The following is a 72089-nucleotide window of genomic DNA, read 5'->3' on the forward strand; positions in this document are numbered from 1 at the left end:
TTTATGACATCACACTTCACATGAACGAAATATTCCATCTTAACAAAAATTAAATATATTATTAGAATTAATCAAAATTAAAAATTAAAGTATTACTATCTCTCGCCAAAAAAAATTATAAAATAAAATATAAAATATTTTTCTTACCTCACTCCACCATTTTCTCACACCATACCCCCCCCCCCCTCCGAAACTCCATTTTTTTTAGTTTTATTGTTATTTATTAAATTTCTTTTATAAAAGTTCTTAAAAAGTTCTTACTTCATGCCCCTCCACCTACCCCCCCCCCCCCCGCTTTCAACTTTTTCTCTCGTTTGTGTTAGATATATACATATAATTTTAGGAAAAATATTTTTTACTTATCACAGGACTTTTCTTAAACTAGTTTTTTTATTTATGTTATATTTGATATGCAAGAAGGAAAAAATATTTCCCTAAAAATTTTTATTTCTGTTATATTCGGTACCTAAGAAGAAGAAAAATATTTTTCTAAAAATATATGTGCATATATAACACAAAACGAGAAAAATATATTAAAAAATATATTAAAAAATATATAAATTAAGAGCGGAGGGTTAGACGGGGTGGGTATAATTTCATTTTTTAAAAAAATAATAAAAATAACATTTGTTAGGAAGGACTGGGGGAGGGGGTGAAGTATGAAGTTTTTAAAAATATTTTATAAAAGAAATTTTAAAAAATTTTACAAATAAAAGGACTGGGATTATGGGGGGGGGGGGGGCAGGGGGGAGGTGGTGGAGTGTGTGATCAAAATAAATTTATTTTTTAAAAAAAATTCTTTTTTTAAAAAAGCAATTTGTTTTATGAAAAAATAATTTCTTTTTTGGGGATAAAAATACTTTTGTTTTTAATAGTTTATTTAGTTTTTGTCAAGATGAAATATTTTATTCATGTGGCAAGATTTTTTCAAAAAATAGAGAGAGTCGAGAGAGTGTATTACACACACCACTGAGGCGTGTTTATCAAACTAATAAGTGATAATTTAGGTATGATAGTTTATTTTAGGAAAATTTCTCTGAAAATAAATAAATTTTGTTTGGATCTAAATATTATTTTAACTTTTTTTAAATATAGATTTTAAAACTAATTAATAACTCTCGATTGATTGACTACCTGAACTTCTACCTTATTGGTGAGTGTTCGACTCTCCACATTGTAATCTCCTCAATTTAAAATTCAAATATCGGATTAACATTGTCTACATAATAATAATAAGAAGAATAACAACAACAACAACAACAATAATAAGAATAACAATAAAAAAATAATAACAATAATAATAACAACAAAAACAACAATAACAATATAATAATAATAATAACAATAACAAAATAATAATAACAACAATAACAACAACGACAACAACGATAACTATAACAACAACAACAACAACATGATGAATTGAGTGTTAGTGGTTTGATAAATTTAATTTGAAAGTTTTCTATATAAAAATGTTAATAAGAACTTAAAATGAAAATTTGATAAATTTTTTATATTTGAATAAGATTCTAAGACCACATTTTCTTTATATTACTTTTCATAGGATTTTATATTTTGAAATGACTTTTTGGTTATAATAATCTTTTACATATAACTTGCTTGATTTCTAAAATATGTTAAAGTCCTAAATTTAATTTTATCTTTATTGGTATTTGAGTAGAACAACTCTCTTTTAAAAAAGATGTTTTGAAGTTTAAAACTTCTAAAATTACGATAAATTGTAATCATCTTCAAAATTAAATTTATTAAATTTTAAATCTTTATATTTCAATATTATTTTTATCTTGTAGTTTGATTTTGAAAAACTCTTTTTCAAAATTGTATATTTAAATTTTAAAACTCCTACAATCAAGAAAAAGTGGAGAAGTTGTAACCATCTCAAAAATGTTTAGTATTAAATTCAAATTTTAAACATTAATTTTTCAATTAATTTTTTTTAATCATTTCAAGATAAAATATTTGTTGTTAAACCAAAATTCAAAGGCAGATATATTTTTAAATTAAAGTTTTGAATTGATTAAGATTTAAGTATGAAATAGAAATATTTAGAATATATGTTCAGTAAATAAAATGATGAAATGAATTTTTTGAGATGATAGGATCTTTTCTGAAATTTGTATGGATTTCAATTTAATTAAGTGTGGATTTTTCAGTCTTAGAAGGCTTTCGTAATTGTTGTAGAACGATTATGTACGTTTTATTTTCACAAGTTTAAAGTAAAATTTCAATGTATTAATTTAATATTTAAATTACACAAAATTTATTGATTTTGATGATAATTGGGGGGTGGAAGGGGGAGGGGGAGGGGGTCCATGATGACATTCATACAAATATACTACATTCACTTTTGTAGTGTTGTTGGTCTACTATACTAAATAAATATGAATATATATATATATATATATATATATATATATATATATATATATATTTCTTATTAAATATTGTTATTCATTTTCTAATGAATAAGATGACTTATGATAATTAAGGATAATATAGTAGTATTTTTTTATATTAAATATTAATTTTATATGAAAACATTTAATTGATACAAAGTCTAAGAACAAAAAAACTCTCATTGATTAAGTTTATTTAAATTGATTTACCAATATGAAATGTAATGCGAAATTGTCATATAGTGATTGCAGTGATGTTAACCAAAATAAATATGCAGTGTTAAACCTCCTCACATGTATCTTCTTCTTCTAATTTTTTTTAATTAGTGATAAATGTTATGTCAAAAAATGGACAAAGTGTAAAATTAATTTCATCTTTATAAGAAAAAATCAATTTTAGTAAAAGAGGAGTACGAGGTTCATATTACTATTTTAAGAAGGTTTTAGCACTTAAAATAGCCGCTAACATGCGGTTGTCCGATGATTTGAAAATTATTTGACTAACTTTGGGAAAATGTGTTAATTTGAAAGAAAACAAAGACTTTAAAATTATTTTTTTAGAAAAAATGATCAAACTTAAACATTAAAAATAATATACATGTATATATAAAAAAAAGATTATCAAATGACTAAGTAAAGGTAGAAAATCATTTAAAGCGTAATATTAACATGAATTGGTTTATCTTTAGGAGAATCTAATTAAGTTAAAATAAATTAAAATTAATATTTGAGCAAACATATATAACATAAGTAAATAAATTATTACAATCCGAATCAATATAAATACAATAAATAACACATGAAAATATGGCCCGACACTTAGTTTCTGTACGCCTGGATTAAGCTGTTGGGCCTTCTGCATTTTGAGCTTTAAGCACAATTCCACAGTATATCGCAATTGTATATACACTATATATCGGACTGTATATACACTATATATAGTGTATACAATATTATTTCTGTATATCAAACTATATACACACCGTATGCCACATGTTTGTTCCCTGTATATGTTGTATATCACTATATATCACTATTATACATTGTATACCGTGTTTTCTCCCTGCATATATTATATATCACTATATATCATTGTATATAAGACTGTATATACACTATATACAGTGTTTGTTCCCTGTATCAACTGTATATTACTGTATATAAGACTGTATATATACTGTATACAGTGTATACAATGTTATTTTCCGCATGTATTTTATGTATACAGACCAATATCAATATTTAAATCATGAATATTACCTTCTTTCCCATGTATCAACTTTTCAACAATTTGAGCAAGATGATGGGAAAATCAAAACTCAACGATATGCAAGGATGGAGACCAAAGATGAAATTGAATTGTATCACATGTACCAAAATAAAATTACAGAAGCATCTACATCATTTTAAACTAAACAAAGGAATATATCATGATACGTTAATGTATCAAATTGATGGGCATCCTAGAAGTGACTAACAACATACTAACTAACTTAATTTTAAAGAAAGAATTAAATCAATTAGGCCATGAAATTTCTAATTAAATAACAACTTTAAGCATATTTTATTATCTAAATCATGTTAAAAGAAGAAATTAAAAATATGAAAATCTATATTGTCAAGAAAAACTACTTAAAAAAATAATGAACAAAACTAAGTGCTTTTATGAATTAATCCTAACATATGCTAGCTAATTAATCTTAACACATGCTAACTATAACAAATTTATATCATTAATCTAATTATTCTTAATACATACTAACTAAAAAAAAACAAGACTATGAATCAACTAAATATAAAACATGAAGTAAATAAAGCTGAGAAAAGATTTTACCTCTTTCCGAGCCACGAGATGGAAGACGATGAGCGGAAGACATTCACCACCATCCAAGAGTTTGATGGAACTTCAATCTACAAAAAAGATAAAATAAAAGATTAAAAATTTAGACTCGAACCTTCGTGGGTTCGACGTTATAAGAACACTGTTCTAAGCCTAAATTTTGACTTCAATTTCCTATTTTCCTTGAAGAAAAATATAGATTGAAAGTTAGAAATTTTCACAACTTTTAGGCTGGGGACAAGAGTCCAAAAATCCTAGTCAAGTTAAGAAAATTTCTAACTTTGGGGTGGCTAAAAAACCTGTCACCTCTTCCTCCTTAATAAGAATATGAACCTTTATATAGGCTCCAAAGACTTCAAATTTTCATACAATTTTTGATGTGGGAGTTTTTTTTTTTTTTTTTTTAGAAAAAACCAAAATTTTCAAAAATGCAAACTATAATTAAACTAACCTAACATTGTATTTAGTAAAAAATAAAATCTTTTGAGGTGATTTTCGAATAACCACATAAATATTAATCAAATATATAGTTATATAGAAATATGTATATTATACTAAAATTTATAAAAAGATAAAAATAGTTAAAAATAATATGAAAATATTTTTATTTTTTATAAAAGCTAATTATTTCAAAATGTTCGAATTCAAAGAAACTTGATAGCTAATTTGCGTTGTGGATGGTCAAAATTGGGTGTCAACAATTAATATCTAATTAACATTTTTAATTTCATACTTTGTCAAAATATAATTTTTCAAAGTTTTTTTTAAAAAAAATCATCAAAAAGTAAATTACCTTTATATAATAAGTATGCAAGGTCCCAAAATAATATGTAGTAATACATATTTGTATTTGAATGACTCATAACATTTCATCAATACATTTGGTCTTTAACTCAGGCGAGATTACAATAAATATAATTTATCTTAAAAAATCTGAAAAAAGAAGAAGAAAATATTGAATTAAATTTCACTCTAACAAATTAAATTTTTACTGTTGAAGCAACATTTATTTTATGAAGAATATCCTTGAGATTAACTTCTATTATATAAATATATATCATTGAATGAGGAATAGTTAAAAGAAAGAAGCCTAACCTAGAATATCCTTCAAATATCCATTAATTTTTTTTATAGATATATAACATAAAAAGTACATATAAAAAATCATTACAAAACTTAAAAATATTGCATCCCTACCTAAAGAGAATTCTAATGGGAGTGAGAGCCATAAGTTTGTAAACAACAAAAAATTAAATTATGGCATGCTATAATTTTCCGCATAAATATGACTTGCATTAAAATAAACTAATTTTAAAAAAGAAAACTTACTTTATGATCTCTTTGAATGTATTTATGTGAAATTCAGAACATAGACATTGAATTACAATAAAAATTAAGGTAAGAAGATAACATAACATAAAATCTCCCTAATCGAAATAGAAACGACTAATTTGGTGAATAAATAATCAATTTATCTTTATCAAAACAATAGAAAAACATAAATAACATTAATTGTTCTCATTCCATTCCACCTCCCCAATAATACTACTTGGAAGGTTGATATGCAATATAATAAAGAAAAAATTGATGATGAAATAGTTTATTAATATATAAAACTGAAGTTATATTATTATTTTTATCTTGATCCAAGCTAATTAAGTTCACTACTTTATTTATAACATCAAGTTAATTGGACCACAAAAATACAAAAGAATTACGACTAACACATGATAGGGGCAGAACAAAATATTATCAAGTCAATTTTTACAATTTGTTTTTTGAAGAAAAAAATCCTATAAAATATCAATTAAATTTGATACACGATCAAAAGCATTTACAAACACCAAGACTCACCTTCATCTTTTAAAAGATGCAGGATATTGAAGAAAAGAGGATAAACACACTAAATGCACTTTGATATCAATAGAATTTGTTGGATTTGTGGACAATCTGAAAATAAGATGTGGGAGATGGAGTTAAGGGCAGTTGGCAGATTTATTTGGTTTGTTTATTTTTAGAATCGTATTTTTTAATTTATTTTCAGAATGTACATTTTTTTTTTTTTTAATATTTGGAATTTTCTAGTGCTTACATGTGACACTTTTACCTCTTATTATTATATATAGATAGAAGATAGATACGTGTCTTTTAGTTTTAAAATAATTAATGTTAAAAGTAATTAATTAACAATAAATACATAATTTTCTTTTATATTATACTTGGGTATTTTGTTTGATCAGATCTGGTTGTCTGTTTTATGTATGTATCTCCTTCATCTTTTGTGTGCTCAGTGCTTTTGGTTCTTCGTTTAATCTTTCCTCTTGCTGGAATTTTTGTGCATCTTCGGTATGTTTTCGTAACTGAATTTGGGGAGGTTTGGTACTTTGGAGGCCCTGATTTTTTGGGGCCTAAAGCGACTGCTTTAGTGCCTTTAGCCGCCCTTGGCATCAAGCAAATTCTGTTTAAATTCTCTGTTCAGTGCTGCTGGCTTCATAGAATAACTCTGTTCTTGTAGATAAAAGGATTACGATAGAGAAAAAAGTATTGTGATACTGTACTGAGGCATCTAAATTTTGTGTAATCTAATTTCCTTTAGGGTTCTTGGAGGCCACCCTACGCTAAATCTTAGCTCATGCCTATATAAAAGGTAACATATTGGCATCTAGAAAATTCCATAAATTCATGAAATATGATGTGGCCGAAATGTTTTGACAATCAAATACTTCAAGAAATCAACTTCTTTTATGGAAATGAAATAAATCTCAAAGAGTTCCACATTATCCAGTATGCCATTAATGGTAGAAGAGAAGAATTAAGAGAAAACATAATTGTATCCTTATCAATGAAAATATGTTTCATTATATTTTATTTTTGATTGTGATTTATTTTTCATTACTTTTAAATTTGTTGCAAACAATATTATTCTGAGAAACAGAAAAAGGATAATGATGCATAATATTCTTTTTCTTTTATGATCGAGAAATTTGTGTGGGGCCAACCACAACCTTCGAGACTCAGGGATCCTTTACCCTTCTCCAATAAAAACCAGGCTTAGTTTGCATGATACATAATTTTAATTTAATTTTATTTCCTTTTGGAGGTTTCGTAGTGTATAACTTTGAAGGAGTTGCAACCTTTTCTAGTTGTTAAATGTTAGAACCTGGGTATTAAGACATTAATCAAAGAGTGTCCCCTCAAAGGTTATTAGATTCAGTACCTTATTTAGTATCCCCTCGTTCAATTTTATATGAAACTTTTTCGTTTTGGCCGGATTTTTTTGATGCAATTCCATGTCTATACAATATTCACAATTTTCAAGAATTCAAATTCTCTAAACTATTCAAATCTTAAATGCTTTCTTTATCATGGTAATTTCAACAATCACTTCAATAGTTTCTTCCAATATCAACAACAACAACAACAACAACCCAGTGAAATCCCACAACGTGGGGTCTGGGGAGGGTAGAGTGTACGCAGACCTTACTCCTACCAAGGTAGGACGGCTGTTTCCGAGAGACCCTCGGCTCAAAAAAGGCATAAAAGGGGGTCAGATAAGGTTAAGAAATTCAAAGCGCTATAGAAAAATAAATAACGAAGGCATCACAGATAAAATAGAGTAATCAAAAGTACTGAAAGCAATAAATAGTAACAGAAATAGCAGAAATGAGAGTACAAAGAATTGTAATGTGCTAGTGCGCCTATGAATAGGGAAGAATAACGAGACTATGTACTAGCCTTCTACCCTAATGTGGGTCCTCCACAGCCTCCTATCTAAGGTCATGTCCTCGGTAAGCTGTAACTGAGCCATGTCCTGTCTAATCACCTCTCCCCAATACTTCTTCGGCCTACCCCTACCTCTTCTGTAACCATCCATGACCAACCTCTCACACCTCCTCACTGGGTCATCTGTGTCTCTCCTCTTCACATGCCCAAACCATCTCAGTCGCATTTCCCGCATCTTGTCTTCCACCGAGGCCACTCCTACCTTGTCCCGAATAGCCTCATTTCTAATCCTGTCGCTCCTGGTGTGACCACACATCCATCTCAACATTCTCATCTCGGCAACTTTCATCTTTTGAATGTGAGAGATCTTAACTGGCCAACACTCTGCCCCATACAACATAGCCGGTCTAACCACCACTTTGTAGAACTTGCCCTTAAGTTGTGGTGGCACCTTCTTGTCGCATAACACTCCGGAAGCGAGCCTCCATTTCATCCACGCTGCCCCAATACGATGTGTGACATCATCGTCAATCTCCCCGCTCCCTTGCATGATATACCCAAGATACTTAAAACTACTTCTCTTTTGAATGGCTTGGGCACCAAGCTTAACTTCCACGCCAACCTCCTGAGGTGTCTCACTAAACTTGCACTCTAAGTACTCTGTCTTGGTCATACTCAGCTTAAACCCTTTAGACTCCAAGGTATGTCTCCAATCCTCCAGCTTAGCATTAACTCCACTACGAGTCTCATCAATCAGGACTATGTCATCCGCGAAAAGCATACACCATGGCACCTCACCTTGAATTTGTCGCGTCAATGCATCCATTACCAAGGCAAATAAAAATGGACTTAGAGCTGATCCTTGATGCAACCTCATCCCAACTGGGAAATGCTCTGAGTTCCCTCCTACTGTCCTTACCCTGGTTTTGGCTCCCTCATACATGTCCTTGATCACCCTAATGTATGCCACAGGTACATCTTTAGCCTCCAAACATTTCCATAGTATCTCTCTTGGAACTTTATCGTAAGCCTTTTCTAAGTCGATGAATACCATATGCAAGTCCCTCTTCCTCTCCCTATATTGCTCCACCAGTCTCCTCATAAGATGGATGGCTTCTGTAGTTGAGCGTCCCGGCATAAATCCGAACTGGTTCTCTGAAATAGACACGCCTCTCCTCACCCTCATCTCCACCACTCTTTCCCACACTTTCATAGTGTGGCTTAGTAACTTGATACCTCTATAGTTGTTGCAACTCTGGATATCCCCTTTGTTTTTGTATAGAGGGATCATTACGCTCGACCTCCATTCTTCGGGCATCGTTGCCGTTTTAAAGATGACATTAAATAACCTAGTCAGCCACTCCAAACCTACCAAGCTGGCGCTCTTCCAAAATTCCCCAGGAATCTCGTCAGGTCCGGTTGCAAGTCTATTGACATTTTAAACTTCGAGCCCAATTAATCTTCTTCGTACAAAATGGGATGGATGTGGTAGTGTAATTTTGTTTACTACCATGTTTGGTGTATCTGTTACATTTTTACTAGAAGATTCTTGAACAGCCTTCTCTATAGTACCTGAAGGATTTGAAAATGTTATGTGTTTTTTGTTTAAGTGTAGAATTTAACCATCCCCCCCCCCTAGTGTATGTGCTTAACATCTCTGTGTATTTACTCTATTGTGTGCTTATAGTCTTGCGTATTTTCTATATTATGTGCATGTACTAAGCGTATTTTCTATATTATGTGCATGTACTAAGTTATTTGATAAGAGGTAAAAATTTTAGTCTTAATTCTGCATGTAAATATGTTTACTGTATGGCTTCCATATGCAGGTCAAGATGGGAATATATTTGAGTAGTCCTAAAACTGAAAAAGTGTCCGAGGATGGTGAGAATGACAGACTAAGATATGGCTCGTCATCAATGCAAGGATGGCGTTCAACCATGGAAGATGCTGTAAGTGCATGCATGTGTGCTTCTATAATCCTTCAACTTCTGTACACCATTTGTTGACAGATGGTTCCTTTTCCTTTTTTAAAAATACAAATCGTCATCCCTTTCAGCCATCATGGTTTGCCAATTATTATTTATCTGACATGATGGCGACTCCCAAGTAGCTTTGGATTCATTTGATTAATTAGTGTCCTAAGATCATGCTTAGGAATTGCAGTGAACAAGAATGCTAATTTGAGATTTTATATAGCATGCAGTTTATCCAAATTTGGACACTTCCACTTCCTTCTTTGGTGTTTATGATGGCCATGGAGGTAAGCATCCTACTCTTCTGATATAGGACGTTATAACTGTCTTTTGATAGCATTGCTAGTCTTTGTTTGTGTATGCATATTAGGTGGCACTTGATATTCACTACTTATGTTTTTAACTCTTGTTCTTTCTTGTTTGGGCAACATATGAGCTTTTGGTTTCCATGTTGTTACTTTGACCAAAGTTTTGTACTCTTGAAGATAATGTTCAGTTCTCTTTTCTACTTCACTGAAACTTTGAGATTTGATAATGTTTTAGTTACAGATATGACGAAATTGAGGAACTTCTATCTTTTGACTACATGTGTCATTTATTGTTCCTTTACATCTTTTTTCTTTTCCAGATTTCCCTGCATTGAAGCAGGAAGTCATTTTAATGGTTTGTTAAATATGTTTACTTGTTGTCTTGTAAACATATAATTACATTAGTTGCAGGGTGCAGTTGTTTATAGAAATCTCATCTTATCAATGACATCCAACTAGATGCCATCCAAAAACTGGGAAAAGAATATGACCATGTATCTAAGGGTATCTCAAAGAAGTAAAATGAAAAGGATAAGAATTTTAAACTTCAGTATCTGTTTATCCTTCACTTTCTCCTCAGAAGTTGGATGTCCTCTCTTTCCAAGGTTCTTTAATATCTTATGAAGGGGTTATTATCGATTTTTGAAGGGTTCTTCAGTTGCCTTATCTTGTCCAAGGACAGTGGTTATATAGTTCCATTTTCAATTGCTCAATTCCAATTACTTTCTGTGATCTGCCTTCCCATTAAGTTTTATACATCATGAACCTCTTGCAAACAACAATCTTTTAGCTTGTCATTCTTTCTCCCTCCAAAAGGTCCCCAGCTCCAACAAAGTTATAAAAAACAAAATTGGACATGGATGATAATGCTGTGTAATAGTTACAAACAGCTTGCATGTTCATGCTATTCCAAGTGAATCAGCACTTTACGGGTCTGTTTGGAAAGCCACTTGGTAATTGGAATTGGTGTAATTATTAGGGTAGTAATTACCAGCCTAGTAATTACATAGTCTAGTAATTACGATGACCTGTTTGTTTGCCACAATGTAATTACAGTATAATTACAAGTGTAGTGTTTGGTTGCACAAGTGCAATCATAAGGTTATATAAATTTTAAAAATAGAAGTTAATTATCGAAAATTTAAAATTTATATTAAACAAATAAAGACCTTTATAAATGATATTAAATTAAATATTTAAGATATATATTGTCTTCTGAAAATATATTAATTAATAAACATAAGTTCTCAACTAATATTATAAAAAATATTGATTTATATTTTTCAAATTAGTAAATTTTAATTAATTTAACATAAAAACTAAAAGTATAAGATTTTTGTGAACATCATAAATGCATGCTTGAAAAAAATGTTAATATTATAAATATACTGTCATAAAATTATTAAAACATTTGGAAAAAAGATAATCTATCAAGTCTAATTAAAAAATAAATGGCTTGCAATGTGAAATATCAAGTCAATACTACTAAAACAAATGAAATTGAAAATACTCCCTCTGTTCATTTTTACTTGTCACTATTATTGTTTTTGTCTTGTAAAATTTGCAATGCTTTTCGTTTTTTTGCCATTATGCTATATATATATATATATATTGTTTTTCTCTCTTACTTGTGACTGTGACTTTTGAGCCGAGGGTCTTCAAAAACAACCTCTCTATCTCCACGAGGTAGTGGTAAGGTTAAATTTCAACATAACAAGCATAAATATGATTTAAAAGAAAAGAAAAATGTAAGTATATAACCTTATTCAATAATGAATTCTACGTTAAAAACTAGAATACTAACAAAATCATGCAAATGAAAAAAATGATAATAAATTAATAAATAGATAAAATGAAAAATTGCATGGAATCACATGAAAAAGTAAAGGTTCAGAACGAGCAGGAAATGAAATATAAATAATAAAAAATAAAAAATATAGTTTTAGATAACACTAGAATACTATAAATATTTTTTAAAAATAATAGAAATAAAAAATAAATATTAAAATAAAAAAATACAAATAGAAATAAAAGAAAGAAAAGAATTTCAAAAAGTTTCATTTAATTATATGGTGTAATTACATCCAATTTCTTACACTCCCTTGGGAATTGAAAAGGTTAATTACTCCCCTTCAATTACACCAAATTCCTCTCTTACCAAGTAATTACTTGGTCTACCAAACATGTCAAAGAGTGTAATTTCACTCAATTACACCAAATCCCAATCCCATTGTGACTTTCCAAACAGGCCCTACATGAACATTCTTCTTATCATCAACTTGACTAAAGTGTTGTTTCCGGCAATTAACTTTTCACTCCTGCTTCCATAGCAACTTGTCCTTGGGCCATTTCGCGTGTTGAATGCCTTCACCACTATTTCCTACAGTGGACCAGTTCTTATTACTAACTTCTGATAACTATATTCACCCAAAAATAGTCCGCTAGATTTTGTGTCAAAATCCGCACATGCCCTTCTCTCGCTGGAGAAAGTTCTCATAAAAGTGAGTTGGTATCCATTTCTTCCGTTTAGAGAAGAACTGATCGTCATGTTTTCTATTGAACTTGGTAATTCATGTTCCTGGTCCTAAGTAGTATTGAGAGCATCTTCCATGACCCATTTTTCCTCATTTCCTATCTGGCTTCTCAACATGGCACTTCTTTCGAGTCCAGGACCTCAAAGTCTGATAAAAATTTCGTATGTTCCTCCTCTTATTATCTCCTTTGTTTTTCTATTTATATTTTTTTGGGCTTTGCTAAATATGCACCACCTTCGTTATTTCAGATAGCTGCTATAGAGTGACTTTTGAAGTATTTCTGTGTAGCTTACTGGATGTAATTTCATTGTTTTCTTTTTGATCACTTTCAGCGTCGACTTTGACATCTAAATGAAGTATTATCTGCATAGTTATTGCCCTGAAAGAAGTTTTGAGAAGAAAGGGACTCAATTTGACATGTCTCCGTGCTCTTTCCTCATTTTCTTTTTGGTTGTTTCAGTATGTCCCTATGCTCTGGTATCCATCACAGAAAGCTGTGTCAGCTGCAAATAGTAGTAGTTTGAGGTCACTTTCACACTGTCTTGCTGCAGTTAGAATTTTTTTTCTTCAGCGAGTCTTCATAGGCCATGTATTCCACAGTCCTCTGCAGATTATCATTTTCTTGAACAGGGTGCCGTGTCAGGTTATTCTCAATAATTCATTGGTTCTTTCCTTGATCAGAGCCTTTAGGCATCCTGTTGAGAAACAGCTCAATTTTATGACGCAATTTTAAATTAATTTCGAGGCCGTGAGATCCAGGAAAATCCTGCGTCTATTCACCTTTTTTTTATTTTTAAAATGATTAGAAATTTATTGCTGGCATCAAGAAGATGTAGAACAGTAAAAAAGTTAGGAAGATGGCAAAACATCATTAGCTCAATTATAAAAAGACTAAACTAGTACCAGGGAGCGAACAAAGTTCAAAAAGTTCTCGGGGGAATCTATCGGTGAAAGATGCCAACTATGTAGATACAAAAGACATCTAGCTCTAAGGGAGTGATTTGGAGTTTATAAACCTTCAAAACATCTGTTGTTCCTTTCTGACCATACACACCAAAAGATACTAGAGGTATCATCTTCGAGATTGGCTTGATGGCCTTATCAACTCTCCAATTGCACCAGCATTGAAAGGCCTCTTTGGTGCTATGTGGAATTACCTAATTAATACCAAATATAGACAAAAACATAATCCATAAGTCAGCAGCGACTTTACAATGTACAGATAGATGTTTGTTTGACTCAAGGTTCTGTTGGCACATGTAACATCTATTGGCAATCTGAAATTTTCTTTTCTTAAGGTTCTCTTGAGTGAGGCAGGCTTCATGAAGAACTGTCCGGCTGAAGCTTATGATATTTGTTGGGAGCTTAACTTCCATGACCAGTTATCAAGCACTTCATTAGGACCACCATATGAGTTTGCATAGCCTGCTTTCCCTGAGTATTTACCATCCTTGTCACTGCGCCACCTTAACTTGTCTGCTTCCTGGACATTTATCACCTGGCCTTCTAGCCTAGAGAACAGGTTGATCACTTGCAATGAATGATTACTTCCTTCAAACAATACTGCTGGATTTCAAGATTTTTTCACCTCCTCATAATTGCAACCATGCTAAGGGAACAGTTCCCAGTTCCACTCCGTTGTTTACTTTATTAAGTAGCTTGCTGTAGTAACATTTTTCTTTCACCCCATATTTATACTTAATAAGGTCCTCCATTTTGTAGGCGATGAAGTTTCTAAATTTTGTGCCAAGTTTCTTCACCCAGAGGTTCTTAATCATGAAGCATACTCAGCTGGGGATATATGCACTTCTATTCAGCATGCTTTTCTCAGGTCGCCCCAGTACTAGTCTTTTCAAATTTAATTTCACGTTTCATCTTGTGCCGCAATGTAATCATTGACTTAGTCTACACAAGGCAGCAGGAAGGCGTCATTCTCGTGTGATTTTCGTGTTCTCATCACCCTGGGATTCTGAGCAAGGACAATTGCATATTCAAGCAACTAAGTTTTTTGATCTAAGAAAGTATGAGGCATGTTGGGATGGGCGTATATTTTGTGCTTCTATGAGATTTCTTTCGATCAATGCTTATGATTAAATTTTCTCCTTGACCAAAGTTGAGCATTTTCATTGCTAATAGGTTTCTAGCATTGATGTCCCTTTGAGTCCTCCAGATATTACATGTTAACAACTAGCTGTTTTACTTTTGCATTTGTCAAAACATTTTCTTTTCCACATTTTTCTTGAGCTGAAGGTTTGTCGGAAACAGTTTCTCTACCCTATAAACGCAGGGGCAAGATCTGCTTACACCCCATCCTTCCCGGACACCACAATGTGGTATCGTAATGGATATGTTGTTATTAAACAACGAGCTGTTGCGCTTGAACTTTTCTACCATTATTTGTCAGTATGAGAGTGTTAATGTGGAAATTTGTTATGGCTTTTACTGTAAAAGGGGTTTTCCACGTTATTATCATAGTTTTTTTTTCAGTGTATGAGCTTCTTGTCTCTTTGTTTATGAGTCTGATCTTATGTATGTTTCTCCATGCAGAATGGATGAGATGATGTGTGGACAAACAGGTCAGAGAGAATTAGCCGCTTTGACAGAAAAGAACCAAGCTAAGGACATAATAGAGGGTTTGTTATCGCCTCCCAAGCATGGTGAACCCAAGGGGCAAACAGATGGTGGGTCTTCAGAGGAGGTATCAGTCCTGGCCTTTATTTTTTGTGTCGACCTATAGCTACAAGGTGCATTACACTTGTTTGTTGCTATAAGCACATTCTTTGCTATTAATGCATTTTAGGGTCCTATTCGTCGGAAATAAATTGAAGTAACTGACTTTTTGGAAGAACTTTTCATCTTTTGAGTACTTCAATTTGTTATTTCCTGCATCTTACTCCAGGTTGCCATGTCATAGCATGTCTAAGTCAGTCTTCATGTTCTATTATGAATGTAATTGATGGAATCATCTAGAAGGGTATAACTGGTCATGGCGTTGAAGATCTAGTTGGAAGGCTTTTCTCTTCTGGGTCTGCACCTAATATTTGTGAATCTCGGGTTTCCTCTTATGATTATCATGGTCTGGCCATGGATCTGTGGAGTACTCTGGCGGTGGTTCAAGGTGGATCTTTGGATGGGAAATATAGTGTTTAAGTTGAAGGATAAGAGATGAAAAGGCTTGTAGCTAAGGAAGCAAGCCTGACACATGATAACCTGAGGAGACGGGGAATACAGTTGTGCTCAAAATGCTATCTCTGTGGGAAGGATTCAGAAAGTATTAACCATTTTTTCCTACATTGTGAGGTAACAGATCAGTTACGGCAATTTTTGTAAGCATGAAAGAGATCAAATGGGTCATGCCAAAGGCTACTGGAGATCTATTAAAATGCTGGAACAACATGGGAGAGACTGTGAGGCAGGAGACATGGTGGAACACAATTCCTTCAAGTATCTGTTGGACAATAGGAACTTGAGATGTTTTGAAGGAAGAAATAGCTATCCAGAAATTTAAGATGAACTGCCTTTTTTACTTCTCATTTTTGGTATTAAGAACTCTTACGAGATGTTGTTTCCCTGTTAGATATTATTTGATCCTTGTAAGAAAGGATGTATACTTTTACTTGTTTTGAGCTTTTAGATATGGCTTCCTGCTTAGTCTTTGTGCTGAAGATTTACAATACTGTTACCTTTCTCTCAAAAAAAAGGAGAAGAGAAGAAAATGGAGGGCCGGCTGGTGGAGGTTTTCTTCAGTGATGGAGGAAGAAGATGAAGATGTTTGGTGTTAAAATTGTTCTTTTTCTGATGAGAGATCCGACGGTCAGTAGTGAGGAAGAGAATGGAGCGATTCTGATTTTTCCTTTTGGAGTTCAAGACGATGGTTTATGGTGAGTAGGGAGGAGAGGTATGGTGGATGAAGATAAGATGGTATGAAAAGCATGCCTAACACACGAAGTTTTGAAGAGACAAGGGGTCATCATAGTTTCCAGGTTTTTCTTGTGCAAAGAGAGAGATGAAACCAATAGCCATCTGTTTTTACACTGCACATTCACCGCACAACTTTGGTCCTTATTCCTCAATATAAACATAGACAAGTTGGACTTTGCCTGAGTATACTGCAGATCTGCTTAGCTGCTGGATGAAAAGAGGAGGTAGCAAAAGCCAAAAGAAGTGGTGGAGAATTATACCACAATGCATTTGGTGGACAGTTTGGAGAGAGAGAAATGGGAGATGTTTTGTAGATCTTATAGTGTTTTGGTGGTGGTGAATGTGGAAAGGGGCTGGTGGCAGCCATTGAGTGTGTAGCCTTTGGAAGATGAAGAAGGAAAAGTTGGAATTTTTTTGCAATCAAGGATTGTAATTTCATCAGAGCGTCTCTCACCTTGTACTTTTCAAACCTATTTTCAAATGTTTTGTTGAGCCGATGGTATATCGGAATCATCCTCTCTCTACCTCACAAGGTAGGGGTATAGTTTGCATACCTCTTGTGGGATTACACTATGTATGTTGTTTCTTCTAAGTAGGAAATGCTATTCAATTACAGGAATTGAATCTTCTATATGATTCCTGATTAGTTCTTTGAGTCACCTATCCCCCCCCCCAAACCCCAAACCCCATAGTTGAAGGTTATTTGGTCTTTTGGTTAATCTAGTATCAATTCCGATCAAGTGTCGTAGTATCTCTATCATTCTAGCAGCATGACCGAAGCTTATTCTACTCTTGCCATTGTCTGACTTCTGTTGAACATTGTACTGAACCATGTTGGTTCATAATTGGGATTGAAGTACTCCTAGATTAAAGGAAATCTATTTCCAATCATATTAAATGCTTGTGCTCGTTTAAAATTCCACCCCCCTACAAATGACGTGATATATTTGCAATAAAGGAAAGAAGAGAAAAAAAACATACAGGAAGAATGAGAAACAAACGAGTCTTGAGAATATCTTCAGGCATATTATTATCAAGTCTTTTTATTCTCAGAGATCTAAGATAAATTTATCCAAAAATAAAGGGCATAAGAAGCACTAAGAGGTGTCAAAAAGTACTGTGAACTCCTAGTTTTGCAGTGGTCTGACTACTCCTATAGACTGTTCGGAGTTATAAATAATTAGATTCTAAAAATTTATTTTCCAACTATTTTTTAATCAATATACTGGAGTTCAATTTTTTAACCTTTTGTTTTTTTTCCAATGTAGGGGGCTAATTCTGATTACCGTGGGCCATCTGCAGGGAGCACAGCTTGTGTAGCAATCATTCAGAATATTCAACTTCTTGTGGCAAATGCTGGTGATTCTCGCTGTGTCTTATCTCGGAAGGGTCAGGTACCATTTATTTTTGAAGCAGGTATATGTTCTGGTCCAGGATTTTTTTTGATAATGACAAGGAATAGTATTAGATAAAGGATCAGCACTAAGCAAGCGCAAAAAGTGAATTTACAAATCGTGCAATCACCAATCATGTCTAACTTAACATCTACATCCTGTACAAAGATCAACTCGTACCAAAAAAATGCAAAGAAATAGCTTTAAGCTTAAGGCTAAGAATGGATCTATTGTTGCCTTAAAAAATTATGTTGTGCCTTTCTGTCTGTACTGTCCACCTCAACCAAATAGCATGGGGTATGGTATCCCAAATTTTCTGTGACTTTCTGTTGAGTCCAGCCTTGTTCCAGCATGAGAGGAACTCAGTTGTGGAGTTTGGCATGGTCCAGTGTATGCCAAGAATGTTAAAAAAGAATCACCACAGTTGAGGAGTGGTCCTGCAGTTAAAGAAGAAGTGATTCACGTCTTCAGATTGGTTTTCACAGAGGGGACATCTGCCACAAATCTGAAAACCTCTTTTCTGAAGGTTATTTCGGGTGAGGCAAGCTTCCCTTGCAATTAACCGGGAGAAACATGAGACTTCTGGAGGGGCATTGTTATGCCAGATTTTCTTCCAGGACCATGTGTCGACACAGTCTTGAGATGTCAACGGGTAATAGCAAGATTTCACAGAAAAAAGACCCTTTTGTGACCTTTCATACAATGGAATCCGGTTTCTGATTACCTATCTAGGGAGATGTTAATGAGCAATGTAAGCAGATCACAAGTTCTTTGCACTTCCCAACCATTTAAATGTCCTATGGGAAATAAATATAGGGCATAAATTCGAGCCCTGCTCAGATAGAAAGTCAGCAATTGTAGCATTGTAAAGGGAGGAAATGCTGTAGATGTCTTGAAGAAGTTCTTTGAGAGGTGTTGGCCCAACCATGCGTCCTCCCCAAATCTGATTATTCTACCATTGCCAAGTAAGAAACTAGAGTTTTCCATGAGCGAATATGTTTCCAAACTCCTGTTCCATGCGTGCGTTTGACTCTTTGGTGAACCAAGGATTTCTCAAAGAGAACTTTTCGATTAATAATCTTCTCCATAAGGCGTTTTCCTCCTTGTTGAATCTCCAATGCTGTTTTAACAAGACTTCCATTATGGCATTTCAAGTTCTTGATCCCAAGACCCCCGTTCTTTCTGTTCTTGGAAACTTTGTCCCACCTGACAAGACAAAAGGAGTTATTCTGCTTGTTTCCATTCCATAAGAAATCTCTTCGCAATTTATCCATTCTCTTTAAGATTGTGGACGCAATCTCTCGGTCTCCATGAGGTAGGGGTAAGATCTGAGTATATTTTGCTCTCCCCAGACCCCACTTGTGGGAATAAACTGGGTATTGTTGTTGTTGCTGCCTCAAGATTGAGGACGGTGTTGGAAAGAAGGACATGGTATAAGTAGGAAGAGCATCAAGGACACTATTGATAAGGGTGAATCCCCCCTCCCCGAAGGATAAATACTGTCGGTTTTAATTTGCCAATGTGTTCTTCTCCGTCTTCTCTAGACCTCCATTCCAGATACTGATGTGTTTTTGCTTTTCTCCCAAAGGTAGGTTCAAATAAGTTGTGGGAAGAGACCAATGTTGTATTGGAGTATGCTAGCCAACTGGTGTATATTAGGAACCTGATTGACTGGGAAAATTGAGTTTTTTGAATAATTGATGTGATGACCAGAGATGGCCCCACAAGCATTAAGAGTTATTCGTAGAATTATCATTTGGTGCTCCATGGTATCGCAAAAAAAACAATGTATTGTCAGCGTACAAAATATGTGAGATAATTAACCTCTTAATATCTCTAGAATCTGCCGGAAAACCAGAAATCCAGTTTACTTCAGAAGCCTTGTAAAGCATCTTACCAAGTCCTTCCATAACCAGAATACAAAGAAAAGGAAAGAGAGGATCTCCCTATCTTAATCCTCGTTGTGTAGGAAAGGAACCATGGTATGCCATAGATAAAAATGGAGAACTTCACAGAAGAGATATAATACCTGATCCAATTGATCCATTAGTACCAAGACCCATTTGACTCAATAGATTCAGTAAGAAGTTCGACTTTACATGGTCAAAAGCTTTTCCAATATCCAATTTACAAATAATGCCGGGCTCCCCAGTTTTCAGTCTCGAGTCCAAGCATTCCTGTGCAATCAAAACTGCATCTGTAATATTTCTATCACTGATAAAAGCCATCTGAGAAGTGTGTTGACTGGTTTGGTGATCATTCTTTTGAGTCTTTTTATGCAAGTGCTTTAGATAAAAATTATAGAAGCAACCAATCATGTTGATAGGTTCGTAGTCCTTGAGCATTTTTGCACCATTCCTCTTGGGAATAAGAGCAATGTATGAGGCGTATAAACTCCTTAAAATTCAGCACTGTGGAAATGGTTCAAAGAGTTCAGCAAATCACTTTTAATGGTATGCAAACACGATTTTAAAAAACCCATTTGTAAAGCTATCCTGTGCCGGGGTTTTATCACTGTCACAGCTCTTGATAACACCAGGATTTCCTCTTCCTAGAGTGGTCTTTGAAGCCATCCGTCCTCCTTCCTAGAGATGCAAGGAGCATCTTCATAAAGCCATTGAGGTCTCAGATCTGCACCTTCTTTATTAAGATTTTCATAGAAGTGTAGTATCTCACTGGTTAGGACCTCCATTTCATCTTGTAAGAGTGCCGTCAATTTCCATGCCACCTATTTGATTGTATCTTCAATGAACATTTATCATTTATGAAAAAACCCCAGTGTTGTTATCATCTTGTTTCAACCGTAGCCATGAGATCTGTTCCGATTTGATGGTTTCCTCCAATTCCGTTTGTAAGTTCGCCCTTTCAATCAAAGTGTCATCCATAGGAGTTGAGCCTTCGGTCTCTTGATCAAGATTCAAAATTTTGTTAAGCATGAATGATTTCCTGCTCTCCAAATTACCATAGAGATCCGATACCACTCCTTGAGCTTGAATGTCAACATCCCAACTTTCCCGGCAAAGATGAAATCCAGCCTGCCATGGATGTTGAAAGAAGTCCACCACTCTTTCACCAAATCCCCATCAGCCATATTTTATTTAGCTTAAAATAGGATGGGTTTCTTGACCACTGTTCATATTCAGGCAAAAGTGGTGAATGATCTGAGAAAACACGGGGAAGAACTGATTTTTTTATGGTGTGAAAGTGATCATTCCATTTGGTAGTGAAAAGAAATCTGTCAATCTTTGAAGCCACGGTGCCAGAAAATTTTCTGGTCCCAGTATAACTTCCCCCACATAAAGGGGGAGACAATCAAACTCAAGCATAGTCTATAAGTACAACTGTGCTGTTTTTTTCCCCCCAGGCACCTTGTAGTGTTAAAATTCCCCAATAACCCAAGGTCCCTCCGATAAGCCTCTGTCAGACGCTAACTCGAGCCATAGCAAATTCCGGGTCAGTCATTTTGTGGGAGCATAAACTCCTGTCAGGTTCCAAGAGAAGTTGTCTATCAAATTAGACAGAGAAACGGAGATGGAATGAAGACCCTTGAGAATTATATTTCCCCTCCAGGTCCCCTATCCCACAGTATAATAATATCCTCAGAGTCGAATGTTACATAACCAGCCTATCGATCAAAGAGTAATTGCCCAGCCAACTTAGGAGACCAAACCTCAATTTGTTTCTGGAAGGGCAACATATATCAATTTCCACTTGAGTGGGAGAGTTTTGATGAGGTTGGTGAAATCATTCATCCCTCTAACATTCCATGATAGCATTTTAAGGTTCATTTATAAGAAGGTGAGAACTTCCCCTGACCCCTTTGCGGCCTGTTCACAAATTTTACACTGAATACCAGATTCTTGACCTCACTTGCAAATTTTGCACGTGGAGAGGAGGAATCTTTTGTTGAAGAAAACTTTCTGCATGAAACCTTTCTTTTCTCAAGGTTTTGCAGAAACTCCATAATCTCTTTTTCTGCCCCAAGATATTTAATTCCCAGCAATTTGCAGATCTTTGGAGTGTGTCTTCGTGTCCAAGAGGATACTTTTCTTTCATCAAAATGTTCTGGTCCGGGATTGTTAAGTGATTTTGCATCAGTGTACTGATGCTTGTCTTTCTTCCAAGTAGGCACAGTTGTATTAAGCACAAAAATGTTATGCAGGCATATGATATGTCTAGGGACCATAAGCCTGACCTTCAAGCTGAAAAGGAAAGGATTACAAATGCTGGTGGATATGTCCGGTGTGGACGGGTCAATGGGACTTTAAACATGTCAAGAGCAATCGGTATTTGAAAATATTGCATTTTCTCAAATATACTATAGTGAGTTCCCTTTTTCTGCTTGTATTGCCGGTTTGATCAATTTGATGATTTCAGGAGACATGGAGCTGAAACAGAACAAATCGTTGCCTGCTGAAAAACAAATAGTGACTGCTAATCCTGATATCCGCACTGTAAGTAAATTCAATGGCTTATCAATCCGTAGAAGTATGTAATGTGGGGAGGAAAATTTTGTACTGTATATTTTGTGTGTACAGTGAGATGAAAGGTTGTCTCTAAAAAAAATGTCTTCTTTTGGAGCATTATTGCTTTGCTTAAATTATTAGCTGATCCGAATGGAGATTTTCATGTGTTCCTTTCTAGCTGAGGATATGATTTGTGCATTTAACATTTCCTTTCCGAATTTTTCTCAAACTAGGTTGAGCTTTGCAATGATGATGATTTCCTTGTTCTAGCTTGTGATGGCATATGGTAAGAATATTGTATCATTTTAATTTTATCTTCCCAGTGTGGTCACTGTATTTGAATATCATTCGATGATTTTTAGGGGAATACCAGCTTATGTTTCTTCAGAAGTTGTTAGATTACTGGGCTTAGAGTACTTGAGTTTGCATACTGTTTGCTAGTAGGTTCACATGATCCACAAGGAAAAGTATTGGTATGGGTTTTTGTTGCTCTTTTGGAAGTTAAATGGTCGTTTATGCACATTGTTTCCATACCAATGCAACTTATCCCAAAAAAAGGAAAAATTGGAGAAGTTGGAACTTACATCTTTTCAGTGTAATTAGAAATTCTCTGCTGCATGGTTATTTTCTCATACTTAGGACTTCAGTTTACGTCAGATGTGAGTACCTTTCCAGGCCTGTTTTCACCCCTTTTTTTGTTACTATATCATAACAACAGAATTTCATATCTGTATGTCTTGTGCATTAGGGATTGCATGTCAAGCCAAGAGGTTGTGGACTTTGTCGGGAAACAGTTAAAACACGTGAGTCTTTAATTATTTTGCTCGCTGTTATGATCATGCTTTTCAGTTTGTAAAAATCAATGATGTCACCATTTTTGCAGGAAAATAGGCTCTCAGCTGTTTGTGAGACAGTGATGGATAAATGTTTGGCCCCAGCCACGGGTGGAGAAGGATGCGACAACATGACCATGATCTTGGTACAATTCAACAAACCTTTCAAGATTGCCACATTGAACAAGGAGCAACCACTGGCCTCTAATCAAAATTCTGAATGTAATGGAAGCACAGTAACATCTAACAATATGCCATAGCAGGTCTCAATATAATGATAATGCAGCTAAAAAAAAGCCTGAAACCAGTGGTAACATTTATCATTGCCTATACAGGAAGAGTCATGCTGTCGCTGTAAGCTTTTGAAGTTTTGATAGATAAAAGGTGGCGTTTTAGATAATATCAGAAGATCTGTATATATGCTCAACTCCCCTGACCTTTTCAAGTGCGGGGATAAGCTTTTAGCTTCAAATGGGCAATAATGTACACGGGACAATTCCTCAGAGGAATGTTTTCAGTTTAGTGGAATTGATGAGTGTAGTATTTTCCCTCTTGTAGAGAGAACTATTAGTTGAAATACTAAAATGTGGATTTTGATTGTTTGCTCTGCTGAGAACGCCAATGCACAAGTAATAGCCATCTTTTTTGTACGCAGTAAGATGTCGATGCTGTTAACCTTTTGGGCTGGAAAGTGAGATGTCTTTTGTTAAACAGGCTACGGTCCTTCCAATTTACTAACTTTTTTGTTATGGAGATTTTAATTTGGTCATGTCAAATCTAACTAGCACAGGGAACAAGGATAGGCTTCCTTAATGATTACATCTACCAACTGATTCATCTGTTCGAATTGTTTGTAGGACTAAATACATTTTTAAGCAATTAAATCATCCAATCCTGGAACTATTTGCCATACTCTTGGATACAGAACTATTTGTAGGCCCAAACATCATTATATGTGTGAGACAAAATTCTCGTACAATGAGAGAAGAGATTGCGGAATCAAGGGATTATTAATAAAGATTATGTGCCTATTGATAGGGGTAATTAGAGTTAATTTGGTCTGCTACTTTTAGTGCAATCATGAAAATAAAATTGGTGAGTTGAGTAGTAGAAGTAGTAGACTAGACACTAGTAGTAGCACACCATTACTTTAACAGGCAATGTGATTGAAGCGTGGTTTTCTTTCTGGACGAAGCGTGCTGCTACATACTCAATTCTCACTTCTTATTTTGTTATTTTGCTGTCTGCCCTTCGTAAGCCAAACAATTGTAAAATAGAGAAGTAAAGCTAAGGTAAAAAAAAATATGGAAAATTCTCTGCTTGCATTAGTTATACACTCTATTGTGTATTACTAATATCATGGATTTCTAGGTATTAGTAATGCAAAGGAATTTAATGCATGCATTAACATGATTAAAGACCCAATTATCCCTCAAAATCCTTTTTACATCGTTTTCACCATAATTATTGAGGATATTTTTGTAAATATATATTTTTATGCAATGCATGCTATTTTAAATATACTAAACCAAACAATTTATAAAAAATATTCTCTATATAATTAATGCAAGCATTACTAATCCTGTTTAATTTCTTTCTCTTCATTCATGTAAGTGATTTCATATGTATTATATCCTTTTGTTTTCTGTATATAAGGATATGACAGAATGAAAGTATATAGAATTTGATTCTATACTGTTTATGATATGTATAGATCAACAGTTGATCTAAATCATATTAATCTTTTATAGTAATTAATCATACCATGATTTATGGTGTGTTGTAGGCTACTTATTAGTTTAAACAAGGCTTAAGTCATGTACGGTCTGTTAAAGTTGTTCATATATTTCACTTAGACACTTCAACTAGGACTATTACCTATTAAACATTTTTAACTATTCAAAACTTGTTCCTATTAGACATTTTTAAATAATCAGCAAAAAATACAAAGTGTGTGTGATACACTGTAATGACATGGCAAAATAATTAATTAAAAGCTGACATGTGTTACTTGGCCTCAAAAATTATAGAAAATGAATTTTCTATTAAAAAATAAAAATTATTTTAAATACATTTTCAATCTTTCTTTTATAAAAAATTAAAAATAACAACACATTTTACCCAGTTCCACAATACCCCACCCGCTATCTTCTTCATTTTCTTCCCAACAACATTTCCTTTTCCAAAGCACAAAACTCAACTTCTTCTTAAATTACTTGCAAATTTAATTTTTTTAAAAAGTATATATTTCATACATAATACGTGAGAGAGAAAGATATAGAGAGAGATTGGTATAAAAGTGATGAAGAAAGGGAGTTTGTTGACGGATAATCATTTCGAAATCGACTACAAAGAGAAATCAAGAAGACCCAAATTAATTTTATCGAATTCTCTGATATCATTTTTGATAGGTTTAATGGGTTTACATTTTAATTTGAGTAGTGATGTCTGTTCGGAGCGGCCGAAATTGGCGATGGACGAAGGTCTGCTAATTTTTTTTTACTCCAATGTTCAAAAATCTTTTTGCTTATTTGTTTTTGCAGATCCAATTAGTTGATTAAAAAAAGGACAATTAATTCAAAAATGGACATTTTCAGTGGGCTTTGAAAACCTAAATGGGGTGAAGAAGACGATTGAAAGCTGGGGTTGGGTTGGGGGCCTTTTTCATTTTTGGATTAAGAAATTATTACTTTTAAAAATATATTTTAAAAAATCTTTTAAGTTATTTATAATGCCAAACGATAACAGAAGAAGAAAAAGTGTAAGATTTTTCAATAAAAATAAAAATAAATATCATTCCAGACATCTTAAGGCGCCAAATGAAAGTGAAGAACACTTTTTTTGCCATATCAGCATTTTGTGTTTAATAGGTACACGTTTTGAACAAGTTAAGTGTTCAATAGTGATAACTTCATTGATGGAGTCTTGTTAGACGACTATATGAATCAAGACGAGTTAGTCAAGAAGAAGGATGGAAGAAGAAGATGAGAAGCTGCAGTGCAGCAGATGAAGAAGCAGAGGAGAAGTTGCAGAGAAGAGTAGTAGAGGAGAGAAGATTACATTGCTCTCTAAGTCACATTGTACATACACACACTCATCATTCATGTGGTGTGAGTGAGTTGTATTTAAAGAGTTTTAGTAGTTAGTTACAAGTCACTATCAACCTACAACTAACATCTAACAAACTTCAACTAACTCTAACAAATTATTAACCATGGTAGCTTGCCTATGGTTAACACTCCCCCTCAAGCTCATGGTTTGAACAAGTTCATGACTCCAAGCTCATTCACCAGTAGCTGATGTTGTGCCTTGCCAAGGCTCTTTGTGAGCAAGTCAGCTAGTTGATCCTTGGTGTGTGTGAATTCTGTTTTCAGCATTCCTTGGTTGATCTTTTCTCTTACAAAGTGACAATCGATGTCTATGTGTTTAATTATTTCATGGAAGATAGGATTAGCAGCAATCTGAATAGCTGCTTTGCTGTCACACACCATGGTTATATGAATCTCAATGTGTATGCCAAGTTCTTCAAACAACCCTACAAGCCATGTAACTTCAGCAACATAGTGAGCCATACTCCTAAACTCAGCTTCAGCCGAGCTTCTGGATACAGTCTCCTGTTTCTTAGATTTCCAGGATATCAAGGCTCCACCAAGATTGACCAAGTAGCCAGTTACAAACCTTTTTGTTTCCAGGCAGCTTCCCCAATCTGAGACACAGTAGGCTAGAAGCTTGTTGGTGTCTTCTGCTGGCATTAGTAGTCCAAGACCAGGGGCTTATTTTATGTACTTAACTACTCTCAATGCAGCTTCTATGTGAGACTCTTTGGGGCAATGCATGAACTGACTCAGAACCTGAACTGAGAAGGCTAAGTTAGGTCTAGTCATGGTCAGATATAGAAGTCTTCCTACTAGTATTTGGTACCTGCTGGGATCCTGCAATTTGTGATCTTCATGTCCCTCATTACCTGTACCTCTAATACACTCATCATATTGTGCAGATGTGAGCTTCTGATTCTGTTCCAGGGGAGTTGCTGCAGGTTTAGCTCCCCCTAGACCACACTCAGTTATCAGTTCAAGAGCATATTTACTTTGAGACATGTGGATCCCTTTGCTTGATCTGGCACATTCAATCCCTAGAAAGAATTTGAGCTCTCCCAGATCCTTCATCTTGAACTCCTTCTGTAAATCTTTTCTGGTGTCACTGATGATATCCTGGTTACTACCAGTGATAAAAAAATCATCTACATATACCAGCACAATGAGTATATTATGTTTATCATGTCTAGTGAAGAGTGAGTAGTCATAGTGACTTTGATAAAATCCCAACTGAAGCAAAGACTGTGCTAGCTTAAAGTTCCACTACCTTGGTGCTTGTTTGAGACCATATAGAGACTTGTGGAGTTTGCAGACTTTAGTGTTCTCCCCCTATCTAGCAAGCCCAGGAGGAATGGTCATGTAGACATCCTCTAACAGATCACCATTAAGGAAGGCATTGTGAACATCTATCTGATGGATGAGCCAACCCTTTGAAGTAGCAAGTGCTATGATGGATCTCACAGTAACCATTTTGGCCACAGGACTAAAAGTTTCCCCATAGTCGAGCCCCTCCTATTGGCTATAACCCTTAGCAACTAGCTTGGCCTTGTACCTCTCCACTTCACCTGTAGATTTGTATTTTACTTTGTAAATCCATCTGCAGCCAATAGGCTTCTTACTAGGAGGAAGATCTACCAGACTCCAAGTTTTGTTGTCCATCAAGACATCTATTTCCTGCTGCATTGCATGGATCCACTGAGGGTCAAGAGAAGCTTCATGATAAGAAGAGGGCTCTGAGATAGCTGAGAATGTCTTGATGCAGGAGCTGTAAGAAGGAGACAGGTGTTTGTAGCTAAAAAAGTCAGCTACTAGAAACAGACAAGAGTGACTTTTGGATTGGGTAACAAAATCCTGAAGCCAAATAGGAGGTTTGGTTGATCTGGAGGAATTTCTGGTAGGAACTGCTGTAGGAGATGGAAGTGAAGAATGGTCTTCAGGAGTAAGTGGTAGCTGAGAGTCTTGAGGAGTAACAGCAGGTGACAAGCTAGTAGGGGGATGATCATTATCAGGTTGTACTAGAGTTAAGATAGGAAATATGGGATTGGATGAGGTTTGACAGTCTCTGAAAGAAAACATGTCTTCTTTAAACACAACATGCCTATTCACAAATAAGGACTTAGTATACAGATCATATAAGAGGTACCCCTTTTGAGACAAAGAGTATCCCATAAGCACAACAGGTATGGCTCTAGGAGAAAACTTATCTGTGATGGCTGGACAAGTAGCATAACCTAGGCAACCAAAAGTTTTGATATGAGAGAGGGAAGGAGGATGTTGATACAGTAGCTCAAAGGGAGACTTATAAGACAAAAGTTGGAAGTCTATTAAGGATATAGACAGCTGTGGTAACACATTCTCCCCAAAACTGCAAAGGTACTGATGCCTGGAACCTCAAGGCTCTTGCCATATTTAAGATAGTTCTATGCTTCCTTTCTACCACACTATTTTGCTGAGGAGTGTATACACATGTGGTTTGATGACATATTCCCAGAGTTGACAGCATGGACTGAAAGGCTGTGCTCATGAATTCAGTCCCATTATCAGTTCTAAGCACTTTGACACAAGTTGAGAACAAATTATGAACTTGAGAAAAAAAATGTCTCATCACAACTATAGTATCAGATTTAGCTGTGAGAAGAAATAGCCAAGTGAATCTGGAGTAGTCATCTACTACAGTAACAAAGTATTTCATTCCATTATGAGTAGGTACTCTATATGGACCCCAGACATCATAATGTACCAAGTCAAAGAGTGCCTTTGAAGTGTGATTGCTTACAGGAAAAGGAACTTTTGTTTGTTTTGCTAATGGACACACTGTACAAGTTGAACTGTCAGAGATATCTACTCCTGCAAGACTAGAGGACCTTCTTATTACATCAATAGGAGCATGTCCTAACCTTCTATGCCATAGTGTACTGGAATTAGAACTACTACCATATACAGCACTAGTAGAAGAAGCTTGAGCAGTAGAAATACTGCATATCCTCTAAGTAGGATCAGTATGGTTGAAGCCTTCCTTGAGAATGTAGAGTCCTTCATCTTCTCTACCAATCTCCTTGACCTGTCCACTGTAGAGATCCTGAAAGACACAAAAATCAGAAAAGAAAGCTGCCATACATTGAAACTCCTTAGTTAGTTGAGACACAGATAAGAGGTTGCATTTGAAATCAGGAACAAAGAGGAAATTGTCAATAACTTGATCTCCAAAGACTTTTGTGCTGCCAACATGAGACACTAATGCAACATTTCCTGTTGGTAGTAGTACCTGCCTTCTTTCAGGCTTAGACACTAAGGTACATTTATCTAGTGATGACAACTGAGATGTCATATGGTTAGTGGCTCCTGTGTCAACTATCCACTCTTTATTCACATATTTGGACACTAGTGTTGATAAAACTCTACCTGCTGTGGCTGCTTTGGCTGAATGCTCTTCACCAGTGTCACTGCCTTTGCTTAGTAACTGCATTATCTGCTGATATTGATCTTTTGTGAAGAAAGCTGCAAGTGACTTATATGTTGCACTAGGTTTTTCATTGTGTGATAAGCCTGCACTTTAAGCAATTGTAACTTGGTTAGCAAATGAACTAGAGCTAGGTGTAGAACTACCAGTTTTCTTCTTGGATCTCTAGCCAACTGGATATCCTTTGACCTTGAAATATTGTTTCTTAGTGTGACCTCTATAACCACACACCTCACAGGTGATAACAAACTTTTGTGGGTTTTGAGGATTGAACTGAGCTTCATAGTGACTTCTAATAGGATTACCACCACCTCCACCAGGTTGATGACCAGAATTCCCATTACCAACACTATGACCACCTATTTTGGCTAAACAATACAGTACTTTCCATCAGTTTAGGAAGGCCTGATTCATAGTTAGTGTATGCTATATTCCTTTGACTTTCATGATCCATGACAAGGGAAAAAGCTTTGTTCAGATTTGGAGTTGGAGACTGCATCAAAATCTGTCCTCTAACTGCAGAGTAGGTCTCATTTAGTCCTATTAGGAACTCTAGTAACCTTTGATACTCATAGTGATCTTGAAACTTCTTAGACTCACGACATGAACAACCTGGACAAGGCATAATTGAATCATATTCATTCCATAAGCCTTTGAGTTTTGTATAATAATCTGAAACTGACATGGTTCCCTGACTTAGATCATGAATTTCTTTATGGAGTTGATACACATGAGCTCCATTTATCTTGTCTAACCTTTCTTTTAGATCACACCAAACCTTGTGTGCATCTCCTCCATACACCACAATAATCTTGGTTGAACTACATTCATAATCCAAGAGAGGATTACAACATTACACTTCTCCCAAGCATCAGAAAACTCAGGTCCAAACTTAGACTTAGGATATCTACCATCAATGAATCCAAGTTTACTCTTGCCTATTAATCCAATTCTCATGGATCTACTCCAGATCGCGTAGTTCTCTGAACCAACTAGTTGAAGAGAAATTAATGAGCTACCTGGAGTATCATTTTGATGCAAGAAGAGAGGATGATTGTGGTCAATATTTGGTATTACCAGCTCAGATGCTGCTATGTTTGAGTTGAAGTTCTCAGCACCTAGTGTTCCAGTTGCAGCTTCACCTAGATTCACCATTGAACTTGCTTCGAAACTGAGAATGCTGAAACTTGATTGCGACTCAAACACCTTTCAGAGATGAGCACCTACACTGCTCGTCTTCTCAGCACTTAACTGCTTGTTCCAGTTCTAGGATCTTACCAAACGCTCTGATACCATGATAACTTCATTGATGGAGTCTTGTTAGACGACTATATGAATCAAGATGAGTTAGTCGAGAAGAAAGATGGAAGAAGAAGATGAGAAGCTGCAGTGCAGCAGATGAAGAAGCAGAGGAGAAGTTGCAGAGAAGAGGAGAAGAGGAGAGAAGATTACATTGCTCTCTAAGTCACATTGTACATACACACACTCATCATTCATGTGGTGTGAGTGAGTTGTATTTAAAGAGTTTGAGTAGTTAGTTACAAGTCACTATCAACCTACAACTAACATCTAACAAACTTCAACTAACTCTAACAAATTATTAACCATGGTAGCTTGCCTATGGTTAACAAATAGGTAATACTCCTAATTAAAGTGTCAAAGTAAAATATGTGAATAATTTTAAGGTCCGTTTTCAGAGTGATCTTTCTCGATTTCGGAACGGAAAGGCTTGGTCGAAGATAAAATTCGGTGTAATTCGCCATTTTTTTGCCCCCATGTCGCCACACGGGGGAACATGGAAACGTAAAAAAATGGGGTCCTATCAACCTGTTCCGACCTAGGATAATAAGCTCATGAGTTTGGTCTTACTTCACCGTCGAGAAAGGAAAGAACACTTTCATCTCTAAGTTTAACTCAGACGTAGCTCCCTTCTTTTTATGACTTAAGCCTTTAAGCAATTAATTTGATGGCAATATCTTCTGCACCAACTGTCCACCATACCATGCACCATTTAATATATATATATATATATAAACAGTTTGTGAAATAGTTTAATAGATATTTCTTATATAACGAGTATATTGGAATAAAAGTGGTATACATTGTGGTCAATATAAGATATAATATTGATGTAAATTAGTCGTTTGGTGTAGACTTTTAAATACATATAGACTTTTCTTTATATAGTTAAATAGGTAAATTCTCACTCTCAAGAAAAGTGGTGTATCGTAATATAAATTCTTTTCCAAAAGTAAAAGTGTCAAATAAGGAATGTGTATAATTTGGAAATTCAAAAATTAGGCAATAAATTCTCACTCTCAAGAAAACATGACAGAAATCCAAAAAATCAACCAAAAAAACGTGTTCCAATAAAATTGTTATATTTTGTAATTAAATTAAAAATTAGTAGATTTATATATAGTTAATTAGTGTCTTAAAAGACAATATTCATGTGATTTTTCCTAGAATCAATGGGGTCTTTCGCAGGACCTAGCTAGTAGAATAGGCGGGATGAGCTCAACATAGCTAGATTGTAGTGTAGGATCCTAAAAAGGGTGTCTTGACTTTCCAGTGTAACATCTTTCTCCAGTTAATCCAAATTAGCATTGAAAAATTCTATTTCGGGTAAAACGTTGTTTTCGTAAATTTAAAATCTTTAATTAAAAATAGAAAAATACTCCCATTCATTGTGAAAATGGTCATCATAGGCACTTTGCTTTAACCTCACGGCATATATAGTGCTACCATTATTCATCAGTCAGTGGATGCACGTACATACTTCTAATCAGTTATACTATATATGGTTAAAGAACTTTATACAATGTACTTTATGTACGTATATACTTGTATTAAGTGATGCCCAATAGTGTGAATGAGTAGGACTCAGTCATACTCCACATCTACTAATTTGAAACTAAAAAGTCTCTTGAATTCCCTCTGATTAAACTCTTTTCTGAAAATAAATAAATCTGCTCAGATTGGTTAGAGTCTAAAATTACTCTTTTAAAAAGAATAGTGCGTGCAACGATATTCATATTCACTAATTTAATTTCTTGGATCCACTCTCTTTTAGACATTATTTTAAAAAAATTCTGCATGTTTCAAACAGATTTGGCGGTATCTAGGAGTCTAAAAGATATGCCAATATTAATAATGTAGAAATTAATTATGAGTAAATTTATATATTATTTTATACAGGTATTAGTTATGTATGTATAAGTTATTTCACCTTCTATTCTTCAATAAAATAATACATAAACTCTCTCACAATTTATACATGTATAATTATGCAGATTTCTAAATTATCAAACAAACATCGTATTAATTTTAACATGAATAACTTATTTTCTATTTACCTACCAAACGTTGTATAAGTTATCTGAAAATTCATACATGAATAAATTATTTTTATCTAGCTATCAAATGACAACGACATAAAAGAATATTTAACTTACAATAGTATGTTTCATTATGAAATTTGTTAGCCACCGTTTTACCATACAACTTTTGGCCAAGTAAAAAGAAAAGAGAAAATGTACATCATATATAGGAGATGTATGAAATTGAATGATATAATTGTTACCTTATAAATATGTACAATGTATAATGATGGTTTATCTAACTTTTTAGCTTTGGATCCTTTATATAACGGTTGCCATCTAGCCTCAATTTTTAAGGTTTAGTAGCAAATTAAAAGTAGGAGTTGCTCTGATCAATTACATGGATCTTCATGTATTCTTCCTCGTTGTCACCGCCACCGTTGCCACAACCGTCTCCGCCACTGATCACATTGTCGGAGCTAACAAAGGTTGGAATGCCGGCATCAATTACACTCTCTGGAGCAACCACCAGACCTTCTACGTCGGTGACTTCATCTGTACGACCTTTTGTTCGTATTATCTCTCTTTTAAAATTTTTGCAGAGATAGTTAATAGTCTACTCATAAGGTTACGTTGTTGGTCTAGATTACCTTATATCTCTGCTTAAGCGTCTCACTACTTATTACTCCCCAAATTAGAACCATAACGGTGTGTTTTCTTTTGAAAAAGACATAATGTTCTTTAATTTAGTTGCTGAAACTTTTATAACAAATAGATATATCTGTCTTACGTGGAATTATAGACATAGGAGCACAAATTGCTGTGCAGAACACATATGTCTACTAGTTCAAATTTATACATGATTAAGTTTCTATTTATGCATACCAAAGATGAAGAACATAAATGACAGTTGAGGCTACGTAAAATGACACATTTATGTATTATGCTTTTGAAAAAAAAATATACTCTCTTTGTCTCAACATATGCATCATGCCTGTCGAAGAAATGACATACTTCGTTATATATATAAAAAAATATTAAACTTCTCATTTTATTATTAATGGAGTGATTATAGCCACAAAAAAATATTTATGGCTTCTTTTTATACAGTAAGTTTGAAAAAAATATTTATTTCTTTCTTAAATTCCTATCTAATCAATTGGAACAGAGAGAGTAATCAATTAATAATCATCTTTGTTTATTAAATTTTGTCAAAACGAATAATTATAACCTTGTCTATATATATATTATATGGCTTGTTTGTTGGCATGCAGCATTTAGGTATCAAAAGACACAACACAATGTGTTACAAGTGAACAAAATAGGATACAATAATTGCACAATAGAGGGTGCACTTGGGAATTGGAGCAGTGGAAAAGATTTCATTCTGCTTAACAAGTCAAAGAGATACTACTTCATTTGTGGCATTGGTGGATGCTCTAATGGCATGAAAGTCTCTGTTCTTGTTCATCCTCTTTCTTCACCTCCTCCGAGGTCAGCCGTTGTATCTGCTGTGCATTCTTCCGAAAAATCTGCTTCCCCGATGATATTTCGTGGTAATTTTGGGTCGATATTGGTGTTGGTTGAAGTATTAATGGCCATATATGTATGTTGTTGGATTTAACGAGTTTCGGCTAAGAATGTTAACTAGCTGAATTTTGAAATTGTTTGTTTAAATCACTAGTATTGTGTAATTGTTACTTTGAAATTTGTTTCAGTTTGAAAAATCTCTCTTGTTATTTTCCTTTAATTCATGTCCATTTTTAATTGGCACTCCATTTGTTTTTTTAGCACTCTGAGACTTATTTAAGCATTGTTTCCAAGCGTTAAAAATATATTTAGTTTGTTAAAAAGAAGAAAGTATTAGTCAGGTCATTGTATGGTAGTTGACTAATAAAGTTTCCTAGTATGGTTTCTGGCCTATTCTGTATTAGTACTAAATTCAGTGGCTGAGACCCCACTTCATCAATAATCAAAAGAGAGCATCTTTACTTGAAAATAGTATAAAGTAAACATCAATTTGGGACAAGAATTAAAACTTAAAGGCACTATTGACTCGATTTAATTTCTTAACATTAATTAAGAAACTATAAGGGCAGCGTACGTGTTATTGATTTTAATACTTAACAGAATTAAATGAAGGCTATGTATATATATGTAGAAATGTTTTCACATCTCTTTGGTCAGCCTTTAGGCTTGTGGTGAACTTGAAAATTACAGGACAAAGATACACTTGCATTTCGTAACATAAAAACAAAAAGACTTCAGCTCACGAGGAAGAATTGTCCAAGTTCATATATAAATAGACAACCGGTCCATTCTTCAATTAATGTGGGGGCTTTAACCCACTTTAACTTTGTACGACTAGTTGGTTGTGTTCTCTTGAGCCTTCTAATATTGAATAATTGTCTAGCCAATTACGTAACACAAATACCTTCTATTTGTGTGGAAGGTTAGTTTTTTGTGAAAGGGCAGCAGCAAGGACATCTTTAAATTTGGCATCTCTGGTTAAGGATGAAGCCATTTGGTCAATCAACAACTTGTGAAACTCTGGTTGCTTGTGACTATGACCAATTGCAGTACTACTTGTTCTGTTTCCATTCACTAATAATATTTTTGGTTGATCACTTGTTATAAGATTGAGATCAGAAGAGCCCTCACCAGCCTCTCGTACTACTTTTGAATGGTTATGCTCTCCTTCATATGTTGCTACTATAATGGACTCATCATCAACACTTCTTTGCACCTGTCAAACACCACATAGCTAGTGTTGAGCAAATTAAAACGTGTATTTATAAGTTAAAACCTTGTAACAACTATTTTGACTGTACTCTTGGAGTTTAATTAGGCACAATTTACATATATATAATTGTACCTACGGGATCAACATACATATTAGAAAAAAGACACATCAGAATACCTAAAGAACCCTCTAAACTTGATGCGTTTTATTTAGAGTTTTTACCTTTTTCTTGACGGGGCAAGTAGGAGCAAAAGAGCACTTGTAGTAAGCTCTGGGATACGGGTTGTCTCTCGTTACTTTCTGACCGTATTTGCGCCATTCATATCCATCCTTCACTATCTGCATTACGTCGTACATTAGCTTCCCCCCAATTGAAAGTAACACACATAAATATGATACACAATACTTTTACTTAACTAGCGACTTATATATTACATGGAAATTAGTTATGTTTTAGGTAACCTGATAGTAATAAATAAAACAATAGAAGTTAAACATCACTGGGCTTACGAGATTTGTATGGTGAGATGTTTGGGTAGTCCTAACATAAAGCGACGTAGAGTTATTATTCCTCGATTGATTGTGTTGATGATTACATGAAGGTTCTTCATCACTTGATTCTAAATTTATAATTCCATGAAAATGAGCATCCAATAATTCCGAATTTTCAGCTTTTCTTTTCCTTGACGTTCCATAATTAGTACTACAATTGTTCATGTACTGCTTTCTTAAAGTATTATAGTTGTCACACATCACACTCAGCATCTCTCTTAGTTTCTTGTTTTCATCACTCAATCTCTTTATTTCCTCTGCCAAATCATCTGCTACCTGAACACACATTTACATCAATAGATTTAAATAGTTAGTTAATTTTATGCTGACATTATAAAAAATATTTAAATCTAAATTATGTAATACGTACATGAGCGTCGTGTACATATGAAATATATTGATGAGTACTTAATTAAAAATAAGATTAATTATACAAACCTCATTACTTGGTGGCATGTCATCTCCTCCCAATCCAATTACTTGTTGTTGTTTCTGAAAGCAAAAAATGTGAAGGAAGATATTAATTAGAGCATATATATAGTAGTGTTGAAATTGATCATAGATGGTCATATATCGAAAAAATTGGACATACAATTGGTAGTTCATGAAAAGACGTTGTAGAATTCAAATTCAAATCTAAGCAAGTATCAAGCAAAGTGAATTCCATATATAGCTTTAATTGTTTCTTCAGATCACTCCTATCAACATTCAAGTAATTAATTGGAAGAAGAAGAAGAAGCAGCAGCAGCACTAATTTGATTTTATTTGTAGGGAGAAATATAAATGAAGAGAATTGAATAATTATTAGTATGCAAATTTAAGAAGTTAAGATGGAGGATCACATCTTATTTATATAGTCGTAAACATGCACAGAGTCCACGGCGGAGTTATGTAGGGTCAATGGGTTATTTTAACTGTGTTCCATAAAAATTACATTATTTATATATAATTAAAATTAATTTTTATGTATATATAATAAATATTGAATCTTCTTTGGTTTTTTCGTGTATTTACTTTTTTATATTTTGAATTATTTAGAACAAAATTTGGCTCTGCCACCACACACACTTCATGAATTGTATGGTGAGTTTACCATTTTACCCCTATTAATTGATAAAGTTTTAAACATATGTACTCACTATATTTTTCAAAGACATTAACTCAATGGTAAAAATTGAGGGTATAATAGAAAGAAAAAAATTATTCTTTCTTGATTTGTTAAAATTAACAAATAAAAAAAAAATTAAATTATGAAATATTTGACAGATAAATAGAAATAAAATGAGTATTAAATTTCTTTTTGATCGACAGTTTGATGTATTGAATTTTATTTCCCTTTCTAGTAAAAGTCAAGCCAACCTTTAGAAATCATGTGTGGTTACGAATTAAAATCCAAAAGGAAAAAGTACTAATTGCTCCATCGCTATTATATTAGCCAGCCATTTAGGTTGGTAATGAAGAGCGCGCCAATAAGTGATTAAAAGAAATATTGAAAAAATCCTTTAAAATAGTAATTCCACCGTGTCAACTTCATTAGTTTATTTTTCTTTTTAATCTGATTCAAAGAGCATTATTAGTTTTATTGAGTTCAAATTATATACATTCGTCATCGATATTTGTTGTTAAGAAAATACTTAAAAATCGAGTGATTCAATTCGATGGTAGATCGATCATTCGGAAGAACAAATATAGACTATAATAAAAAAGCAAGAAAATCTGAAATTGTTAGTCACCAAACGCTCTCTAATGAATATATGTGCCTTCTCAGTGAAGTAGAGTCTTCTAGGGCCTCAACAATTTTGAAGGAAGGAGACTAAGTGCATGAAAACCAGGGCTGTACAGAGCAAACCGATAAACTGCAACAAACTGACAAACCGAACCAAACCGGAAAAAAAATTCGACTAGTGGTTTGGTTTGACTTGATTTGGTGTTTGAAAAAAAAATTCGACCATTATAGGATTGGTTTGATTTTAACTAAAAAAAGTCAAACCGAACCCAAACCGACCCGATTATAGATATAGTACTTTTAAATTATGCTATACATAAAAATATTTATTAAAATATAATTTATAAATATTTTTTAAAATTTTTTCATAATTTTTGTTTTCTTTCTTACATTTAGATTTGGACTTGAGAAGTCCATCTAAATAATATATAAAAAAAGCCTATCGTATAAAGTTAAAACTTCAAACAGTGTTCTGCCTCCATCTTATATGTTGATATTATTTGGGAAACTTACATAAATATACAATATTAAGAAAATATTTACCATTTATAGCAATAAAAAAATAATTTTACTGAACACTTATAATACATTTATAATACAGTTTTAATACATATTGCAGAGAACTATTTATAAAACATATATAATACAAATTTTATAGATGGATAATACATTTATCACATATTTTAATAGACTTATAATACATTATGTTAGTTTCTTACTACACAAACATAATATATATTTTAAAACACTTATAATACATTTATATTGTATACATAATTTACTTTTAATACAAGTGTAGATTTATCATAATATTGCTATAAATGGTAATAAATAAAAAATATCGCTAAAATTAGTAATTAATTTTTAAAAAGCACTCAATCAAGTAATTTTTCCTATTTTGTATTAGAACTCTTTTTAAGAAGCACTGCTCTTTGCTTTTTATTAGATACTATGAAAAACCCGAAAACCCCCAAAAAAACCGAGAAAAATTGATATCGAAAAACCCGACTTTTATTGATTTGGTTTGGTTTATAGATTTAATAACCCGACACAAATAATTTTGTTTAGTTTATAAAAAATCCAAACCAACCCGATCTATGTACACCCTATGATATTCTCCCTTCAGCCATAAGTCTAATTAGTAGCTTTCCGCTTGTTGCTGGAATTTCATCCCCAATAGTTGGCAAAGGCGGAATAAGACATAAGAAATTTTTAAAAGTCAATTAAAGTCGAAAAGGGAAGGGAACTAATATTTATTTACCATTGTTATATTGCGATTTTTTTATTTTTCTTTACGGTCTTTTAATTAATAAGTAGCACAATTATGAGCATATTTTGACTTAACATTGATTGAAGCAGTTGTTGAAAATTATAGACTGACATTTAACTTTAGTCAGTTATCCGTCATCTTTATTGGTGTAATAGATAGCCCGTCTTACTTTCAAAATTAAGAATCTCACATTTCAAAGAATATTTGTAGATATTTTTTGAATTTACCTAAGAGTATAATTTTTATATACTAACTGATAACAATATATATAACTTAAGCTCTTGCTTTTTTTCCCGATTATGTGTTACGGTTGAAATTTTAAAAGTGAATCAAGTGTTTTTTTAATCGAAATTTATTTATATATTTTAAATTATTAGTTAATATAATTTATAGTATTTTATCTTTACATAATTTTTAAATATATGAATGTTATTTTTTAAAAAAAATTTAAGGCTTTTATGTTCGAATGTATAATCAAAGTTTAAAATTTTAAATTTCAAAATCTCAACAATATCACATGAATTAAAAAATATACATAATACATACATTTAATTTAAAATGAGAAAATTCAAAAGGTCTTTTTATATTTTTCACTAGTAGTAACTAGAAAATAGTATTATATGAATTTTGAAGTCATGTTCGACCTAATCAACATTATATGTCACGTTAACAGACTGATTAACATAGAAAATATGGAGAAAATCTTTAAGTGGGGTTGCGGCCTTTACTTTTTTTGCCACGGTTTTGACACATTTTCCACGTTATTAGCTAATGTTAGCTTACTTAAAACATACATTATAATTATTTTCTGATAATGACAGGATTATAATTTATGAATATTTGAAGATTTATTTGATAAAAAAAAAGACAAAAAGAAAAAGAGATAATTACTCCATTAGAATGCATTTCATAAAATTACATTACATAATTTGATCTAAGGCTTTTAATGCTTATCTAAATTAACTCAATTTCATGTCCTTTCTCTATAATAAAACACTACCAACAATAGATTCTTATTAATTTTTCTTTCAAAAACCCACGTCAAAGATCCAACTACTCCACTTTCAATGAGACTGGATTTCTATTCCAAAAATCATCTTAATAATTTATTTTCTATCTCCATTTCAATAGACTTACTAAAAATACTTATTTTTCATCTTACTTCATAATGAAACTTCACTATTGCTAACAACATATTTTTATTAATTTTTCTTTCACAAACCAAACAAATAATTAGTATTCAACCATTATTGTTCAAGTTCTAAGTTCCGAAGTTTGAAAATCGAACTTCTACAAATAAGCTGTTTTGAGTGGGTATTGTTGCCAACGATCAATTAAGTATATATTGAGAAGCCTAAATTTGAAATTTTGAGTGAGTTTGTATAGCTTTTGAGGTGTTTTTGGATGAATTTGGTGCTTAGATTCAAGGAAAATACGAAACAGTTTTTATAAATACTTTATAAGATTATATATTATTGTATATGGTTATATAAATACATTTTGTAATTTTTTTATTTTATTTTATTTTTTTTTAATTTTTTTTTTAAAAATATTTTAAAAAGAAATCATACTTCACCCCTTCCACCACTCTTTCCTAAAAAATATTTTTATTTTTATTTTTAAAAAGAATAAAATTATACCCACCCAATCTAACCCTCTACTCTTAATTTATATATTTTTAAATATATTTTCTCATTTTGTATTAGATATATACATATATGTTTAGGAAAATATTTTTTCCTACTTGTGTACCGAATATAACAGAAATAAAATTTTTATTTTAAGAAAATTCTTGCAGCAAGTAAAAAATACTTTCCTAAAATCATATATATATAACACAAAACAAGAAAAAAATTTGAAAGCGGAGGGTTAGATAGGGCAGGGTAGAATTTTTGTTAAGAAAAATAAAAATATCCAAATTACTAGTTGAAAGGGGGGATGAAGTAAGAATTTTTTTTAAAACTTTTATAAAAGATATTTAATAAATAAATAAAAAGTAAAAAAATGGGGGGGGGGGGGGTTATGATGAGAGAAAGTGTTGGAGTGAGATAAGAAAAATATTTTATATTTTATTTTATAATTTTTTTTGGGCGAGAGATAATAATGCTTTAATCTTAATTTTAAATAATTCTAATAATTTATTTAATTCTTGTTAAGATAGAATGTGATAAATATTTTCAAATGAAAGAGAGAGTGTAGTACACACACCATGATGAGAGTGAAATAAAAGAGAGAAGTGTGTTTCTCAAACTAATAAGTGATAGTTTAGGTATAAAACCCACACTTTCAATAGTTTAGGTATAAAACTCAAAAATACACTTGTTCATGTATAACTCTTCCTCACACATCATTGATCATGCATAACTTTTCCTCACCATCATTGATCATGTAAGAAACCACATGAACAAGTGAAATCATTACAACATACATATGCTTGATCTTGATTGTATAACCACAATTCTTCCTCGTACATCTTTGATCACCACCCCCAATTTACGCAGAACTTTACATGATCACATGACTTGTTTAAACTCGTTTAATTGAATAAATTACATCAATATAATTTATTATTAATTAATTATCTACTTTTTAAATTCTAATAATTATAGTCTACATATAAACATCGTGTTCTAGTAGGTTCAATATAGATCATATATGGACTATTGTATCAATCCACATATACTTTACTAATGATGGAGTGCAGATCTCATTGCTCCATCATAAGCTATGCACTTAGAAAAGTATTGATTATATGATAGGTCTACATATTTGGATAATCATTGAATATTTAAATATTCAAGTTCTCCAACGGTAACAAAGTATAAATTACTATTTTGTTCACAAATCTTTAAGGGATCGTCTGGTAGAGTGTATATTAAAGTAATGCTTTTATTAATTTGCTTGAATTTATTTTTTTTGATCAATAAGAGTTTATGTTCTATGATTGTGAATATAAAAAAAATTAATTTAATCAATCAAGTCAGTAATTTATAGTATAATTATAAGTAAATCTTCATGAAAAGTATTATTTAATTAGGCGTGATCAAGTAAAGATGATAACCAACTTATAACATCTTGGCCGCTCCCGGATGGATGGAATACCTTGAACAATGAGCCTCTTCCAAAATAAGTCTAGTCAGGTCACCCACCTTAGGCATACAAATTCTGCCGCCAATCCTCAATACGTCTTCCGGATCAAGTACTGCCTCCTTAGCTTCACCTCTTAGTAACTTGTATCGAATGATACATAACTTCTCATTCTTAATCTGTTTCTCCCGAGTCTGCTCAACCAAGGAAGAACGTGCCTCCACAAAGGCAAGAACACCACCATTCGGTGAAATCTGCAATCGGACAAGGCTATTAGCCAGCCTCTGAATATCTCTAGCCAATGGTTGCTCCTCAACTCGGATCGCGGCAAGACTCCCCATACTAGAGGACTTCCTACTCAAGGCATCCGCTATCACATTGGCTTTTTTGGGGTGATACAACATAGTCATGTCGTAGTCCTTCAGCAACTCAAGCCATCTACGTTGCCTCAAGTTAAGATCCCTCTGACTGAATATATACTGAAGACTCCTATGATCGGTGAAGACCTCGCAATGCACACCGTATAGGTAATGACTCCACAACTTAAGAACAAAAACCACGTCTGCTAACTCCAAATCATGAGTAGGATAGTTTTTCTCATGGGCCTTCAACTGTCTCGTAGCATAGGCAATAAATTTCTCCTTTTGCATCAACACACCGCCTAAACCAACATCAGAAGCATCACAATATATAATAAAGACCACTCCCTCCTCTGGTAGCGTCAAAACAGGAGCCAAAGTCAATAAAGTCTTGAGCTTTTGAAAGCTCGCTTCACACTCGTCGAACCAATGAAAATCCACGGCCTTCTGAGTCAATCTAGTCAATGGAGCCACAATAGTGGAGAAGCCATGCACGAGCCGTCTGTAATAATCGACTAACCCCATAAAACTACGAATCTCAGTAGGAGAAATAGGCCTTGTCCAACCTCTAACTGCCTCAATCTTAGCTGAAACCACTCTAATCCCCTTTTTGGACACCACGTGTCCTAAGAATGTCACAGAATCAAGCCAAAATTCACACTTAGAGAACTTTGCATACAACCTTTCTTCCCTCAACTTCTGAAGTACCAACCTCAAATGGAGGACATGATTTGCCTCAGTCTTGGAATACACCAAGATGTCATCAATGAATACTATCACAAAAGAATCCAAGTACGGACAAAAATTCATACAATTTTCAACTTTGAACTAAGGATCTACATATGATATCTTATTTCTTATCATTTCTTAGATGCTTCCCATGACGCAAATTCCAAATTCCTTGAACTATTCAATATACCAGACTCACATTCCTTTTGCTAACTCGTTGACCAACTTTATTCTTTCACTAACAACTCATGACATTTTACCTTATCTTTTGAATCAAAACTTTAAGTGAAGCCCTTTCTTAGGCCTTTTAATGATCAAAAGCAATAAACTCTACGATCCAAACCCTGCACGAGTTCTTTCAACTGCTCAATACCCTATGTGATCAATCAATTTTCATCTTGCCGATCTATACTTTGACAAAACCTACCGCCATAATGTAGACTTAAAATGAATAGCTTGAATTTCGAATTCCATCCATGTAACCCAATTCCATTATCTATCAACATTAGCTCATACATTGAAGATCTTTATGAATTCACATATCTTAGCTATCATTGATCACCTCTCCATTGATCTTATCATATCCTTCGGTAAAATTTAATTATACCAGTTACCAAACTCAAAATCACAAAAGAACTTATTACCACACTCGAGTCAAACGCCTATAGAGTTATTTCTCAAATCTTATCCAATAATTATTAACCAATATGAATAACACATAACACTGTCACCATAAACGGAGAAAAATAAACAGAACCATGTGTCACTAAATTTAATTCTCCACTCTCTCTGAAGATACATTTGGCCCATACAATCAGAGTAAATATCATTGTTCTCGCCTTATTTCGAAGGATAAACTACATTCCACTAATTATTTTTATTTATGAATCTAGATTCTTTCAATTCTATCCGAGCGGTACCTCAACATATTCTACGACTTTCCATAAAATCACGCCACTCACCAAATAGTAGAAAACTGTAATTTAGATACCTGCAAGTCATTATTATTATATCGAATCTATTTGACCAAAAATCCTTAACGTATGATTGTGTCCTGATCATAATCCATCACAAATTCTTATTACCGTTATGCTCAATAACTATTACCATCATCTCGAAGTCAACCTTCTCAATTGACAAGACACCTTAAACCCAGTTATACCAACCAAATCCAATGGAATAACCCAATTTTATGCGCACTCTCGCTTAAATTCTTAATTGCCTTCACACAAGTATACTCACTGCTACTTTCTTTATCCATAAGCTTATCATTTTGATATCGATCCACTCCCTTGGAGTTTAGGGTTAAATTACAAGTCCTCACTTAGAATTCTCGGGATACACTTCACAACCTAAACGCATTAATCATACCAAAATCCACCACTAAGATCTGTCTTATAAACAATGCTTACCCCAAGCGTCCGTAGTAAAAAAATTAGTTGGTTTTTCAAATGTGAATGCAACATCAAATCTCATCATATGAGAAGATGATACAACTGATAACTCCTTAAGTAGTTAGTAATCACACTTGATAATTGATGTATTTGTTTTTGTATACCACTAGTACCACACCGTAAAAGTTTGATAGATCCACCACTAGAATACATCATACCCACCGTAAAGATCATACCTAGATAGTCTACACCTTCATATCCATTACATAACTGTCATACATTACCAACACATTTCAGTCTTTAGTCAAAATCGATATCACCCTTCCGTAGGTAAGGTCAATAGCAGAAGCAACACAATCCATAACCCTAACCAAATAATCACAAGTACCGCAGTAGTAGACTTATAATAACCCTTCATGATATATATCCACCCTATCAAACCGCTGTAGAAATTTTGATCTCGATTGGCGCAAAATCATCCCTATCACACACTATATAACTTATTCTTTTACGATAAACTTCATGGTCTGTAGTCTCCGAGGGCACAGTGCTCACAACATAGTCATTTCCCTAATTATACCATTCTCAATTGTAGAACCACTTCAAATATTGGGTAGGCCAAACAAGCATCATTCTCGATGCTTAACCACTATTCAGAAATATAAGACGTTCATATAATCCTCCAAACCGTTATTCCTCTTCCTACACCATATCCTCAAAGTACATTATTGAACCATAACCTTACTCACTCTTTTAAAATCATCGTGCATTACAAGTCTCACCATACATTCTTTTCATAAGTCTATTACTTCCACTCCAAATTAGATCTAGACCAAGTGATGGAATTTCAACTACACGTACTTAGAATCAGGCAAGAGTCACCATTATATGTGAGAGAACGAAGTGAGGCAATAGAAATTAGATTGGATCAAGAACGCATGATAGAGAATCAAAAGGTGAAGATATTTCTTAACAGTCTTCATAGCCTCTCGAAGATAAGTACCGACGTCTCCGTACCAATCCTCAATACTCTACTTAGACTCGGCTTGTATACACGTGAGACCTATGAACCTGGGGCTCTGATATCATTTTGTCATGACCCAAATCCGGGTGTGATGACACTCATCTCAACCCACTGAGATAAGTCAGCGTAATACCCAACAGAAAGTAAATGCGGAAGTAATTGAGATAAAGTAAGGTTTAACTTAGTAAAAAAAAATAAGTCATCTCAAAATTCCCCAAGACTGATTGTCATGTGTACAAGCTACTAATACATTACCGAAGTACGAAAAAAAATATGGTCACAATGTCTTTGTCTCTAGAATAGGACTAAAACATATTAAAGAGTAAGAGGTGTCCGCTAGATGGATGTAATAGCTACCTCAACACTCGAGATAATAGCCTCGAAAATGGTAGAAAATACTAGGAGATCAAGCAGGTACGGGCTCACAACCTACACAAGTGTAGAAGTAAGGGGTGAGTACCAAACAACACGGTACTCAGCAAGTGGATAACTTAAACTAAGCAAAGCTCAATAGATACAAGTACTCATGTCATCCCAATCGAATCTCCTTAACTACAACCACCATAAAATCATCCCAACTCTACACTCTATACAATAATAATAATATAGTCCACAAATACTCATCAGTAGTCTCATAAAGTGAATCATATCAAGTCAAGTTCAGCATATACACAGAGCAATAAGTGGTAAACATGAATTTCACAAATATCAACAAAATGCGATGTAATGCAATGAGATGATGCATGTCTGTCTTATCGGTACACATCCGCTAAATTACAGTTCGGAACTCATGGGGGATATTTCTGTCTATGTAACCTGCCACGGAACATGTGGCCCATCCCCTCAATATACATATCCTACCACGGAGCGTGTGACCTAACTCCTTCGTTTCATAATACCTGCCACAGAGCGTGTGACCCAACCCCTTTTATTTTATAATACTTGCCACGGAGCGTGTGACCCATCCCTTTTTATTTTATATCATTTTCAGTCTCAACACAATATGTCAGAACTAATGCAATCAATTCATGTTCATATAATTCATGATAATACCATGACAACAACAATAATTTTTCCTATCTTACATCAACATAGTTATTTCACATGTCCAAAATAAACCCATAATTACAACATATCAATTCCACCAATACATGTCATTAGATCACCATTTTATACCCCTTATCTCCATTTTTAAGGTCAATCATACAGTCAATAACCCAGTCCATTTCTCATTACTCCTAGTACACATAACATGGAAATACAAGCATCTACAAGCTTAAACCGAGGTTTAGAAATTCACTTGCCTTCATTAATCAAGCCATCACTCTGGGACTTGAGCCTTTCCTTTTCGTTGGGCCTCCAAATCAACGAATCTAGTCAAAAAAATAATCACAATAAGATTTTCGAAACTAACAACACTCTTATTACCATATGTCTAGCCTAGACCCAAAAATTTAAGCAAATCTATAAACACGTTCCTAATCTTGATGCCACTTAACATGTCAACTCCCATATTTTCTGAATTTCAAAACTAGGGTTAAACCTCAATTAAATTAAATAATCACTTTAAAATTTGAGCCTTTCATAATGCTTCTTAACGATCAAAATCTGTTCAAATACATAATCTTCATAAGAATACCAATCCAATCATACCCATATTGCTATATTTATTTTTGGATAAAAAATTAGGTCAAAAAGTCATCCCGAGTCATTGAAGTCAAATTTGAAATTTTCTTTTCAATTATGTTCACTCATGATAAAATAAACTCACATGTCAAATTTTAGTTAAAACGGATCGTTATTCGATCCCCAAATCAAGATTTTATGTGAAGAACCTTAGAGTCATATTTTCTTATTTCAGCGTTATTTCTCCACCAATGTATCCTAAAAATATGTTCATAATCACATGAAAATTTAATGAAAATGATGAGAATAATTACCTTGACGCTTTGGAATGAAAATTCTTATTTTTCTCTTCTCCTTTCTTTTTTTCCCCTTTCTTTTCTTTCTTCCTCCGTATTTTTTTCAGTTTCTGTGTTTTTTTTCTTGTTTACGTCGCTGCTGCACATCTGATTAAAAGTGACAAACCCTAAATTAATCATGTACTAAAAGTGACAAACCCTAAATTAATCATGTACTAAAAGTGACAAACCCTACTAATCCATTTTATTAAATATAAGAAAAATGGTATAAGTATTAAATAAATTAATTCTTTAGCCCACTAATTAAATTAATTCTCTAAAATTATCCCTTAACTAATTAACCGAAGTTACCGAAAGGTCCAAAATTTTCAATTTAAATTTACGAAGAGGGTCTTCTATGAAAGAAGGAGGACTCGTTCTCAAAATTACCTAACGGGTTATTACAATACATTAATTACATATATAATATTTATGTTAAAAGTTAAACTTTCAATTAACCACATGAGTTGAATTGCTGGTTCAACTTTGACGTGGTTTTTTGTCCAATTATAATATTTTAAAATTAGAATTAGTTTCATTCAAAGTTTTATTACGATTTATTTTACAGTTTATGTTAGAACATTTATTGATATAATTTAAGTATTGGGTTTTAAAGTTTTATACATGACTTATATTAAAAAATATATTTAAGAGATTTAATATTATTACTTTTTTGTATGTAATTTTTCTTTTATTTAGCATGCAAATATAACTTGGATTATGCTATTGATTATTGATATAATCGAATAGCCGAACCAAAAAGAATCAAATCGAAAAGAAAAAACGAACCAAACCATTTTTTTGTTTGAATTGAATTACCTTTTTCAAAATCGAAAACCAAAAAACTGAAACCGAATAACACAAAATCGAACCAGAAAACCAAATACCTAAAGTAATCAATAAAATATTTATTTAAAGGAGAAAAGTTAAACGAACATATAGTTGGAATTAAAGTCTCTACAGATGGATGTTGTACAGTGTATATTCCAGGCTAGTTCCTTATACAGAAAAGGAAAAAAGGAAGAGGGGAGACGTTGGTGTGGAGGAAAAATATTTTTTATATTTGATTGGTTAAAATTTTTTGATTTTTTTAAATATAAATTTTTTTAAAATGAGAAAAATAATTTTTCTAATAAAAATAGAAAAAATAAATTTCAAAAATATCATTCCATAGTAATTGTATCCTCCTTACTTTTTAACGCATCTTATCTTCACTCACAACAGTAGCCCCATTGCCACCGCTCCAAACTCCTACCTCCACCTCTTATTGTATAATATTTATCTAGATTATATATAAATATTTGAAAAATAATATATATTTTTCTTACGTCCGTATCAAACACAAAAAAATAGATAAAAAAAATCATGAAAACATTTTCCTTTCCGTGGAACACACCCATAATATAACTTTTTACTATTTTCTGAATAACTCATGATTATCATGTGTACACTTTTTCATACTGTATATATAAATGCAATTTTTGTCTTATGTGCAAATAATATAATAAGACATTTTCTCCAAGTAGGGTCAAATCCTATTTGTTCAAGTTGCAAGTCAAATAGAAAATACTGTTTGAATCGAACTTACTTTGATAATTAATATAATGAAATGTCTCGAATTGATTGGACTGAAAAAGAAAGAATGAAAGAAGGTAAAATTTGGACGGTGAGTACATGCGTCACATTGATGGACGGTGGATCCAACAACTCTCAAAAGTTATATGTTGAAAGTATGACAGATATATTTTGGAATGGAAAGTCAAGTGATAAATAGCACTCAACAAAATACGTGAGTCTCTCTTGTATTTATGACATATTAACAATGGACCCATTTATCTACTTTCACAAATGAAAACAAATCATAAAGACTAAGGCCTAATTTATTTACACTTAATCAAGATATTAAAAAAATGGCAAGACGAATAGGAATGTTGAGGGGATATAAAATTCAACTAAGGTAAGAAAAATTTTTGATCATCCTTACCAATCTTCTTTTTTAAGGAGTTAAAGATGATTGAAGATGCAGCAAAATAGAAACTTTCAATCAGGAAGATCTTATCAAAGAACTAAATTGGATGGTGACGAGATTCACTCCGTAGCACAAAATTTAGTAAATTCAAAACGTTGACCCATACTATTGGTCCGCAAAGTAAATGATGAATTTTTTTTATAGTAATCTGTATTACTATGATATTTAGAACAACAATTTTGGAGAACTTGGTAAGAAACAACAAAGTTTAAAGAATATTTTCAAGACAAGAAACTTAAAATCAGTAATGAAATAGAAGCTGAAACAGATCAGAAATAGTATAGAAAATATTTTCTCAAAGAAGAAAATCAAGCCCTATGAATGCACAATGTGTCTTTAAGGAAATTATTCCTCTCAAGTACCCGAGGTTAATGAAATATATCCTCACAGGCTAAAATAATTTTACTCACCAATGTATCGACACCTAAACTCACGGTGTCAACAAACCACACAAGAGCAATAAAGTACACTAGAATTTATTTGTGTAGAAGAAGAAGTTCAGAAAATTCGTTGTTAGAAATGAGAAAAAAAATCCTGTATTTATAGACTACAAAAGGTAGTATGAACAAGTACTTATTGTGCCTTATCAAAAAGGTCACAATTAGTTGGAAAATCCACAATCTTTCGAAAAAGTCTCAATCTTTCAGAAAAGTCACACTCTTCAAAAAAGTCATAACCTTTCGAAAAAGTCATAACTCTTTAGAAAAATCACAACCCTTCATTTTCTATTCACACTTTTTAAACCCAACAATCCCCCATATGAATGAGAAATGATTCTAAGTAAGAGAAATAGACAAGCGTGTATTTTATAAGCAATGATTAATTGCATCTGGATAAGTAAGTTTTTCTTTGAACTTTCCGTAGTAAACATATATCAGATATATTCGGTCAATTGATAGATTTGATATATTTGAGCCATTGAGCTTTGCTGTATACCTAGAAAACTAGATGTCGCACAATCAACCCTTTACCCTTTATGGTTCTTATGGTTGTGTTCGTTTCAACCATGAGCTATAGAGAATGAAATTTTTTACCATTATTCTCTTTGAAGTGTCTTATACTTCACACTCACATAGATGATTTCTAAGCTTGTTATCATGTAGACCAAACTTAGAAATTATTAAAAAAAATTAATCTTTATTAACTCTTTAAAAAGCCTTAATATTTTATCCTTGTTCCTAAACACTGTCTTCATTACGAGAATGGATTGAGTTGTTTGACAATATCTAACCATCATTCATAACTTTGTTTGATCTCCTTGAATCTAGCTCCTGGGGATCTCTTGTACTCTACTAGGTACATACTACCCCAATAACTTGCCTAAGCCTTAAACCCATTTCCTTCGATGATCTTTCAATTTCTTCTCTAGTTAGGCCTTTTATAAGTGGATCCGACACATTATCTCTAGACTTTACATAGTCAATAGTGATAATTCTACTAGATAGTAGTTGTTTCACGATATTATATCTTCATTGTATGTGATGAGATTCTTCGTTGTACATAACGTTCCATTCCCTACCTATTGCTACTTGACTATCACAATGTATGCATATAGGTCTCATAGGTTTGACCATAATGAAATGTCTTCTAAAAAATTCTGGAGCCATTCAGCTTCACCACCGGGCTTTTCTAAAGGAGTAAATTCAGATTTCATTATAGAACGAGCAATACATGTCTATTTGTATGATTTTCAAGAGACTGCTCCTCCACCAAGGGTAAATACATACCTACTTGTGGATTTTACTTCATTTGAGCTGGTGATTCAATTTGCATCACTATATCCTCAATCACAACAAGATATTTGTTATATTGTAAAGTATAGTATTGTGTAAGTTTCAGATACCCCAAAACCCATTTCATTACTATCTAGTGAGTTTTAGTTGAAATTATTTGTGAACCGACTCAATTTGCTAATAGCACATTCTATATTTAATTGCATAAAATTCATAACATACATAAAACTTTCCAACACTCTTGCATAGTCCAATTGTGAATCATTTTCACTTTCATTCTTCTGAAATATAAAGCTTACATCAATTGGAGTCTTGACAATATTGAAATCTAAATACTTGAACTTGTCAAGTAATCTTTCAATATAATTAAACTGCGATAATGCTAGACATTGTGGAGTTTTATGAATTCTGACTTTTAAGATTAAATCAACAACTCCTAAGTCCTTCATATCAAATTTGCTAGAAAGCATGCGCTTAGTAACATTCATATCCTTAATATCTTTACTCATTATTAACATGTCATCAACATATAAACAAACAATGACTTTATGATTTGGAGTGTTTTTAATATAGACACATTTATCACACTCGTTGATCTTAAATATGTCTGTGAACATTTGGTCAAATTTAACATGCCATTATTTGGGTGCTTGTTTTGAGCCCATAGAGTGACTTAAAATATTTTCACACATTCCTTTCTCTACCTTGAACCACAAATCCCTCAGGTTGTTCCATATAAATTTCTTCCTCCAATTCTCCATTTAAGAAGGTTGTCTTAACATCCATTTGATAGATTTAAAGACTATATACAACTTCTAGTGCCATTAACACCTGAATAGATGTTGTCTTTGTTACTGGCGAAGATGTGTCAAAGTAATCGAAACCTTATTTGTCTATAACCTTTGACTATAAATTAAACCTTATATTTGTCAATAGTGCCATCGGATTTCATTTTCCTTTTAAATATCCATTTTTATCCTAAAGGTTTATTTCTAGGAGGAAGATAAACCAATTTCCATGTATGGTTAGCTAAATTTGATTCAATCTCACTATTGATTGCTTTTTTTCAAAATACTGACTTAGAAGAAGACATCACTGCTTTAAATGTTTGAGGCTTATTTTTGTCACGATCCAATTCTAGGGCCTAGACGTGACATGGCGAATGAGGAATTCAAAAGTACCTCAAACTAGCCTCTTAGCATTCTTTTAGCCTTTCATAGGTAATGACGATAAATAAACAAGCAGAAATCATAATAGTAAATCTTCAACTTACATATGTCCAACAATATCTCTAACTGTTAGATTTAACGGGGCTAAGACAAGTTCCTAGCTCACCCTCAATCATAACAGAAGAAATGCCATAGTAAAATATCTCAACATATTATAAGTTAGAAATATAAAGGAGTATTGTTCCTGGAATATGAGAACTTACCAAAAGTAGTTTTCAAACGAAGTCTCAACTAGCCACGTGGAGGAGAACAAGAAGGAGCACTGATCTCTACATGGTGATATCATGTAGGCAAAAGAGTATGCGTTAGTACTTTGAATGTACTAAGTATGTAAGGATGCATGAACATTGAGGAAACATTATAACATTTATGTAATATGCATAATAAATCATATATATATATATCCTTTAAAACATTCATTTTATGGGAAAATGACCATAACCGACATTTAAGACCATGCGAGCTATTACATGGAATCCAACATAACCCCCTACGTTGGCCGGGGAGACTACTTTCCAGGTAGAACTTCGTCAACTTCATTCATTTCTTTAACTTTAACTTTAAGGGATTTCATGGATCCATTAGACTAAGCCTACAAGGGCTCCTATGTTGGCACATAGTTAATGAGACAAGGGGTTGCTACTAGGATTCCCTTACCGAATCCCACCTCAATGCCCCATTCGGTGCTAAGTCAATCCCACTGAATAGTTTAATACTTCAAAATATTCATAGCATATAGCTTGAGAATTCAAAACATCATATTCGGTGGAATAACTTATTAAAATATTTGGCTATTCAAATATGCAAGAATTATCCTTATTGCATAAAGAATCCATTATTAATATCATTTTATCATTCTTTTATTTCATAAGACTCCCTTTTGATTATATACATTGCTTTCATAAATATTTATTTGGAATCAAACCTTTCAAGTCAAACTTCATTGGAAATATAGTAAAACTAGGTGGGTTCAAATCACTTCAACTTGCAAACATGTATGTAAATAAATATGCATAAATACATTGAAATCCATTAATTAAAAAATCATGCTTTAACCAACCCACCATGAATTTCAAGAACCTTTAAAGAGATAAATAGATAAATTACTTGCAATCCATCAATTCATACATATGAAATCATGTTGCATCAAAATAGACCAATAATCATTAGTTTAACCATGATTCATGCTATTAAGAATAAATAAGAATTATCCATAAAAAAATATTACTCGAAATCAAGAGATTTAATTGAAAGAGTTTTTGGACTCAATGGGTGGAAAAACCCATGGATAAACACCCACATAACTTAGAGTAAAGCTTAAAGAAAATAAATATAATTTATTATATAATTAAAATAATTTAGGCATGAGAGTGGAAGGAATACTCTCATTGAATCCTTACATACCTGAAATCCAAAGCTTTAGTTGGTACCGAAAGACTTAATGAACACTTTTGAGTCATAGTTTCTCTCCACGTCAGAACGTTTTGTGTACTATCTGGAGTATATGAATCACCAGAATAGTATTTCTTCACTACTAAGAACTAAAACTATATTTGAGAATGAGTAAAGAAGTGTATAGAGAGAAGAGTTGCTTGAGAAAGCTTGATGAATAAAATGAGGAAATAAGGTGGGTATTTATAGGTGTAGAAGAGGGACCTAAAAATAAATAAAAATAATTACAAATGATGATTTTGTAAATTTAATTGAGGATTTTGATGTCATAGATGATGTCAAAGGGTTCTAGATCTTTCCATGGTAGGTGAGATGGGTTCTCTTTAACAGAATATTCTTTTTTGAAGCTGTGTTTGAATAAGATAAATTTCTTATTAGGATTTGGTGTCTTCATAAGAATTGTAGATATGGAAGTCTAGTTTCATGTAGTTCAAGAATAAAGTAATTTGGAGCATCTTACAATGAGATATGAATTTTCCTCTATAAATACTCTATTCCATCACAACATCCAGTCTTACAACAATTAATTTATTTGACCTACTTAACCTCCGAAATATTAATTATGATCTTCATAAAAGTTGTAGGTAATGATATTGTGGTTACTCAGAAATTTGAATCACCTAATTTGTACCATCTTATGAAAAGTTATGACCAAAATACAGAGGTTGTATTGTTTTTAGGCAAAAATTGAAACATCGTATATAATATTTTTAGGAGATGTTACATTATCTCCCCTTGAGAACATTCATCCTCGAATGAGGAAAGACTTAGCTTGAGTACAGTAGAGTGTAAACTAACAACCCATCATTAATGCAATAGTGTAATTTAAAACATCGTTTGAAACATATTTCATAATTTTGCAAGCATATGACAAGAAAAGTTGAGATGCAAGGATTTCAAGTAATTGAGCAAGGACAACTTAATACCTTAGGTTTGGGTAGAGGAAAAAAGATAAGGGTATTGCTTAATCATATTCGCTTCCGCTTCCCATGTTGCACTTTCTATTTGTTGATTCCTCCAAAGGATTTTAACAGATGCAACTTCTTTGTTCCTCAATCTTTTAACTTGCTGGTCCAAAATTTGGACAGGAACTTCTTCAAAGGTCAAGTTTTCTTCAATATTCACTACCCCCATAGGTGCAATGGAACTAGGATCACCCACACATTTTTTCAACATAGACACATGAAACACCGGATGAACCATGAACATTTCCAATGATAATTCCAACTCATATGCAACCTTACCAACACATCTCACAATTCTATAAGGCCCGACATACCTAGGGCTCAATTTCCCTTTCTTACCAAATCGAACTACACCTTTAATGGGTGAAATCTTCAGATACACCCAATCATCCACATTATACTAAAGATCCCTTCTTCTAGTGTCGGAATAAGACTTTTGATGACTTTGAGCAGTCTTCAACCTTTATCTAATAATCTTCACCTTCTCTAAAGCATCAAGTACCAAATCGGGTCCCAATAAGGTCATCTCGCCTACTTCGAACCAACCAACCAGTGATCTACATCGTCTTCCATACAAAGCCTCAAATAGCGCCATCTCAATACTTGAGTGGTAACTATTATTATAGGTAAACTCAATGAGTGGTAGATGGTCATACCAATTTCCTTTAAACTCCAATACACAAGCCTTTAACATAGCCTCTAGTGTTTGAATTGTCCTTTTAGCTTGTCCATCCATTTGAGGATGGAATGCTGTGCTCAATTTTACCTTATTACCGAGGTCTTTTTGAAATGATCTCCAAAAGTGAGAAGTAAATTGGGTGTCAGATCTAAAATAATGGATAATGGCACACCAAGCAACCTCACCAACTCCCGAATATACAACTTGGCATAGTATTTGGCACTATAAAATTTTTTAACTGGTAGAAAGTGAGCTGACTTAGTCATTCTATTAATAATTACCCAAATTGAGTCATGACGCTTCCGGGTATGAGGCAAACCCACTACAAAATCTATATTCACATCTTCCCACTTCTAACTAGGGATTTCAATGACTTGGGCTAGGCCACTCGGCCTTTGATGTTCGACCTTCACTTGTTGGCAATTTGTACATTCAGACACAAACCTTGCTATGTCCTTCTTCATGCCACCCCACCAATACAACTCTTTTAAGTCTTGGTACATTTTCATTGAATTGGGATGAATGGAGTATGTAGAATTATGAGCCTCCATTATTATCAAACTCCTTAGGCCATCAACATCTAGAACACTTATCCGACCTTCATAGTATAACACCCCATCTTCCCCTTGGGAAAAGACCTCTATCCTTTTTTTCTTTACCAACTTCTTTAACTTGATAAGCGTTGGGTCAAGATCTTACTTTGATTTAACATCCACCACCAAAGAGGATTCAAACCTATTTTGAACAATCATACCACCATCATTAGTACCACACAACTTTACCCCTAATCTAGCCAACTGGTGAACATCTTTCACCAACTCCCTCTTCCTTTCATCCACATGGGCCACACTCCCCATAGACACTCTACTAAGTGCAATAGCAACTATATTGGCTTTACCCGAATGATAGTGCACACTCATGTCATAGTCCTTAAGGAGTTCTAGACACTTCCTTTGCCTTAGATTAAGGTCCTTTTGGGTGAACACTTATTGAAGACTTTTATGATCAGTATACACATCCACATGCACCCCATAGAGGTAATGCCTCCAAATCTTCAGAGGAAAAAAACGACTGCCAATTCAAGGTCATGGTTAGGGTAGTTACGCTCATGCACCTTTAATTGCCTAGAAGTATAGGCTATGACCTTGCCATTTTGCATTAATACAAAACCTAAACCAATCTTTGAAGCATCATAATAAACTACAAACCCTTCTAATCCTTTTGGGAGAGTCAAAATAGGAGCGGAGGTAAGTCAATCTTTTAAGGTCTGAAAACTCTTCTCACACTCATCTGTCCATATGAATTTATCTTTCTTTTGGGTCAATTTTGTCATAGGAGATAAGATGGAAGAAAAACCTTTGATGAACCATCTATAGTACCAGGCAAGACTAAAGAAGCTCCTAATGTCTGAAGAAGATAATGGTCTAAGACAATTTTTAACTGCCTCTGTTTTCTTAATATCAACCTTGGTCCCATCACCGGACACTATGTGACCAAAAAATGCCACCTCCTTTAACCAAAATTCACACTTACTATATTTTGCAAATAATTGCCTATCCCTTAATGTTTGAAGCAACTATCAAGTAATTTTTATGTTCTTCCTCACCCCGAGAGTAAATCAAAATATCATCAATGAAGACCAACACAAAGGTATCGAGGTAAGGTTTGAACACCCTATTCATCAAGTCCATGAACACCGCTGATGCATTCGTCAATCTAAAACTCATCACCACAAACTCAAAGTGACCATACCTTGTTCAGAAGTCCATTTTAGGAATGTCACACTCCCTCACCCATAGTTGGTGATAGCTGGATCGAAGGTCGATCTTAGAGAAGTGACTTGCCTCTTGCAATTGATCAAATAATTCATCTATTCTAGGGAGTGGGCACTTGTTCTTAATGGTCATCTTAATATTTGCCGGTAGTCTATGCACATTCAAAGTGACCCATCCTTCATTCTCACAAATAGAATGGGAGCACCTCATGGCGAAATACTTGATCTTATGAACCCTTTCTCTAACATGTCCTTTAATTGTTCTTTCAACTCTTTCAATTCTGTGGGGGCCATACGGTAAGGAGAAATAGAGATAGGTTGGGTATTGGGGAGAAGATTGATATAAAAATTAACTTTCCTTTCGGGAGGGATACCGAGAAGGTCATTGGGAAAGACATTGGGGAATTCATTGACTATAAGAACCGACTCAAGAGGAGGACTTTTGGAGTGGACATCCCTAACCCACACAATGTGGTAAATACAACCCTTAGAAATCATTTTTCGGGCCTTAAGATAAGAAATGAACTTGCCCTTTACCACCGAATCACGACCCTCCTATTCAATAACAGGATCATTTAGAAATTGGAACTTGACTCGACGAGTCCTACAATCTATGGAAGCATAAGATGCATGTAACCAATCTATCCCAAGAATAACATCAAAATCTATCATGTCAAGTTCAACGAGATCACAAGGAATAAATTTATGCAAGATAGACACAAGACAACCCCTATAGACCTTTCTAGCAATAATCAACTCACTAACGGGGGTAGACACCAAATAGGGCTCTAATAACATTTCAGGTAAAACATCAAATCTATTAGCAAGGAATAGAATAACAAAAGATAAATTTGCACCCAGATCTAATAGTGCATACACATCAAAAGAAAAGACCTTTAACATATCGGTAATGACATTGGGTGCATCCTCAACCTCTCATCTCCTATGTAAGGCATAAAAGCGGTTGGTGCGGTGGACACCTCTTTGGACTTGTTGACCATGAGCAATTTGTCCTTGAGGCCTACCACCACCATCTCTACAATTCTTAGCATGGTGGCCCAGCTTGCTATACTTAAAGCATGCATTAGAGCTGGCTAAGCATTCCCCTTTGTGAGTCCTTCCATACTTCTTGCAAGTGGGGAAAGTTTGAGTCGCAACATTCTCTGTTGGAACCATTGGTTTACCTCTCTTGTCCTTGTTGAACCTTGGAGGAGGAGTATTGGTGGGACCTTATCCCATAAATTGTTGCCCACCTTGGACTTTGCCATTGTTATCATAATCGGACCTTTGAGGGTTAAACCCTCCACCATCCACTCTAACCTTTTTGAACCCCTTTGATCTCTCTCTAAGCTTCTCTTCTTCAATTTGTTCTGCGTAAGTCATTAACCGAGAGATGTCCATCTCCTTGATCAACATGGCCATTTTGCACTCTTTGGACACCAAGCTTGAGACACTGGAAATAAACTTGCTCATCCTAACTCTTGGGTCAGAGACCATGAAGGGAGCATACTTTGACAACTTAGTGAATTTGAGAGCATACTCTCTCACGCTCATACTCCCTTGACGGAGGTTGATGAACTCTTGGATTTTGTCCTCCCTTAGCTCCAATGGGAAGAAGCGATCTAGGAAGGCACCTTTAAACTCTTCCCATCCTATCGGCCCTATTTCTTCATCCCTCTCAACAACCCATTGTTCATACCACACTCGAGCCACACCTTTGAGTTGATCTGCCACTAGTTCGGCCTTCTCATTTGGTGGCACACCTATGATAGATATAATCCGATACACCTCATTAATGAAATCCATAGGGTCCTCATCTATTTTAGAATAATTGAACTCGGGTAGATTCATCCTTTGGAAATCTCAAATCCTAGAGGATGGATTTTGCATTTGGGGAGGAGGGACACGTAGATGCCCTTAGTTGTCTACGACTTGAGCTAACAAAGTAATAATACTGCAAAACTCGGCATGGGTTACTCCATCCTCATGATGTGGGGCATTAGGAACTGAAGGAGTTTGGTCCTCATCGTCAACCCTTGCTCTTCGAGGTGCTCTTCCACAAGTCATTATCTAGAGAACACATAATGGGTCGTTAGTTAAAGGAAAACTTAGGACACTCTAAGGCACGACATAATTTTGAGAGAAGTGAAAATTTTCCTAAATGCCTCATAGTCTCCTATTCTTAATTATGGCGCGCTTTACAACCATGAACAAGACCCTATTCGACGCGGTATGTTGGACTCCAACGACCATTCAAAACCTTGGGCTCTGATACCAAGTTTGTCACGACCCAACCCTAGGGCCTAGACGTGACATGGTGAATGAGGAACCTAAAAGTACCTCAAACTAGCCTCTTAGAATTCCTTTATCCTTTCATAGGTAATGACGATAAATAAACAAGCAGAAATCATAATAGTAAATATTCAACTTACATATATCCAACAATACCTTTAACTGATAGATTTAATGGGGCTAAGACAAGTTCCTAGCTCATCCTTAATCATAATAGAAGAAATTCCATAGTAAAATATCTCAACATATCATAAGTTAGAAATATGAAGGAGTATTGTTCCTAAAATATGGGAACTCTCTAAAAGTAGTCTTCAAATAAAGTCTCAACTAGCCACGTGGCGAAGAACGAGGAGGAGCACCAATCTCTACATGGTGATATCATGTAGGCAAAAGAGTATGCATTATTACTTTCAATGTACTAAGTATGTAAGGATGCATGGACATTGAGGAAACATTATAACATTTATGTAATATGCATAATAAATCATATAGATATCCTTTAAAACATTCATTTTATGGGAAAATGACCATAACTGATATTTAAGACCATGCGAGCTATTATATGGAATCCAACATAATCCCCTACGGGGAGACTACTTGCCAGGTAGAACTCCATCAACTTCATTCATTTCTTTAACTTTAACTTTAAGGGTTTTCATGGATCCATTAGTCTAAGCCTACAAGAATCACAAGATCTTCCAAATTCATATCTTTGCACATGTTCTTTAGATAATTTTTGATGTCTCTTCATGAAGGAGGTAACTTTTCATTCATTGCCACTCACTTGTAATGCTTTCTTAACCACCATATCCTCAACAATAATGTCATGAAAAATAATTTAAAACTCTTGAACTTGGGTTCCAACAATTTTGTTATCTATCATTTAATAGTCTAGGAACTTGGCAACCACAATTTCTTTCAAGCATATGTCTTCAGTCTTATACTTTTATCAAGTGCATCCCACAACTCTTTCAAAGTATTCAATGCATTGTAGACATTGTATAAATCATCCTCTAAATCACTTAAGATGTAGCCCTTGCATAGGAAGTCTGCTTGTTTCCATACCTCAACAATCATTTTTCTATGTCAGGCATATCGATGGCATATCCTGGAGGTTCTTCATTGGTAAATTTCTTCATACCAAGAGTGGTAAGCCAAAAAATATCTTTTGTTGCCATCCTTTGAAGTTCACTTAGAGAATTTTTTCAGTTTCTATACCAGCAACACAATAGTTCAACCAGTAGGTAAACCAATCTCATTGTGCGAAATTAGGAGTAATGGACTATTATACTGAAGAAAACATAAGGGAGACGGAGAAAAATATCAATAAGGAAGAAAGAGAAATAAGTAGATATGTACATACTAAACAACCTCAAGACCTGTCATCTGTCGGTAGTCGAGCTTCTAATCAAAATTGGGGTACAAGGAATTAAAAATAAGAATATATACATAATAGTCTCCAAATGCAAAATAAAGATTGGTCCTATCCAAAATAGAGGGAGAATGACTTCTTCGAACATTAGGAGCTCACCCCAAATTTCCGAATCTCAAAAAATGCTCTGCATAAGGCATATGTCAGCGGCGAGAACTCATAATATTATCTGCAAGATGCAGAAGTATAGTATGAATACTAAATAAATGATACTCAGTAGGCATAGGTCGACTGGGCTCCAAAGACAGAGAAAATATAAATAATAGGTAAGCTAGGAATGTACAATACAAGCAACTAAGAAGGGATACCACAAATTAAAGTAAAAAAGACAAGGGAATAGACCTTGACGCTAGCCCATCAACCTAATCATGAAAAGATTATAACATGGAAGAAACCTAGCTGAAGATATACTAACGGTACATACCACTACTCAACAAAACCACCCGAACGGGGTTAATCCAACCACAACCAAGTGAGGAGTACCAAAATAAAGGCAAGTCCAAGCTAATCATATAACCAAATGTCAAACTAACACATATACATAAGTATAGTCAAACAATGACCTAATCAGATCCATAAGCCCAGAAGGTACAAAGTAGCAAACATATGAATGAAAGTTGTGTAACCAAAATAGTTTAGTATCACCAAAGTCGAGCTCCACGAGACCAAGTATATAGGACCATAAGTTTAGGGTAAAAAATTGAAGATGAGTAGTGAGCCTGAATGTCACGACCCAAGCCTAGGGCCTAGACGTGACATGACGAATGAGGAACCCAAAAGTACCTCAATCAAGCCTCTTAGCATTCTTTTAGCCTTTCATAGGTAATGATGATAAATAAACAAGCAAAAATCATAATAGTAAATCTTTAACTTACATATGTCCAATAATACCTCTAACTATTAGATTTAACGGGGCTAAGACAAGTCCCTAGCTCACCCTCAATCATAATAGAAGAAATGCCATAGTAAAATATCTTAACATATCATAGGCTAGAAAGATAAAGAAGTATTGTTCCCGAAACATGAGAACTCACCAAAAGTAGTCTTTAATGGAATATCAACTAGCGACGTGGAGGAGAACAAGGAGGAGCACGGATCCCTACATGGTGATATCATGTAGGCAAACGAGTATGCGTTAGTACTTTGAATGTACTAAGTATGTAAGGATGCATGAACATTGAGGAAATATTAAAACATTTATGTAATATGGAACATAATTTAATGTATGCATAATAAATCACATATATATCCTTTAAAACATTTATTTTGTGGGAAATTAACCATAACCGACATTTAAGACCATGCGAGCTATTACATGGAATCCAACATAACCCCCTACGTTGGCCAAGGAGACTACTTGCCAGGTAGTACTCCGTCAACTTCATTCATTTCTTTAACTTTAACTTTAAGGGCTATTTATGGATCCATTAGCCTAAGCCTACAAGGGCTCCTATGTTGGCACATAGTTAATGAGACAAAGGGTTGCTACTAGGATTCCCTTACCGAATCCCACCTCAATGACCCATTCTGTGCTAAGTCAATCCCACGGAATAGTTTAATACTTCAAAATAGTCATAGTATATAGCTTGATAATTCAAAACATCATATTCGGTAGAATAGCTCATTAAAACCTTTGATAATTCAAATATGCAAGAATTGTCCTTATTGCACAAAGAATATGTCATTCATATCACTTCATCATTTTTTTATTTAATAAGACTCCCTTTTGATTATAGACATTACTTTCATAAACATTCATTCGAAGTCAAAGTTTTTAAGTCAAACTTCATTGAAGATATAGTAAAACTAGGTGGGTTCAAATCACTTAAACTTGTAAATATGTATGTAAATAATATGCATAAATACTTTGAAATCCATTAATTAAATATCATGATTTAAACAAGCCACCATGAATTTCAAGAACCTTTAAAGAGATAAATAGAGAAATTACTTGCAAACCATCAATTCATACATATGAAATTATGTTGCATCAAAATAGACCAATAATCATTAGTTTAACCATGATTCATACTATTAAGTAAAAATAAGAATTACCATAAGAAAATATTACTTGAAATAAAGAGACTTAATTGAAAGAGTTTTTGGACTCAATGGGTGGAAAAACCCATGGATAAACACCCACATAACTTAGAGTAAAGCTTAAAGAAAATAAATATAATTTATTATATAATTAAAATAATTTAGGCATGAGAGTGGAAGGAATACTCTCATTGAATCCTTACATACCTGAAATCCGAAGCTTTAGTTGGTACCGAAAGACTTAATGAACACTTTTGAGTCATAGTTTCTCTCCACGTCAGAACGTTTTGTGTACTACCCGGAGTATATGAATCACCGGAATAGTATTTCTTCACTACTAAGAACTAAAACTATATTTGAAAATATGTAAAGAAGTGTATAGAGAGAAGATTTGCTCTAGAAAGCTTGATGAATAAAATGAAGAAATAAGATGGGTATTTATAGGTGGGAAAGAGGGACCTAACAATAAATAAAATAATTATAAAGAAAAATCTGAAAATTTAATAGAATATATTGATGTCATGGATGATGTTAAATGGAGGACAATTTATGTCATGAGTGATGTCAAATGTATCTAGATCTTTCTATGGTAGGTGAAATGAGTTATCTTTGACAAAATACTCTTTTTCGGAGCTGCGTTTGAATAAGATAAATTTCTTATTAGGATTTAGTGTCTTCATAAGAATTGTAGATATGAAAGTCCTACAGTGAGATATGATTTTTCTTCTATAAACATTCCTTTTCGTCATAGCATCCTACCTTACAAAAATTAATTTATTTGACCTACTCTTGTGGTTACTCAGAAATTTGAATCACCCAATTTGGATATACCTATGAAAAGTTATGCCCAAAATACAGAGGCTGTATCATGTTTAGGTCAGAATTGAAACATCGTATACATCGTTTTTAGGGGATGTTACATCCTAGTTGTGGAATTAGCTACTCATAACTACTTATTCACAATTAATTATGTTCATTTAAAAAAATCATAAACTTACAATAAGAATTATGTAAACCCAAAAATCTTTAATAAAATCGACAACAAAAATCCAAATTCAAGAATAAAAGCTCAAAAGTAGGTTAAGCTATATTCTCAAACCCAAAAATGTGCATCCAGTAATATGAACCTAAGAAGTGTATTTATAGACAAACATTCCTAAATAAATATGGATTTGGAAACCATAGAAAACTAAAAGTCGGTTTGGGTCTACGACTCATTTCTATGGGTTGTAACAATTTAGACAAGTCGTAGACCCAGTTCGTAATCTTTGACATTGCACTGAAGAATTCATCTTCTTCACGACCACTCTCAACGTCTTATAACTTTGAGGATGACTCGTCAAATGGGGTCGTAGACACTGTCCTTTCTTCACCACTTGTAACTTCTAGCTACAAGATATTTCTATAACTTGTAGGAATTTAGACAAGCCATAGAACGTACTCATTTTCTTCACTTTGCCTTCCTTCCTTCACTTCTACTTTGAAGACTTCTTTTCATGACCCGTAGATCTGAGAATGAGACATTCCCTTCACTCGTATTATTAAGTTCAACTTTTATTTTTTTCTTTTGCCTTTCGACAATTGACACCTACGATCCGTATAAGTAATGACGAGTCGTAGGATGAGCCCGTAAACACCAAAAGAACTTTCCTTCAATGCTGTGATTCCTCAACCAGTTCTCTGACTTAGTTTTTTGCAAAATAAGCACAACCAACATCAAATATGCTAATACATGCTTAAAAGACATGCACATTCTTAAGTTTTAAAGCATTAAAAGTACAGTAAATCCACAGTACATCAACACCCTCAACTTAAAATGGTTTCTTGTCCTCAAGCGACACTACTATACTACAATGACATAATGTAAAATAAGATTAAGAATGTACAACAATCATAGGCTATTAACTCCCGACCCTTTCCAATTTCCATTCATGATACTATTGCAACCATTATTTCAAATTAAACTAACTTATGTGGATCAATGTTAGACATTTCAACACCAATAGACAAATTAACATGCCAAAAACAACATTCACCATTTTCATGACTATTTAAATAATGCCACTTATGCCCTCACTGAAAAGAAGTCTCTTTTTCACTCGTAAATTGCATTTATTTTTTAAACTTCAGGGACATGGGAAAACAATCACTCTCACAAAAGAAATTCAGACTTGCATGCACAATACCATAGGATTGCCCTTTTTTTCAATACTTAGACTTGAACTGTTGTACTAGGATCACTATAAGACTTTTGCGGCTTGTAACGTAGGCTCAAGGGCAATGTGGTGCATTTAGATTTTAGTGACTTTTGGCCCTCCTAAAATACTTCATCAACTTTGAGTCCACCTTTTACAACCCACACTTCGTTCCACTTTTTTCTTCGCTTGTTGCTTTTGCCTTAGGTGTGGCTTTTGTTTGTTTGTTTTACAATATTTTTTTTATTCTTTGTACTTCTCTTTGTTAACTTTTTTTAAACCATTTATTCATCTTAGCCAACCACCTTTTTCTTCCTTTTCACACATCACTTTTTCAAACCTTTTCTTTCTTTCCTTTTTCTTTTCTCATACCCCTTCTCTTATCGCTTTCCTCTCATAGTAGCCACCCTCAACTTAGGATTTTGGCCTGATTTGAGGTGCATTAGGAGGGACCAGGTCCAAAACAAGGGATTACAATTTGGATTAGGGATATTTGAAACACGTTTTATTTGATCAAAAAGGTCTTTTAGAAGTTTATAGCTTTGGTTCAAAGGGTAAAACAATGTTTGGTTGGTTTTTTTAAGGCTAAATGGACTAAGTCAAAAATGGCCTGTGATCCTTTCCTAGTCAATAGTTCAATCATCACATTACATCCAATGGGGCAAGTTCTAGATTGGCACAAACAGTTCGAACACACAAATACCTCACACACATTTGGCAATAAGTTTCATTGTCAATCATCAATCTTTGATTCATATTTCAGTCTAAGTCATGTGTTATCACACCATTTTACATCATGTCACACAAAGATCCTACTTAGTTAATTTGTCAAAGAAACAGTCATAACAATTCAAGTAAATTTTGGAGGGGTCTATTTGTTTTTGTTTCAAACCTTCTAGTCATCATGCCATAGACCCCTAATATTATTTCACATTTACATCCTAAACATGCCGGTTCAATATAAATCAAAAAGATTCTATAGGGAAAAATAATATAAGCAAGAAACCCCCAAGGATTTAATCGAGTGTTTAAGGTACTCAGACTTTACCTAGATACTCGTGCATTCATTCATAACTACCCCTACTTGAAAATACTTGCATTTTCCTCAATAAAATACAACAAATAGTAAATAAATAAAGGGGGAAAGGAAAAGAACCCTTGGCGCCTAAGCGCCGTAGTCTATATGGTGGCATTCGGGTCCATAGGTGTGGATCCTGGTACAGCAACATGAGGTACCACGACAGTCTATGCTTCATCATGAGTGTCAAAATGGGAGCTCGAAGCTCTAATAGCAATGCTGCCTCTCCTCTTCCCGCCTTATCTCCTCGATCACTATAGATGCCCAAGTGGCCTCCTCAACATCCTAGTGCTCCTTCTTTTTTCTCTTCCTTGCCTCATCCCTATCTGTAGTTGCATCCTCAGTATGGAGCCTTTTGTCTCAGACCACTTTGGACTTATCATCCACTAATAAATCAAACAATTGCAGTGGATGAACAATAGGAAAAGCAAATGGTATAGGGTCTGGTGTAGCCAAGGATGTGATCTCTGCACGTAGTGCTCCAATCTCAATCCGAATGGCAACAATGTTAGATCTAGATGAGGCCTGCAACCTTTCATTCACCCTCAACTCAAAGGCATCAATACGTTCCTAAATCTGTCACTCTTGATCAGCCAAGACATCTTTAAACTTTGCTGCTATGCTCTCCTCTGATTCGGTAAAGGTTTTGTGAACCCATGGCTTAAGATTCTAAATCAACTGGCCTAATTAGGCCTCAATATATACTTATTGCTGCATCATATTACTTAGAGCTTCAGCTGATATGATGACCAAGCATGTGTGCTGTGGTCGTGACATGCTAGTAGAAGAGAATGCCGAAACAGCTGGGGAAACCTTATATAGATCTATGAAAAGTGTCTGATTGTTTAGAGTGGCTGCTGAATCATCTTGCATAGGCAGCTGAACATGCACAATCTCTGGTAGCTGCATCTCTAGAAAAGGAGAATGCTACTGTCCGAGCGGGTTTGTATCATCTTTAATAAGCCCCTGTTCTATATTTCTTATCACTCTAATAATTGGATCGGCCCCTGAAATCAGTGGAACTATAGTATCCCTGCACAGTGCAAACCCAATAAACGGGAAAGAGATCATAGTGTTCTATCGAATCTTCCTCTCTTGAATCTTTGAAATAATAATCCTGACCACATCTACCTCATATCCAAACATCATGATCGCTACTATCATAGCCTAATATAAAGTCAAATAGTTGTCTACATTGGTCTAACAAAGTTGGTATTTGACAATGGTCTACCAAAACTTAGCTGTGAAGTTCAGTGACGCCTTCTTTATCGGGGTTGGGTGTGACACCCAATCTGTTGCTATGCTATGCTTTATTATATAACCATGTGCCTATCTAAGTAGCTTGACATGTTTCACCGAATACCAAATAATATTTTTATTATGAACTACCTTTATTTTTTGATCAAACTCCACTGTTGGGGCTGTCGGTGGAAAGTTGGGGTCGTAAATGACATGGTGGATAGTCTCCTCAGATAAACTAAGTAGGATTTCTAAAACTAGCGTGGTCAATAGCACTGATCGCTCTAGATCCTTTACTTTGGAAAGAGCCAACTGTTTGATTATGGCCGCGTATGAAGCATAGAACTCGTGGACCATGTTATTGCTGTAACTCCCGGGGTGATCAGCCATCCAATCTAGTTTGTGGAAATGGAACCAGTCATGAATCTTAGGAAATAATTTCAGCTTGGTTGTGATCACACGCGGTTTCTTAGTAATGGGTCTCTCCTCATATTCTGACGATCATTTCTTTTTTGCCCTATTCTGTAGAAATCTAGAAGCCCAGACGCGCACCATCGCCTTGGTTTCCCTCCTATGTGGAATGGTATAGAGGGCCGCTCGAGTGTTGATTTCCCCATGGAGGATTCAGATACTAAAGTAGATGGTGGTACGAAATTAGCGTCATTCTCCTCTGCCTCTGCTGAATCTCCCTCTTGAGAGTAGGAGGGTGTAGGTGTTGCAGATGTATGGGGAGGGGAGGGGGGAGTCTCCATATTGTTCTAGAAATGAGACGACTTGGTTGGACTGTAAGAGATATGCAAGGACTCCTCCTCGAAAGCACTAAGTTCTACATCTGTGGGCACATTTTTGAGGCATCGTCTAAAGTTTTCCACGACTTCCTTCTTTGATGGCCTTTTCTTTCCACTACCCTTGTTTGATGGTTGTTTTGTAGACAATGTACCTATGGAGGGAGTGTTAGGACAAAACATAACAAGAAAAAAAAGTAAAGAAATAAAAGAAAATAACTAAATAGTCACAGTTTTTGGTCCTATGAGGGTGAATCTATGGGTCGTAGAAGAGTCGACGACCCGTAGACTCAATTTGTAGACTCAGACCTGTAGGTATTGAGTCTTTGAAATTCATCTGCAAGAGGAAGTTACGACCCATAGAAGTATCTACGGATCGTAAGATGTAGTCGTAGACTTAGACCTGCAGGTTTGTAGTTGCTGAAGTTTATCTATGAGACGACCTTATGACTCATAAACATTTCTACGGATCATAAGGTTCAGTTGTAGACTCAGTGCTATGCTACTGGAATTTTTTCATTTTATTTAGACGAGTCCAATGCACAAGCCATGAAATATTCTACAACCCGTAATAGACTCGTAACTGGGATTGTAAAGGCTTATCCACTGATACTGAGGTATCATTTACGATGGGTAACTACGAATTATAGAATAATCTATGTGATGTAGGAAACCCTCATCCGAACTTTTAAAGTTCACTGATTTCCTTACACATCTAGTTCAACAACACTTCCTCACTTGTTTTATTGAATAAACATAATAACAGCAAAGACAGTACCCCCATTCACTTATTTTGTCAATAAATCAAACCCACAGTCACAAAACACCCAAACTTTAGCAGTTGGCTTGTTCTGTTGACGAGTCTAACTGACGAGATGTAGAAAAATCTACGAGTTGTAAGTAGAATCATACAAGTCAGTACATGTGAAGGTTCAACTACTGAACTTGAAGGCTCCTTGACTAGGGATAACTAAGCCTCGTAGAATTATCTACGACTCGTGGAAAACCCCCATCTGAAAAAATTCTTCAAGTTCAGTGGGTGAACTTTACACAGGCAACACACAATCAAATTCAATCACCTCTTATAAGTCAATTTAGACATAAATTCATTACAAAATACTCAGAACCCCAGTTTATTCATTAGTTCAATGATCAAATTTTGAAATCTCAAAAAACCCTAATTTCATCTGAACTAGTTCTTCAGTATTATTAACCAATTTAAGCAAGGAAAGTGTGGATTTAAAATATCAACTTACCATAAGGGAGAATGAAAATCCTTTGAATTTCATCTGGGACTGATATTACTAGATGCTTGAGGAGTTGGGGTTTTCGAATTTTGACTATTTTAAGCTTCAAATGGTGTGGATTGATGATGCAATTTGGTGAGGTTGATTTGGGAGAGAAGAGGAACAAGGTATTTTGATGAAAGATGGAAGTTAAATATTTCAAATTTCATTTATTTTATGCATTAGCTATGAGGGTTGGGTCAGTTATATTATCTGTGAAATAGGTCAAGCTATGCCTCATAATAATTCCTAGGGGTCGTAGACTTGTATCGTAGATTGTCTCAAAGGAAAGGAAACATACCTAGAATCCACGAGTGTAGGATACGAGTCATAGAAGTTTCTATGGGCTGTAAAGTAAACTTGTAGACTTAAAGTTGCTTTATGTATTGAATTTGGAGTTTGACGAGTCAAGTTTACGAGCCATAGAAGTTTCTACGATCCGTACAAATGACTCGTGTATCTTTCTGAGTCCTCTTCAGTTTTCAGTATTTTGAATTTGACATAGGCACATACTCAATCTTTGGCCTATATTTTTATACTTTTTATTTGTTACTCTAATTTGACACGGACTCTAACAAAGTCTATGCTCTCCTAAAAACTGTTAAGTGAGAATAGAAAAAGATAAAAATAAACTGAATGAATACAAAGTAAATTGGGTTGCCTCCCAAGTAGTGCTTGATTTAATGTCATGGCACGATGTAGATATATTTAGTTACTTAGACTTCACTAAGCTTTCATGCTTCCACGACTCTAATTTTATCCTCCGTGCCTATATATGCTTTGATTCGTTGACCATTAAATTTGAACTTTGTACCATCCTGATTTTCTAGCTCGACTGCACTATGTGGAAAGACTTGACTCACTCTAAGGCATCCCAACCATTTTGACTTGAGTTTTCCAAGAAATAAATGCATCCTTGATTGAAAAGAAGGACTAAGTCTCCAGGCCCAAATGTTCTTTTTTCAATCTTGTGGTCGTGGTATTTCTTCATTCTTTCTTTGTACAAGGCTGCACTTTCATATGCATTTAGGCAATAATTATCAAGCTCGTTTATTTGCTTTGTCCTTTGCTTTGATGTGGTGTACAAATCCATGTTCAATTTCTTCAGCACCCACATAGCTTTGTTTTCCAACTCTACGGACAGATGAAAAGATTTTTCAAAGACAAGTTGATAAGGCGACATACCTATGAGCATCTTGAATGCAGCGCGGTAAGCCCATAGAGTGTCATTAAGATTCCTTGACCAATCCTTTTTATTTGTGCTCATCGTCTTTGAAAGTATTTGCTTGATTTCACAATTCGAGAATTCAACCTGTCTACTAGTTTGTGGATGATAAGGAGTTGCTACACTATGTCAAATCCCATACTTTTCAAGTAACGGTTTGAACAATCGATTGAAAAAGTGGGAACCTCTGTCGCTGATTATTGCCTTTGTTGTACTAAATCTTGAGAAGATGTTATGCTTGAGGAAGGTGGTGATATTTCTTTCTTCATTATTGGGAAATACGAAAGCTTCAACCCATTTAGACACGTAGTCAACCGCAATGAGGATGTATTTCATTCCGCTTGAACTCACAAAAGGTCCCATGAAGTAAACGTCGAACAATTCAATGACTAGAATAGGAGTGAGTGGGAGTTTATATTTCCTTGAAATTCCTCCTTCCCTTTGATAATGATCACAAGATTTGGCCAAATCATGAGCGTCTTGATGAATTGTTAGCCAGTAGTACCCACATTGTAGGATCTTGT

General features: G+C 34.1%; 3 protein-coding genes across 8 annotated transcripts; 2 read left to right on the forward strand and 1 right to left on the reverse strand.

The window, feature by feature from the left end:
- The first annotated feature begins 6498 nt into the window (after positions 1–6498).
- On the forward strand, positions 6499–24015 carry LOC129895066 (probable protein phosphatase 2C 60). Of its 6 annotated transcripts, none has more exons than XM_055970738.1 (12): positions 6499–6603; positions 6854–6904; positions 9810–9932; positions 10180–10243; positions 14521–14629; positions 15346–15496; positions 17988–18113; positions 22276–22399; positions 22491–22567; positions 22813–22865; positions 23328–23382; positions 23463–24015. In XM_055970738.1, the coding sequence occupies exons 3-12, from the start codon at positions 9816–9818 to the stop codon at positions 23670–23672; spliced, it is 1086 nt and encodes a 361-aa protein (XP_055826713.1). In that variant the 5' UTR covers positions 6499–6603; positions 6854–6904; positions 9810–9815; the 3' UTR covers positions 23673–24015. The 6 variants fall into 6 exon arrangements, with proteins under 6 accessions (XP_055826713.1, XP_055826790.1, XP_055826930.1 ...); XM_055970815.1 differs by having other exon boundaries at positions 6499–6516; XM_055970889.1 differs by having other exon boundaries at positions 6501–6904; positions 23463–23675; positions 23748–24015.
- A 9558-nt stretch (positions 24016–33573) lies between these two features.
- On the forward strand, positions 33574–35037 carry LOC129888633 (lamin-like protein). The gene is made up of 2 exons (XM_055963580.1): positions 33574–33844; positions 34562–35037. The coding sequence occupies exons 1-2, from the start codon at positions 33688–33690 to the stop codon at positions 34909–34911; spliced, it is 507 nt and encodes a 168-aa protein (XP_055819555.1). The 5' UTR covers positions 33574–33687; the 3' UTR covers positions 34912–35037.
- A 311-nt stretch (positions 35038–35348) lies between these two features.
- LOC129888642 (probable WRKY transcription factor 40) lies at positions 35349–37370 on the reverse strand. The gene is made up of 5 exons (XM_055963592.1): positions 37175–37370; positions 37021–37074; positions 36541–36858; positions 36253–36369; positions 35349–36033 (listed from the first exon to the last, which is right to left on the reverse strand). Exons 1-5 carry the CDS (start codon positions 37247–37249, stop codon positions 35725–35727), a joined length of 873 nt encoding a protein of 290 aa, XP_055819567.1. The 5' UTR covers positions 37250–37370; the 3' UTR covers positions 35349–35724.
- Between the last annotated feature and the right edge of the window lie 34719 nt (positions 37371–72089).

Source organism: Solanum dulcamara, chromosome 1, assembly GCF_947179165.1.
Source record: "Solanum dulcamara chromosome 1, daSolDulc1.2, whole genome shotgun sequence".
Lineage (NCBI taxonomy): Eukaryota > Viridiplantae > Streptophyta > Magnoliopsida > Solanales > Solanaceae > Solanum > Solanum dulcamara.

Excerpts from the sequence above, each read along its gene's own strand:
- LOC129895066 (XM_055970738.1), top strand. The coding sequence starts at position 9,816 with ATGGGAATATATTTGAGTAGTCCTAAAACTGAAAAAGTGTCCGAGGAT. Across the intron at positions 9,933-10,179 it reads GTTCAACCATGGAAGATGCT|CATGCAGTTTATCCAAATTT; the intron begins GTAAGTGCATGC and ends GATTTTATATAG. Across the intron at positions 14,630-15,345 it reads ATTCAGCATGCTTTTCTCAG|AATGGATGAGATGATGTGTG; the intron begins GTCGCCCCAGTA and ends TTCTCCATGCAG.
- LOC129888633 (XM_055963580.1), top strand. The coding sequence starts at position 33,688 with ATGGATCTTCATGTATTCTTCCTCGTTGTCACCGCCACCGTTGCCACA. Across the intron at positions 33,845-34,561 it reads CTACGTCGGTGACTTCATCT|CATTTAGGTATCAAAAGACA; the intron begins GTACGACCTTTT and ends GTTGGCATGCAG.
- LOC129888642 (XM_055963592.1), bottom strand. The coding sequence starts at position 37,249 with ATGGAATTCACTTTGCTTGATACTTGCTTAGATTTGAATTTGAATTCT. Across the intron at positions 37,075-37,174 it reads CTTTTCATGAACTACCAATT|AAACAACAACAAGTAATTGG; the intron begins GTATGTCCAATT and ends TTTTGCTTTCAG. Across the intron at positions 36,859-37,020 it reads ACATGCCACCAAGTAATGAG|GTAGCAGATGATTTGGCAGA; the intron begins GTTTGTATAATT and ends ATGTGTGTTCAG.